The 72,089-nt window shown below is 35.1% G+C and overlaps 2 protein-coding genes across 2 annotated transcripts; one reads left to right on the top strand and one right to left on the bottom strand.

Annotated features, from left to right (window-relative positions):
- Positions 1-11,752: 11,752 nt before the first annotated feature.
- Positions 11,753-28,704, bottom strand: gpr137c (G protein-coupled receptor 137c). Its single transcript, XM_059327656.1, has 8 exons — positions 27,556-28,704; positions 21,011-21,060; positions 20,704-20,811; positions 20,476-20,614; positions 18,982-19,131; positions 17,517-17,642; positions 17,312-17,436; positions 11,753-15,521 (listed from the first exon to the last, which is right to left on the bottom strand). The coding sequence occupies exons 1-8, from the start codon at positions 27,919-27,921 to the stop codon at positions 15,239-15,241; spliced, it is 1,347 nt and encodes a 448-aa protein (XP_059183639.1). The 5' UTR covers positions 27,922-28,704; the 3' UTR covers positions 11,753-15,238.
- A 362-nt stretch (positions 28,705-29,066) lies between these two features.
- On the top strand, positions 29,067-50,417 carry txndc16 (thioredoxin domain containing 16). The gene is made up of 20 exons (XM_059327675.1): positions 29,067-29,465; positions 30,159-30,320; positions 31,709-31,791; positions 32,470-32,543; positions 32,626-32,700; positions 33,494-33,615; positions 33,702-33,792; positions 34,788-34,947; positions 35,053-35,222; positions 35,756-35,816; positions 35,917-36,064; positions 36,369-36,515; positions 36,618-36,677; positions 37,689-37,887; positions 39,657-39,793; positions 42,001-42,085; positions 43,370-43,511; positions 46,056-46,243; positions 46,349-46,539; positions 50,203-50,417. The coding sequence occupies exons 2-20, from the start codon at positions 30,167-30,169 to the stop codon at positions 50,415-50,417; spliced, it is 2,502 nt and encodes an 833-aa protein (XP_059183658.1). The 5' UTR covers positions 29,067-29,465; positions 30,159-30,166.
- Positions 50,418-72,089: the final 21,672 nt, after the last annotated feature.

Below are 72,089 nucleotides of genomic sequence, written 5' to 3'. Positions count from 1 at the left end.
GTTTTGGGTTCAACTTCCAGCCTGAAACTTTCTTTTTTCGACTTAACTACTTCCTGCTGACAGACAACTTTTCACATTCCAACTGGTACCTGCAGGTCTATTGTGGTCTAGTGGTAATATTGTGTAGTTTGCATCCCAAAGGTTCTTGGTTCAAGTCTCAGCTGAATCTCTTATTCTGTTTGTTTGCTTCATTGGCTCCTGGTGCATTCATGAGAACACACTCCACCTCTCATGGTATCTCTGCTGTAACATAAAGAATAAATTATGCTCTATGGAGCAGAAGGCTGTGAGTTCAATGCCCACCTTACATTATTATTTTCAGTTTGACTTCACTACTTTTTGCTGAAAAGTATACTTTTCACATTCCTTCTGCTGCCTGCAGTTCTACTGTGGTCTAGTGATTGGGTTTGCAACCCAAAGGTTCCTGGTTCAAATCCCAGCTGAAACTCATTTTCTGTTTGCTTCAATACCTCCGGGTGCATTCATGAGAACACACGCCACCTGTCACAGATTTTGGACATCTAAAAATATGGTGTTTTTCTGTTATTTCTGGAAAAGCCACCCTACTACACGCACCAACAGACTATAATAAGACCATTTTGAGAGTTTCGGGGCATTTAAAATTTTTATGACTTTTTCACAAAAAATTTCGACATGCTACAGTATGACTTTTTTTTCAAAATTCAAATTTTGGACATTGCAAAATATGGTGTTTTTATGTCATTTCTGGCTACATAATGCTCTAATATGTATCAACAGACTATAATAAGTCCATTTTGAGCATTTTTAGGCATTTTAAATTTTGACCATTTTTGACAAAAATCAACATGCTATAGTATGACTTTTTTTCAAATTTTGGACATCACAAAAAATGGTATTTTTTATGATTTCAGGAAAAAAAATATTCTACTACATGTATCAACAGACTATAACATGACAATTTTGAAAGTTTCAGGGCATTTGAAAAATGTATGATTTTTTCCCCAAAAAATTTGACATGCTATAGTATGACTTTGTTTTTCAAAATTCAAATTTTGGACATCTCAAAATATGGCGTTTTTTGACATTTCTGGAAAAGTCACCCTACTACATGTATCAACATAAAATAAAATAAGAACATTTTGAAAGTTTCAGGGCAATTCATCCAAACTGCTGACCGTCATCCTCTGGATCAGACGCCTGCAGGAACAAGATACATTGTTGCTTTAAATAAACTTGATAATTATAAACAAAAGGCACAAAGACAGCTGAGTGTTTGTCTAGCTAAACTTCCTGCTGAATTCATCAGAACAAACTACCTGCTGATATTTGGTTTGAATCCAGCCTGGATCTTTGTTTCACTTCATTTTTCTTTCATCTTGATTAAAAAAAATATTATAAAAGTTGCCTCGTGGGAATATGCATGGTGCATTGATCAAAACGTAGTGGGTTTGAATCCAGCCTGGTTACATGCACATGGATCTAAACTTTTCTGGCCCCGAGCTCCGCCTCCTCTGGTGTAGAGGAAAAGTCAAAGGTTCTGAATCTAAAGGTCACAGGTTTGAATCCAGCATTGATCTTTGATGTATGTCCATTTCTATCATCTCTATGATGATATTCACAGACTGAAACTTTCTTTTTGCGACTTCATTCCACCTGTTACCTGCATCACAATATGGTCTAGTGGTAATATTGTTGGGTTTGCAACTCAAAGGTTCTTGGTTCAAGTCCAAGCTGAAACTCTTTTTCTGTCTGTGTGCTTCTATGCCTTCTGGTGCATTCATGAGAACACACGCCACCTATCAATGTATCTCTACTGTAGTGTAGAGGATAAACTCTGCTGTAGAGAGCAGAAGGTTATGAGTTCAATTCCTACCTTACACTATTATTTTTAGTTTGACTTCAACACTTTCTGCTGACACACTAGATTTCACATTCCACCTTCTATCTACATCTCCACTGTGGTCTAGTGGTATTATCATTGGGTTTGTAACCCAAAGGTTATTGGTTCAAGTCCCAGCTGAAAATCTTTTTCTGTTTGTTTCGATACCTCCTGCTCATGATAACACACGCCACCTATCATTGTATCTCTGCTGTAGTGTAGAGGATAAACTCTGCTGTAGAGATCAGAAAGTTATGAGCTCAATTCCTACCTTACACTATTATTTTTAGTTTGACTTCAACACTCTCTGCTGACACACTAGATTTCACATTCCACCTGCTATCTACATCTCCACTGTGGTCTAGTGGTAATATTGTTGGGTTTGTAACCCAAAGGTTCTTGGTTCAAATCCCAGCTGAAACTCTTTTTCTGTTTGTTTCGATACCTCCTGCTCATGATAACACACGCCACCACTCGGGGTATCTCTGCTGTAGCGTAGAGGATAAACACAGCTACAAGGAGCAGAAGGTTGTGAGTTCAATCCACTCCTGAAACTATTATTTATCAGTTTGTCCTCCGAAATTAAGCACTAATAGGAGTAAACGACAACTATAACCCTCGGAGCCACAGCTCAATGGATAACACATGGACTTCACAACACGGAGAACATCGGTTCAAACCCCACTGGATCTCAAAGGAATCACCAACGGAAACTCAAAAGGACTCAAACAAAGGAAACAAGGAGACACACTGGAGGAGGATCAGGAGAGGAGAGGAGGACAGAGAGGAAGGAAGGAGGACTCCAAACTCATACTATTTTTTTTTTCAAAAGCCACACCCCTAATTAGCATAACCACGCCCATAATTTACATAACCACGCCCACTTTTGGCAAAATTCTGACTTAAAGCAGTACCAGGTCTTGATCCACTGACCTCTGGCACTCCAACCCCTTATACTTCCACTGTGCCATCTCTTTCACACTACATGAAAATCGGAACTTCTATATGTTGTTAACCGGAGAGGAGGATTTTGAAAAAAAAAAAAAAAAAAGTTAATAAAAATTAAAAACATCAAAAAAACACAAGAAAAGCCTAAAATCATTATTTACCAAGCCAACTTTGTGATTACAACATATATTTACAACTTTGTGGAGACTTTTTTTACACACAATATACAGAATAAAAGACTTAAGATTGTTTGTTAAACAACACTTTTCCTCCCAACGAGCCACATTTAGTGAGTGAGGTGACGAGCAGCTGGTCTACAAAGTCTTCCTGAAGGTAACTAACACATGTGGAGCGTCACAGTGACCTTTAACCTCCAGATTCTACTCAGTTTAGTCCTCCAGGAGGTTTGGAGCACATTTAAAGATGTTCCTGACATGTTGTGAGGTGTGTTGGTCAGCAGCTGAGCGTGTGCACTGGTTACCTTGTTCCAGTCCAAGATGGAGGAGTGATGACATCACAGCGTCACAAAGCAGGTTCATGATAATCCAGATCAGGATCTTCTGGTCTCTGAGACTCAGAGTGGCGCCGCCTGGTGGAGAAGAGCTGCAGAGAGACAAGAGTCAGTGGAGACAGACAGCTCTCCAAACAAATGAACCTTTAGTTGCACCAGACATTAAAATGAACATGAAATTGAAGAAAACAATGGTCTAATATTTTTTTCCATGTCTGTATACAGGGTTACATGAAATAACTGAACTAAATGTGGTGTATGAGCTATATTAGTTTTATCAATATGAACTTTCTTAGAGAAGTGCATGGTCAGCTTTTCTCCTCATGAGAATGAATGGAGGCTCTGTGAGGTTAACTCTGCAGTAAAACAACGATACATGACTACAGGTTGGAAACAAACAGTGAACATTAAGCATCTTTGCATCAACACATTTCTCTTGGGATGGAAAAAGCTTCATGCAAACACCAAAAACTTCTGTGCATTAAAGTTTTTACTCTCTCGAGGTGTTTTTTTGCTCCAAGTAGGAGACGGAAACTCTTTTAGTGAATAAGTTCTGATATGGACATAAAAAACAACAACAAAAAAGACACAACTTGACCAAAAAAGATGTAAAATGACCAAAAAGACAAGTTTAAGTGTGATTTCAGATTGAGAGGCGTGTCTCAGGGAATGTCTTCAGACTGATCCAGTCTGCTGCTGTGACTCACAATAACTCTTCATTTATATGTTGGTTATGTCAAAACGTCCCACAAAGGTCCTCTTTGCATCAACACATTTCTGCTGGATGGAAAAATCTTGATGCAAACACCAAAAACTTTACTGCATGAAAGTGTTTTTACTCTCTCTTGAGGAGTTTTTTTTTTTTTTTTTGCTCTAAACATTGAAACAAACTAGCGCTGTAAAAACCATGTGGAGAGACAGAAAACAGCTGAAACCTCTTCAAACTACCAACAGTAGCAACATGATCAGTTATTAATCTGACAGAGATATTAAAGATGGGAGTGTGAAAGCTTCAGCTAACAGCAACACAAACACCTTTTACCTTTGATCCAGTTTCTAATGACGGAGCTCACCTGAGTCTCCTTCAGCTGCTTTTAAAGAGACAATCTGCCCCAAAACATCCTCTTAATGTCCTGATCAGAGTCATTGAAGGCTTCAATCAACACAAGAGACAAAGAACAACAGGAACAACTTTCACCTCTATGTCTTATTGATGAATGAACCGCTCGGTTGGTTGTTTCTGAGCCTCCAAACAGCTTGACAGGCTGCTGGTGGTCAGAGAGAGACATCAGCTGATCACTACCGCTTCACCCAACACACACACTACCACGGCACATTCCCACTGCAGTGATCAATAACAAGGTGAAGCGGAGTTATCCCTCTGGGAATGAGGACAGGAGAAAGAAACAGCATGGAGATGAAAACCAGCAGTCAGGTAAGAGTCCTCTCTCTCTCTCCGGGGGGGAGAGTGGGAGGCAGGCCCGGGGTGGGTCATCGGGAGAATCGGGAGAGTTCCCGGTGGGCCGCTTCACTTTTGGGCCGGCCGATAATTAATTAATTAATTAATTTATTTGACATTTTTCACGTTAGTCCATCTCCTCTTAAAGTACACTAAACACGTTTTGCATTCTGACACCGCAGCCTCAGCATGGGTTGGACCATGCGAGGGAGTTCTCCCCTCCCAAATAAAGTTGGTTGGGTCCATAGCCGTCTTTCCAAAAAAGTTTTCTCAGGTAGGCTACCGATAGCTGGGCCAGCCCCATAGACATATATATATATATATATATATATATATATATATATATATATATATATATATATATATATATATATATATATATATATGTCTATGGCCAGCCCTATCTCAACGATACACGTCGGGGAGGATGGATGGGAGGAAGAGGCCAGGAGGGCTGAAAAAGCCAGGGTGAAGAAAAGAAAGGCATTGGAGGAGGATGTATTGAATTGAATTAAAATATAAGCCTTTTTATATCACCTGATATATGGCGATTCATAGACTTTGCAAATATTATGAAAATATTGATAACAAAACTCAAACTTGATCTGTGTAGGCTATGCAGTGAAATGATTTTTTCTTTGTATCTTCTGAGCAGCAGATAAGCCAGTCTCCTGCTGAAGATGAGCCCGAAATTTGCAATGAGGAGGCCATGACTACAGGGACAGGTAGAGAAGATAACAGAGTAAACAACATGAATTAAAGTTATTTAATGTAAGAAAGAGCAGTATATGACAGTCCATGATGAACCAATATGCATTATTTGCTCAGATGGGAAAAATGGGCCGGTCTTGGGACTGAAAAGTGTCCCCACTCCGGCCCTGGTGGGAGGGACTAGTCCGTGTTGAAATATTGACAATTGACAAGATTGAATGTTGTTTGCTTGGATATTCCACAGGCAAATAGATGCAGATATCTTAGTGAATAAATAAATGTCGTGAAATATTATGACAATAGTGCTAAATGGTGCTAAATAATAATCTAAATCACCTACGTTTGAAGTATATGAAAGTAAAACAAGTGCCAATTTGATGGAGCTGAATTAATAGTAGCATTATCTTTATTTTACAGGTGTATGATTAAGTTTCTCACAAGCAGCACAGACTCAAAATTCAATCTTTGTCAATATTTATCATACTTTTTTGCACTTTTTAAACGGTCCAAAACCTTCAAAATGTTCTTATTATAGTCTACTGATACATATAGTATTTTCCGAAAATAACAGAAAAACACCATCATTTGTGATGTCTAAAATTTGTTAGTTATTAAGTATTAATTTGTAAGTTATACTATAGCATGTCGATTTCTGTCAAAAAAGGTCAAATTTTAAATTGCCTAAATATGCTTTAAATGGTCTTATAAAAGTCTGATGATACATATGAGAGCATAATAGGACCATAAATCACACAAAAAAGACCATATTTTGAGATGTCCAAAATTTGAAGAAAAAAAAGAGTCCTACTATAGCATGTCGATTTTTTTCTGGAAAAAGTCATAAAATTTTCAAACGGCCCGAAACTTTCAAATTGGTCTTATTATTGTCTGTTGATACAGGTAGTAGGGTGGCTTTTCCAAAAATAACAAAAAACAACATATTTTGAGGTGTCCAAAATCTGAAAAAAATCATACGATAGCATGTTGATTTTTGTCATAAATGGTCAAATTTGAAAATGCCTAGAAATGCTCAAAATGGCCTTATTATAGTCTGTTGATACATGTAGTAGGGTGGCTTTTGCAGAAATGACAAAAAAACACCATATTGTGAGATGTCCAAAAATGTGGAAAAAAAGTCAATGTTTTTTTGCCAAAAATGGTCTCATTATAGTCTGTTGATACATATTAGACCATTATGAAACCAGAAATAACATAAAAACACCATATTTTGAAATGTCCAAAATTTGAATTTTGGACAAAAAAAAGTCATACTATAACATGTCGATTTCTGTCAAAAAAGGTCAAATTTTAAGATGCCTATAAATGCTTTAAATGGTCTTATACTAGTCTGATAATACATATTAGAGCAAAATAGGACCATAAATCACAAAAAAACACCATATTTTGAGATGTCCAAAATTTGAAGAAAGAAAAAAAAGTCATACTATAGCATGTCGATTTTTGGGGGGAAAAACTCATGAATTTTTTAAATGCCCCGAAACTTTCAAAATGGTCTTATTATAGTCTGTTGATACATGTAGTAGGGTGGCTTTTACAGAAATAACAAAAAAAAACAATATTTTGAGATGTCCAAAATTTGAAGGCAAAAAAAAAGTCATACTATAGCATGTCGATTTTTTTCTGGAAAAAGTCATAAAATTTTCAAACGGTCCGAAACTTTCAAATTGGTCTTATTATTGTCTGTTGATACAGGTAGTAGGGTGGCTTTTGCAGAAATGACAAAAAACAACATATATTGAGATGTCCAAAAATTTGAAATTTGAAAAAAAAGTCATGCTATAGCATGTCGATTTTTGTCAAAAATGGTCAAATTATAAAATGCCTAGAAATGCTCAAAATGGTGTCATTATAGTCTGTTGATACATATTAGACCATTATATGATCCGAAATAACATAAAAACACCATATTTTGAAATGTCCAAAATTTGAATTTTGGAAAAAAAGTCATAGCATAGCATGTCATGAATAGCATGTCGTATTAAATGAAAATTATTGGGGGAAAAAATCATAAATTTTTTAAATGCCCCGAAACTTTCAAATTGGTCTTATTATAGTCTGTTGATACATGTAGTAGAGTGGATTTCCCCAAAAAAACCCAACAACACCATATGATGAGATGTCCAAAAATGTGAAATTTGAAAAAAAGGCATACTCTAGCATGTCGATTTCTGTCAAAAAAGGTCAAATTTTAAAATGCCTAAAAATGCTTAAAATGGTATTAGTATAGTCTGTTGATACATGTAGTAGGGTGGCTTTTGCAGAAATGACAAAAAAAAAACATATTTTGAGATGTCAAAAAAAGTCATACTATAGCATGTAGATTTTTTTCGGGAAAAAGTCATAAAATTTTCAAACTGCCTGAATTTCTCAAAATGGTCTTATAGTCTGTTGATGCATGTAGTAGAATATTTTCCCAGAAATAACAAATCTCAGCATGCTTTGAGCTGTTTCTCTGCTCCACTCAGCTCTGACAGACAGTGTGACTCTCTGAGCTGCAGAGTTCCAGTCAGCTGCTGCTGATCAGCTGTTTCCTCTCTGCAGCTCTCTGCACTACTGACCTTCTTCACTGATCATCAGAGGCTCTGTGTGTCCATCACACACTGGCAACACGCTGCACAACAACAACAACAACAATATCAACAACCTGTCTCCTCTGCTTCTTCTTCAGGTGTGTTGGAGGTTGGCAGACAGCGACCTGGAGCAGCAGCGCCCCCCTCTGGTGGTCTGGAGGAGGAGCACACTGCTACGATGGGACACTTTTCTCTCATTTCATCATTTAGAAGCTACATATTTAAAACCAGAGCTCACATACAGGATTTAACCTAAAGTCTCTGAATGAAATGACATCTGACAATGAAATGTCATGAAATCTGACAATTGCATTGCATTTATATCTCCACATACATGCTACATGCCGAATCAATCAGAAGTTTTCTTGCAAAAAAAAATGTGAAGAAATTGGCTTTTTTCCCATGAACTTTTATAGTGATTAAATATATTACATTTCAAGCCATCACCTTGAGTTCTGGAAAACTGTGACAGATATTTCTGACATTCTAATCCATGCAAAACCATGCATATTCCATTTTTTTTTTGTAAAAGTAGATGTTTTGTCCTAAAAAACTCAACCTAAGTTCCAACTTTATCCTCTGCATCCTGCAGCTGCCGTGTTTTTCAACCTCTTAACATTTGTGATGTCAGACATCTAACAAGTGAAGTAAAGAATCGACCTAAAAGTTTCCTCTGTGGTGCAGGTGAAGACATCAGAGCAGCAGGTGAGCTGATCTCTCTGGTTCAGTATCTTGTCCAAGTTTCCTTCATCATGGAGTCTGTCCTGGTCAGGGATCGAACCGGCGACCTTCAGATCATCTGAGCCTCTCATGGAGGGACGAACAGCGCCTCCTGCTGGACGAGTAAAACAAGTGCAGGAAGACTTTTACAAAGAGCGACCTGCACCTGCATTGTTTAGTTTTTAATGATGTTTCTAGTTATTTTTCATCTTCATGTGACAGAGACAGAGACAGAGAGAGATGGAGACATGCAGCAGAGCACCGGGCCGGACTCGAACCTCCATGCAGACTGTCAGACACATGCATGAAGTTTTTACAACAGTAGTGGCGCCCTCTTGTGGCTTATAGGGGAAAATCGCTTTCATTCCTGTGGCCGAGAGGTGAGAGAATCAGGCTTGTGACTGTACAAGCGACCCTCGAACCAGCGGTTCTCTAACCTCTCGGCCACGGAAATAAACGTGAATTTCCCCTGGCGGCCACAAGAGGGCGCCACTACTTTTTCAAAAACTTCATGTATGTGTCTGACAGTCTGCATGGAGGTTCGAGTCCGGCCCTGTCCTCTCTCTCTGTCTCTGTCACATGAATTATAAAGTGTGAGGTGTGTGTCACAAAGTGTCATATAAAGCTGAAAAATGTCCAATAAATGTCTTTAAACCAACAGAAGCTGAGTGAGTCCTGCAGCAGCTGAGAGCAGCTCTGACCTGTTGTTGACTCACTTTACCTTTAAATTTTGGACATCTCATAATATGGTGGTTTTATGATTTATGGCCACATGAGGCTCTAATATGTATCATCAGACTATGATAGGAGCATTTTGAGCATTTTTAGGCATTTTTTAATTTGACCATTTTTGACAAAAAACAACATACTATAGTATGACTCTTTTCAAATTTTGGACATCTCAGCATGTATCAGCAGACTATAATTGGACAATTTTTTTTTTTTTTAGCATTTTTAGCGATTTTAAAATTTCACCATTTTTTTTTGTATGACTTTTTTTTTTTAATTTTGCACATCTCAAAATATGTTTTTTTTTTTTGTTGTTATTTCTGGAAAAAAATGTGATACTACATTTATCAACAGACTATAAAACTTCATATAACAGATGTAGCAAATGTATAAACAGGTTCAGTATCTTGTCCAAGATGACTTCAGCATGGAGTCTGTCCTGGTCGGGGATCGAACCGGCGACGGCTGCAGACTGTCAGGAACATTAGTGGTAGTGGCGCCCTCTTGTGGCCAATATGGGAAATGCAAGTTTAATTCCGTGCGTGCAGCAGATTACCGGGCCGGACTCGAACCACCATGCAGACTGTCAGACACATGAATCTCAGTTTTTGCAACAGGAGTGGCGCCCTCCTGTGGCCGCCAAGGGTAAACCACGTTTATTTCCGTGGCCTAGAGGTTAGAGAATCAGTCTTGTGACCGGAGAGTCGCTGGTTCGAGTCTCAGGACTGACAGGTGAAGGACTGAAGTGACCCCCATTGCTCCTAGCATGGTGTGTTCACTGATGTGTGTAAAGAATGAGTTACATTCACTGCTCTCTGACTCAGTTTGTGTGCAAAACTTTAAAAAAAAAACACCATAAGGTTGAATGGGAACATAATTTATTAAATGAACATCCTGCTGTATTAAAGAAGCCTGAAACTAAAGATTGAGACCATAAACTCATGACGTTTATTTGTATGTCAGTCAATAATAAAATGACCTTGTTTTGTCTCCCTCTGCTGGCCATGAGAGAGACTACACTTACAGCACATTGGCTTCATTTATAAAGTGTGAGATGTTTATTACAAATGTGAATGTGACAGTTAACCATTCTTTACACACACCAGTGAACACACCATGCTAGGAGCAGTGGGGGGTCACTTCAGTCCTTCACCTGTCAGTCCTGGGACTCGAACCAGCGACCCTCCAGTGATAAGCCCGGTTCTCTAATGTCTAGGCCACAGAAATAAACCTACATTTCCCCTTGAAGGCCACAAGAGGGCGCCACCTCTGTGTCTGACAGTCTGCATGGTGGTTCGAGTCCGGCCCGGTGAGGTGCAGGTCGTTTTTTGAAAAGTCTTCCTGCATCTCGTCCAGCAGGAGGCGCTGTTCATCCCTCCATGAGAGGCTCTGATGATCTGAAGGTCGCTGGTTCGATCCCTGACCAGGACAGACTCCATGCTGAAGGAAACTTGGACAAGATACTGAACCAGTTTGAACATCATTATCATTATCAAGAAAACCATGTTAAATGTCGAGATATAAACTTTTAAATTAAACTCTTATCAGCTATTTTTGTTGTTATCGTTATATTTGTCCAAACAAATGTACCTCTAGTTGTAGCAGTCATTAAAATGAATAAGAAAAATGAACAAGAAATTGAAGAAAACAAGGGTGGTCTCATATTTTTTCTATGAATGTAGATTCAGGCATTCATACCTTGATTCATGCAACATTTTGTTCATAAATACATGATTTTTTTAATGGCTTTTGACAGTATTTTCTGATTTATGAAATGATAAAAGGAGATATCCTAATTTCCTTCTGTAACAAACTTTGAATCTAATTGATCAACAAAGTGAAATCATACCAATGTGCAGATTTATGTCCTGGAAATCTATGCAAATTGAACGAGTTAACGCCTTATTTGCATATCTAAACATAAGATTTTCCAAAAACTTGCAAAATATTTTTCTCTTAATGTAAATAACAACCTGGGGAAGTTTCATGTTGATATCTTTAAGTTAAGAAAATTATCCTATAATTTTTTTATGGCTTTTGGCAGGCTTATTTTGGCTTGGCTTGTTTTCTGATTTATGAAAATATTAAAGGATATATTCCAATTTCCTTCTGGAAAAAACGTTGAATCTAATACATCAACAAAATTCAATAAAAACTTTAAAATTTGCTTCATGCAATATTCAGATTTATATCTATAAGTTGAAACAAATAATAATATTCAACGGTAGTTTTAAAAACAGTGCAGTAGGCCTTTATTTAAACATGGTAGTGCTTTTCTTGCATACATCGTTAGTGATCTGTCGCACGATAGGTTACATTCAGTATGGCCACCGATAAAACAATCCATAACATGAAACAATTCATAAAACAATTATTACTGCCATTTCTTATAGCAGACAGAGGAACATTTTTACATAAATTAAATCACCTCGGAGAGAAAGAATGACACTGGGTTGAGAATCATGCACTGCAGAGGTTGGTTTTCTGAAATAGTTGAACAGCTGGACGCCTGTTTCAGCGTCCTGTGATCCTTTTTTCTGTTGTCCGGTATAAGTTAGAGAGTTAAATGATCATTTACAGGTTGAGTTTCATGACAGCTGAAGCCTGTTTAAGTGCTGCGGTGTTGGGAAGCATTTTATTTTCCGTTCGGTCACTGATTTTTGGTCGGATAAATGGGTCGAAAATGTTCCATTAAAGGTAAAATATTGCTTCCAGGCTGCAGTCTGTCATGAGATTCAGAAGAGTTGTGAGATTATGGAGAAAGAAAAAAATATAAAAATCTGTTAACAGAATAAAAAATGTATAAAAGAAAATGTAAAATCACACACACACACACAGACTCAAAACACACATGGATTAGAAATCGATTAACAATTAAAAAAACATCATCCAACCATTTTTTGTGCAAAAATATTTTCCTTCAGGAATGAAACCAAGATATGACAACATGTGATGGCACGTTGATATATTTCCTTTCTCAAAGGATAAATAGTAAAATACAGACAATGATTGAGGAAAATACATAAAACAAGTAGGAAATTAAATCCTACATTCAGGCTCAAAGCCTTTTTTTTTCTTTTTATGAAGGTGAACTTCTTCTAAGTGCAAATTGTTGCCTCACAGCTCAGAGGATCAGGTAACATGAAAGGTTTTTGGTCAAAAAATAGGTTTCAGAGCAGATTTCTGCTCCCGTGTTGAATGTCAGTAACGTTTTGATACTTTGATCGATTGATAATGCTACGATATGTTTTTAATCCCCAACATTCAGCGATTTGACAGTGTATGGCACTCCCTGTGTTTGTAGTTTCTGTGTATCGTTGTGGGGAAGGAAACCTGGATTGAGCTGCAGCAGCAGCGTGTTTTTCTGTGTTATTTATCAGATTTATTAAAGCCTGAGTCGGTCGTCTGTCGAAGCTCTTCCTCCCTCACGTATCGTCTTTATAAATGCGTTTGTTAGATGTTAATATTTGTCACACACTTATTTCACATATTGACCAAGCTTGTGCTATTGAGATTGACAATAACACAGATATGGCAGCTACATATATTAATAAATTTCACATATTTTCGCGGCTGTAAGCAGTTTAACAAGGATGATTAGTGTGAAACAAACTGACCAGTATTTGATTACAGCCTGTTATGACAACTGCAATAAGCTTATTTTACACGTCGAACCAACCGATCCAGTATTGATTAGGCAGGTTATCACTTTATATTTCATGTGGCACCAAAATTAACTCCAACAAGATAATATTACTGTATTTTTGTAAGTGTGTTTTACTAGGTTTGCAAATTAGCAACAGCTAATTCCTGTCAAATGCTGCCTTCAAATGGAGTTTTATTACTATGTTCATGAGAAAACTCTTGGGATATTCATAACCATATGAGTGGAAATTTTTCTGAAAGTATCAAGTTCATGACATGGTTTGTATACGACTTTTTAAAGTAAATAAAAGCACTTTCAAGGTTCCAAAACAAAAAGAAACTACATACTCTCTTTGCCTTTATCATCACATCTAAATTGTTACTATAAAAGCAAATTAAAATGTTTTTGGTGTACGTAAGATGTTTAAAAATCAAACATTTTTCAAGGTGTATATTTGAATTATAGTATATTTACTTTTATACTATGAAGAAAATATTATGGTCAATGTATCACCAATAAATGCTTAATTTAAACATTTAGTTTTCAAGTTTAGAGTGAAGTAGAGAGAATATAGGCTGCACTTTGAAAAAAAAGGACTTGATTTTCATAAAAGAAAAATAATAAAAGTGTTCTGCTAAGTGTTTTCCAGACTTTAGAGACTTTGTATGAACCCTGTTATGAGTCAAGACACTTTCAGAAATTCCTCATAATTGAACAAGCTGGCGGCTCGTTAAGAAGAGTAAGAATGAGTCGAAACGGCTCAGTCCTCCTGCAGCAGTCTCTCCCAGCTGCAGAGCCGGAGGAGATGTTAACCCCCTTAGTGTCCAGTCTACAGATTGCTAACAGGCTAACAGTTAGCTCTGTAGCAGTACAGTGTGTATGTGCTGCTGCTGCAGGAGGTGTTCACTTAGCGATCTCTGTTTGTTTACAACAAGCACCGGACACTCTGTGCACAGTTAGCGATGCCGGTTAATTCACAATCACAATGTTTATGGAGACGCTGTGCATAATTAGCCATGCTGCTTTGTTTATCAGTTGTTGACTTTGTGCACAGTTAGCGACGGCGGCCACAGCTGAGTCTCCTGTGTTTAATTCGTCGCAACGATCGAAAACTAACCTAGTTTAACCTAGTTTAGTACAAACCTAGTGGAAACACGGCTAGTTTCGGGAGAACGCCGTTGCCTAGCAGCAGCGTTCCACTACTGAGGCTATCGAACGCTATTCTGTTCCATTTGAAGGCAGCATGTTATAACCGGACCAAAGAGTAAGTGAGTACCATCATGAAATGCCCTTTAAATGCAGCTTAATGTTCGTTTTTTATTGTCAGAAAAAGCCTTTTTGAGGATTGAGTATTAAGCTAACAGGCTAGCATCCTTCACTGCTCTATGACACCGAAATTAGCCGTTTTATGCTAATTGGCGATTAGCGAAACAGCCACGCAACTCATTTTTAACAACAAATACCAAGTGAATAAACCGTCTTTGTGAATAACAGCAACTTTAGCATTAGTCACGTTAGCTTGGCCGCTGCATGGCACCGAGTTAGCCGTTTTATGCTAATTGGCGATTAACGAAACAGCCACAAAACTCATTTTTAACAGTTTGACACGTACCAAGTGAATAAACCGTCTTTGTGACTGACAGCAACTTTAGTATTAGCCACGTTAGCTCGGCCGCTACATGGCTCCTGTCTGGGCTGAATGGTTTGTCCCATAGAAGCAAAGGAAGGTGGATTAAATTTACAAGGAGCACTATGGTTATCTGGTCCCTGATGATTCCAGTCTAACTGACCAAAACATTTAACAGAACAAAAAGTTTGGTCTTTTGGGTGTATTAGCCATATTAGTGCTAAACCTGGTCCATGGCATTTATTCTGGTCCATTCGTGCCATTTACAGTGAAGTCCTTAAAAGCGTGACTGGTGCCACCACATTTCTCCTGAAGCCAATGTTTTACGGCCAACACGGTCCGGAGCTTCGCCTCAGAATATCTCTCAAAAGTACCTGCTTTGATGTATCTGGGGAAAACATAACGGTGAGGAAAACACAGGAAACTGGACCCTGCTCAATTCTGTGGCGTGCAGAAATAGGTCTGCGAGCCGCAGTAATAATTCTGAGGCGTGGAGTAGAAGTTAGTGTGGTGGTGGTGGTGGTAGTTGTTGTTCTGCGGGGTGGAGTAGTAGTTGTGGTGGTGGTGGTCGTTGCTCTGGATGTTCCCGTAGGCGAAGAGGAGCGGCGCCGTGGAGGACGGCGGCTGCTGGGTGGATGCCACGCCCGTCAGGCTGCCGTTGCGTTGGATGGAGCCGTACCAGGTGGAGGGACCCGGCTGGGGGGTGGTGGAGAGCAGGCTGGGGGGGGAGAGATCAATAAGCTGATCAGTCAGGGGATTGATTTACAATACAATGTTGAAAAGCAGTGTTGTAGTCAAGACCACCTAAACCAAGACAAATCAATACCAAGACAACGGTGTGTCGAGACCAAGACAAGACCAAGACTTTGAGGGTTCCAGACCAAGACTTTGAGGGTTCCAGACCAAGACAAGACCAAGACTTTGAGGGTTCAAGACCAAGACTTTGAGGGTTCGAGACCAGTACTTTGAGGGTTCAAGACCAAGACAAGACCAAGACTTTGAGGGTTCCAGACCAAGACTTTGAGGGGTCGAGACCAAGACAAGACCAAGACTTTGAGGGTTCCAGACCAAGACTTTGAGGGTTGGAGACCAAGACAAGACCAAAACTTTGAGGGTTCAAGACCAAGACTTTGAGGGTTCAAGACCAGTACTTTGAGGGTTCAGCACCAAGACAAGACCAAGACGTTGAGGGTTCCAGACCAAGACTTTGAGGGGTCGAGACCAAGACAAGGCCAAGACTTTGATGGTTCAAGACCAAGACTTTGAGGGTTGGAGACCAAGACAAGACCAAGACTTTGAGGGTTCAAGACCAAGACAAGACCAAGACTTTGAGGGTTCAAGACCAAGACAAAACCAAGACTTTGAGGGTTCCAGACCAAGACTTTGAGGGTTCGAGACCAAGACTTTAAGGGTTCGAGACAGAGACAAGACCAAGACTTTGAGGGTTCGAGAGCAAGACTTTGAGGGTTCGATACCAAGACTTTAAGGGGTCAAGACCAAGACTTTGAGGGTTCGAGACCAAGACAAGACCAAGACTTTGATGGTTCAAGACCAAGACAAGACCAAGACTTTGACGGTTCGAGAACAAGACTTTGAGGGTTCAAGACAGAGACAAGACTAAGACTTTGAGGGTTCAAGACCAAGACAGGACCAAGACTTTGAGGGTTCAAGACCAAGACAAGACCAAGACTTCAAGGGGTTCAAGACCAAGATAAGACCAAGACTTTGAGGGTTCAAGACCAAGACATTGAGGTCTCAAGACCAAGACTTTGACGGTTCGAGACCAAGACAAGACCAAGACTTTGACGGTTCGAGAACAAGACTTTGAGGGTTCAAGACAGAGACAAGACTAAGACTTTGAGGGTTCAAGACCAAGACTTTGAGGGTTCAAGACCAAGACAAGACCAAGACTTTGAGGGTTCAAGACCAAGACTTCAAGGGGTTCAAGACCAAGATAAGACCAAGACTTTGAGGGTTCAAGACCAAGACTTTGAGGGTTCAAGACCAAGACATTGAGGGTTCAAGACCAAGACTTTGACGGGTCTAGACCGAGACAAGACCAAGACCAGTCCCAGCCGTCTCCGTTTGCTTTGCAGAATCTACAAGTTGCTGTGTTTTCTTTTCTTTGTAGTTGTGCACAAAAAACCTTTGTGGTTCAGGAAACCAGATTTTATTCCAGATGAGGTGGCTGACATCTTCTCCTGTCACTCACATGACCTTTAGAGGGTGACAGCTGTTAACGGTGACAACTATTTCAAATGATATATGAGTCTCAAAGCAATATGATTTACACATAAACAGTAACGATATTAACAAGTAAATCCTAAAATGCACAGTTGTGGTCTTGACCGGTCTTGAAATAAAATTCAGAGTCTGCTTTGTCCGAGACAAAACCAAGTAAAAATGCAGTCGATTCTGAGACCGAGACCTTAATAAAATGGTCTCAAGACCGATCTTGAGTACTACAACACTGCTGTAAAGATGGAGTTTGTGTTAGTGTGTTCCCACCTGGCCCGATCGGTCCGGCTGTTGATGTTCCTGGACAGGTCGTCATCACTATCGTACCGCCGAGGGTTGTCGAAGAAATATGCTCTGGAGCTGAAGCTGTGGCTGTTGATCATCCCTCCTGGAGCCTGAGGGGTAGAACCAGGTTCTTACAGGTCTGAAGGTTCTGTCTGACAGGTTATTGATATAGTTTAAGGTGTGATTTTACCAGGTTCTGGTTGGGTCTCTGCACTCTGAAGAACACCACCACTAAACTGGTTGGCAGCAGCTCCCAGAAGAACAGAATGATGCCGAACACGACGTACGCTTCACCGCTGATCTCCTGCACGTCAGCCTGAAAAACACACAGAAACACAATTTATCACATATAGACCCCAATTGGGGTCGCAAGATGAATTCTGGGGGTCGCCAAATCATTTTGGAAGTCAACTCTGTCTCCACTGTGTTAAAGTGTTCATGTGTGAATGTGTTTTAGTCTTTTTGGTTATTTAATGTCTTTTTTGGTCATTTTGTGTCTTTTTGTGGTAATTTTTTTGTCATTTTGTGTCTTTTTTTAGTCATTTTGTGTCTTTTTTTGGTCATTTAGTTTCTTTTTTGGGCCATTTTGTGTGTTTTTTTTGTCATTTTGTGTCTTTTTTGGTCAATTTGTGTCTTTTTGTCGTCAATTTGTGTCTTTTTGTGCTCACTTTTTGTCATTTTGTGGTCACTTTTTGTCATTTTGTGGTCAATTTGAGTCCTTTTTTGCTTAATTTTGTATCAAGTATCAAGTTTTTACTTTCCTGTTCATGTGTTAATGTGTTTTATTCTTTTTGGTCATTTAATGTCTTTTTTTGGTCATTTTGTGTGTGTTTTTTTGGTCATTTTGTGTGTGTTTTTTTGGTCATTTTGTGTCTTTTTTTTAGTCATTTTGTGTTTTTTTTGTCATATTGTGTGGGTTTTTTGGTAGTTTTGTCATTTTGTGATCAATCTGATTCTTTTTTGGGTAATTTTGTGTCTTTTCTGACAAATCCCAAAGTATCAAGTTGTTACTTTCCAAGGAGTCTCTGGCTTGAAGCTGACTGTTACACACTCAGGAGGTCAGAATGGACCTTTAAACTGACAGTAAAGGACTTAGATTAAAAGTAACAATAAAATATGAAAATATATATATAAATACACAGACAGAGAGATGTTTTAGTTGTTGTCTGCTTCAATATTTGTCCAAAATTCATCGTATCAACTGAGTTTGTATGATCTGAACTGTGAGATTCGGTTTAAGTGAGACAACATGAATGTTAAACTGGGGGTTGCGACTCAAAAAGGTTGATAACTACTGATCTCGAGGAAAGACTGTAGAAGCAGTAAAAAAAATTACTAAAAATTGGACATGATACTCAGACATTCGTGCTTTTTCATCTTGTAAGTGCATATGAGACAACAATGCGATATGAGACTGACAGCTGCACACACACAGATTAAAGAAATCATTCATAATGTCAGATAAAAAGGTCTGTCCGTCTCAGGCCTGAGCCATGATGTAGGTCACACACACACACACACACACACACACACACACACACACACACACACACAGAGGGTTATTTATAGCCAAACAAAGCCCTTTACCCCACTAAGCGTTGCTTTCCCAGATCTCCTGAGATGATTGTGGCCCTGAGGGTTTCTGGTCTGTTTACCTGGTCGGAGACGCTGTACCAGCCGTAGTTGAAGGGGCTGGGCCGGTCCTGGGGGGCCAGGGCCACCACCACCAGGTTGTAACAGGCTCTGGAGGTGTAGAGCAGGATCACCACGGCCCCGATGGCCGTCGCCTGGCACACTGATGTTCCCTGGTGGAGGAATTACAAGCATGAATCAGCCTCTATTGGCCTGGAACTGAAAGTCTGATAGGAGCCTCAGATGTGATCCAGCAGAGGGTCGAGGCTCTATGTGGTCACAGAGACACAGTAAAGTCCAGGAACAGAGTTTAGAGGGACAGAAATGTGCACGAGTTGCACAGAGTTTAATTTATGTTAAAAGTATCAGAATCAGTAGTAGAAGGATTCATTATGCAGAATGGAGCCTCTCAGATTGATTTATATATTCTAAATATATTATTGGATTATTTTTATCGATGCATTTATGTAAGCAGTGCTTTTATTTCTCAAGTTAAGATTCATTTTAGCGACATATGTGGTTGAATTTATAAAAATGCTGAATCATTTTAAATCTTGTTTAATGCTTTTTATGTTAAATAAAAAACATTACACATTTGGTTTCGTTTTTATTGTGTATTTTTTAATTGAGCTTGTTTTTTTTTAACGTTTTTTCATAATAAATAAATATATATAATTTTATTTTGTTTTTGTCTTCCGTTTCTCTTTTTTAAAGGTGCTTTTATTTCTTACTTTTTATTAATTTATTATTATTATTTATTATTTGTTTATGCTTTTTATGTTGAATAAAAAATATATGCACACTTTTAATTTTTTTAATTTAATTAAATTTTTAATTGATCATGTTTTTTTTTTACATTTTTATAATAAATAAATATTTATTTTTATTTAATTTTTTTATTCCGTTTCTCTTTTTTAAAGGTGTTTTTATTTCTTACTTTTTATTATTATATTTTGTTTCATTTTATAATGCTTTGTATGTTAAAAAATACACACACATTTTGTTTTTTTTAATATATTTTTTTGGATTGATCATGTTTTTTATGTTAAATAATAAATAAATATATATTTATTTTTATTTAATTGTTTGCTTGTATTTCTAGATTTTTATTATTATTATTGTTTTATTCATGTTAAATAAAATTTTTATACAATTTTTGATTAATCATTTTTTTTTAATTGATCACATTTTTTATGTTTTTAAAATGAATATTTTTATTTTATTTTATTTTTTTCCTTTCGTTTCTCTCTTTTTTTTAAGGTGCTTTTATTTCTTGATTTTAAAAACAATGGAATCAATACTTATGTATGTAGAACATCAAGATGGGGGATTTCTGTTGTTAAAAAAAAAAGCAAAATGGAAGAAAGAGTGATATTTTTTTAACCGTACTTCAATAAAAATATATTTTAAAAATGAATTAAAACAAAAATAATGTTGCTGTTAATCTTGCAGCAGTATAAGAACTTTTCCCAGATTAAAATGTTGTTTTTAATCTTCCTGCATGTGTGTATTTGTACCTTGGACTCCAGGTAAACGTTGGCTGACGACATCTTGGCGATCTTGAAGATGCAGACGGCGAGCGAGACGGCACACAGGACGAAGAGGCTGTCGTTGATAAGGACCCGGGCCAGCACCGCGTGTCTGATACCCCCTTCACTGCACACATCAGGTTTCTGACATTAAAACACTCTAGAAAACTTCGTTCTGTGACAGAAAATCTTCCTTTGAATGGTGTTTTTGTTTACCTGGGTGACTCGGAGCGCTCCAGAGCTCCTTGCACCAACAATGCACACGTTAAATTCACCACCAAGAAAAATATACTGAGACACAAGAAGAACAAACGCAGAGGAACCCTGGAGAGAAAAACACAGAAATAATGTGACTTTATCCACAAACAACTCATTAAAATTCATCGTGTTGAAACTGTAAGAGAAGAAAGAAAAAAAGACAACTACTGTTATAATCATACAAATATATGTTGAATTTCTGTCTCTAATGATAAATATTATTTATTTTAGAATATAAAAAATCAAGATTAAAGCCCAGACTTACTTGTATTTGGTGAGCTCGGGGGAATACTTGGCTTTAGCCTTAAACATCACCTAAAGGACAGAAAATAAAGGGTTAAATAAGAGAGAGAGAGAAAGCAGAGAGGATTGTTTGTTGTTTTCAGAGAGGAGTGTGAACTTAACAGAGCCGGAGGAGATTCCTGCCTGTCACTGAAGAACGTACACAGAAATAATAATGCAGCAGCAAACAAGAAAACAAGCCAGAATGTTTTCTGTTATCTGCCAAATTAAAATCCAGCTAACGTGATGATCTCATTCTGCAGATAAAATATGTCCAAGTAATCAACAAATTATTTTATAGCTCAGAGGAAGATGTGAAGGGTGGAGACGACCTCATAACAGGAGATTAAATAGTTAAAATGAGCCCCGTCTTCACAAAATAAAAGCACTGCTTACATAAATGCACCAATAATAATAATCCAGTAATATATTTGGAATATATCAAACAAAGTAATTTGATCTTCCTATAGCAGGGACTAACAAAAAATAAAATAAAATAATTTTATTATTATTTTTATTTTGTTTATGCTTTTTATGTTAAATAAAAAATATATACACATTTTGTATTTTTATATTTTTTTAATTGATCACAGTTTTTTTTAATGTTTTTTATAATATATATATATATATATATATATATATATATATATATATATATATATATATATATATCATTTTTATTTCATTTTTTCTTCGGTTTCTCTCTTTTTAAGGTGCTTTTATTTCTTACTTTTTATTATTATATTTTTAAATGCTTTTTGTTATATAATAAAAATATATACACATTTTGTTGTTTCTTTTAAATATTTTTTAATTGATCACAGTTTTCTTTTTCTTTTTTTATAATAAATAATTTTTTTATTTATTTCATTTTTTCTGCCGTTTCTCTCTCTTTTTAAGGTGCTTTTATTTCTTACTTTTTATTTTAAAAAAATGTAATGCTTTTTATGTTGAATAAAAAATCTATACACATTTTGTGTGTTTTTAAAATATTTTTTAATTTTGATTGCATTGTTTTTTTTAAATATAATAAATATATATATTTTTTTTTTATTTCATTTTTTCTGCTTTTTCTCTCTTTTTTTAAGGTGCTTTTATTTCTTGTTTTTTTAATGTTTTTTATGTTAAATAAAAAAATATATACACATGTGGTCATTTTTTAGCTGTAATATGATTGTAAAAGCCAAACAAGAACTACTAGGATCAACAGCAGCTGCTTCACTGCCAACATGTTATCAGAAACAAACATTAAACAGATAAAAGTCCAGTTTAAATGTAGAAAACCGGGTCACTGACTCCTCTGATCCACTTCATAAAACTCCTGGAACCACCTCTTGGTTTTAAAAATGTTGCAATAAATGTTTGTTTACATTCAGACATAAAGAAGCTCAATAAAGAGCTCAAAGTTCTCTGTCCGACATTGAATAATGATCATAAAAATTAATTTTGGATATGTGTGACAGGTACAAACACACACACACACACACACACACACACACACACACACACACACACACACACACACACACACACACACACACACACACACACACACACACACTCACTCAGCTGTGTGTGAATGTGAATGTAGGGCAGAAAGGTAATTTGTAACCTAGAAATGAAGCAACACGACACACTTTATGTAAACAAAATGCTTGTGTGTGTAAAATGTAGCTGAATCAACAGTTTTCCTTCCTGAACGTCACGTTATTAGAATCTATATGGAAGGAAGCAAAAAAAACCTAATCAGAGGAAGTAAAACACACACGAGTGACGCCTGACTCATCACTAAACAGTTCTCCTATGTGTGTGTGTGTGTGTGTGTGTGTGTGTGTGTGTGTGTGTGTGTGTGTCATGGAGGCATGATGGTTTATCAACCAGTTCAACATTTAACTGGCCAGTTCAGCAGGTTGTGACTTTGGTTTGAACAGATTATTGATCACACTGAACTGTAACAAGGAGATGATGCTGCATGATTCACTTAAGAGACTTATTTATTAAGTGGAGATTAATTAATCATTGATCGCTTATTGTTTACTTATTGATAAAAACCAAAATCATGATCAATAAAACCATGTTACATGTCTAGATATCAGCTGTTAAATTAAACTCTTATCAGCTATTTTTGTTGTTATCATTATGTTTATATTTTATTATATATGTCCCTACAAATGGAACTTTAGTTGAACCAGGCATTAAAATGAACAAGAAACTGAAGAAAACAAGGGTGGTTTAATACCTTTTTTCATGACTGTATTTTTTTATTTGTGTCTATTTTGATAATTTTGTGTCCCTTTTTGATAATTTTAACATCTATTTTTGGTTAATTTGTTTCTATTTCGGTACATTTGTGTCATTTTTGCATCTATAATTCGTCATTTTGTCTTTTTTAGTAATTTTTACATCTATTTTTGGTCCATTTGTGTCTTTTTCGGTCATTTCTACATCTATTTCTGGTCATTTTGTGGCTTTTTACATTTATGTTTGGTCCATTTGTGTCTTTTTACATATATTTTTGGTCATTTTGCATCTTTTTCAGTAATTTTTACATATATGTTTGGTCATTTTGCATCTTTTTCTGTCATTTTTATAAATATTTTTGGTCATTCTGCGTCTTTTTCTGTCATTTTTACATCTATTTTTTGGTCATTTTTCGCTTTCTTAGTCATGTTTACATCTATTTTTGGTCCTTTTTTGTCTTTTTACTTATAGTTTTGGTCATTTTGCATCTTTTTTGGTCATTTCTACATATATTTTTGGTCATTTTGTGTCTCTTTGGTCATTTCTACATATAGTTTTGGTCATTTTGCATCTTTTTACATATATTTTTGGTCCATTTGTGTCTTTTTACACATTTTTTTAAAACTCTTATCAGCTATTTTTGTTGTTATCATTATATTTGTCCAAACAAATGCACCTTTAGTTGTACCAGGAATTAAAATGAACAAGAAACTGAAGAAAACAAGGGTGGTGGCATCATTTTTTCCATGACTGTATGAATTAAATTGACAACTTCAACTATAACTGAGACTTTTGATGTGATTTCAATCGAGCAGGACGGTCAGAGTTTGTTCTGTGGGAGAAACTATGAATGAGATGTATTAGTCAGGTCTGACTCGGCCAGACACGAAACCACAAGGAGGAAAAGTTTGTCACATGTTTCCGACATCGATATAGAATCAGAGTTTTAAACGTGTAATGACGGAGCAGACGGAGGTGGAAAGGAGAACATGTGACTTCAGCTGCTTTAATGCAGAGAAGAAGAAGAAGTTGAGCTGATGGCTCCATGTTTATTCAGCAGTCATATGACACCCTCAGCTTTATGACCTCACCTCTCCAGCTTCCTCTAGTTTTCCTCTCAGACAATCACTGAACTGTGGCCCAGAGAGAGCAGAAACGGAGAATGTGGAGGTGTTTCTCTGAGAAACAAGCAGATCTTTGACTCTTCAGCAGTGGGCAGGTGTTAAACAACTGTGACTGAACAACTGTGGCTCTTCACACACACACTCAACACTCAGTCACAGTGTGTGTGTGTGTGTGTGTGTGTGTGTGTGTGACATTTGCTCCACTTACTGAATGAAACGCATCAATGGCAGCTTTTATCTTAAACAACCTTGTTCATGTGAGTCAATTTGCAGAAGTTTCAAACCGACAGAAACTTTTAAAAAAAGCTGCCTTGAGTTTTTTTCTGCTACGCTACATAAAAATATTGGACTTTTTACATTTAACTGACAGCTTTAGTTACTTTTCTTGCAAAATTTAACCTAAAAAGCATTATTAATTGCTAATAATCGTGCAATTTTATAAATTAAGTCACATAAAAGTAAATTAAGTAGGTCAAATGAGCCCTACCTGGACAAGATATATATTATATTTATTTAGTTTTGTTTCCATTTATTCTTTATTTTTCTCAGTTGTCACTTCTAGAATTGGAGACAATGTATTAATAATAATGTTAAATATTCTTTCATTATTTATTAGAACTCTACTCAGGTTCACTTTAAGGTATTTTACTTGATTATTTCCATTTTATGTTGCTTTAAGTTATACATTTAAGGGGTAAATATTGTACTTTTCACATTTAGCTGACAGCTTTAGTTACTTTTCAGGTTGAGATTTGACCTAAAAACATGATCAATTTAGGCATAAAATGACTGTACAGAGAGAAAAAACAGCCACAAATATTCAACATTTCTATTCAGGGACATAAAACAACTACAAAGAGATATAGATTATTAAAAAAAGGTGCAAAACATACATGAGAAGACTATAAAGGGGCACAAAATGGCTAAAATTCAATCTAAATTACAAAAAAAGATGCACAAAATGTCCAAATCACGTGATGCATTTTGTATAACTTTATACTTCTATTCCACTATATATTGAACTTTTTACTCCACTACATTTATCTGACAGCTTTAGTTATTCTACAGGTTGAGATTTGACCTAAAAACATGATACATTTAGACATAAAATGACTATAAAGAGACAAAAACAGCCACAAAACTACCAAAACTATTCAAAATGCCTATTCAGGGACATAAAACAACTAGAAAGAGATAAAAAATACAAAAAAAGATGCTGAGTACTGCCAAAAAAAGGACATTTAAGGGTTAAAAGGAGATGTTTAATAACCAGTGGTGAAATGTAACTAAGTACATTCACTCAAGTTCTGCACTTAAGTACAATTTTGAGGTACTTTACTCCAGTATTTCAATTTTATGTAACTTTATACTTCTATTTCACTACATTTAGAGGTAAATGTTGAACTTTTTACTCCACTACATTTATCTGACAGCTTTAGTTACTTTTAAGGTCGAGATTTAACAGAAAAACATGATAAATTTGGCCATAAAATGACTATACAGAGACAAAAAGCCCCCCCAAAAAACGTGAATAATGGATAATAATCATGCATTTTTATAAATTAAATTACATAAGAGTATATTAAGTAGCTTAAATGAGCCCTACCTGGACAACAAAGTAATAATACAGTTATAATATATATGAATGGGCTCTATTCTGCATAATTAGTACTTTTATTTTTGTACATTTTGAAGCTGATGCAGGACTTTTACTGTAGTGGAGTAATGCTGCTGTGTGGTTTTAGGACTTTTATTGCTTCCTATTGCAGCTCCATTTAACAAACCAACAAATATGAACCAATTAAATATAATATTACATCAATGGCAGCTTTTTTCTTAATCAACTTTGTGCATGTGAGTCAATTTACAGAAGTTTCAAACCAACAGAAACTTTATAAAAGCTTCCTGGAGTCGTCAGTGGAACATGGAGGCCAACACTGACCACACTCACCACATTTACTCTTTTTAAATGATTTTCTTCAGAAGAAAGAAACGTTGGCTGCAGCAGAAACTTGAGATAACTTTGCGAGGGGAACAAACATCTTGACATCTACACATTGGCCACCAATAATTCTGTATAATAAGAACTGGATACACACTCAAAGATGGCTAAAGCTGCAGAGGTCACTTCACAGAATATATTTTTAAAAATGATGGAAACTTCTGAAGGCCGTCCTTCATTCTGACGGATTAGAAAACTATAAATATCTACAGTCATGGAAAAAATGATTAGATCAACCTTGATTTCTTCAGTTTCTTGTTTATTTTAATGCCTGATACAACTAAAGGCACATTTAAGACACAAAATGACCAAAAATAGATGTAAAAATGACCGAAAAAAACACAGAATGACCAAAACCAGCCTTGTTTTCTTCAATTTCTTGTTCATTTTAATGTCTGGTGCAACTAAAGGTTCATTTGTTTGGACAAATATAATGAAAAACAACAAAAATAGCTGATGAGTTTAATTTAAGAGCTGATATCTAGACATTTAACATGGTTTTATTCATCATGATTTTGGTTATTATTGAGAAAATTACTGTATTTTTGGTCATTTTGTTTCTATTTTAATAATTTTGTGTCATTTTTTGGTCATTTCTGCATCTATTTTTTGTCATTTTTTCTTTTTTAGTCATTTTTCACATCTATGTTTGGTCGTTTTGTGTCTTTTTTTGATCATTTTTACATCTATATTTTGTAATTTTGTGTCTTTTTTGGTCATGTTTACATCTATTTTTTGTCACTTTGCATCCTTTTAGTAATTTTTACACCTATTTTTGGTCATGTTGTGTCTTTTTTGGTCATTTTTTATCTATTTTGTTCATTTTGTGTCTTTTTTGATCATTTTTACAATAAAGAGTAATTACTAGTTTCTGAATAAAATGACAGCTGCCTTTTGTTTACTGAAAAATAAATGTGTCATACATAGATATAGGAACAGGAATCCACTAAATGAGTCAAAATAATACAATATATTTGAAATGTGCATGTATTTAAGTTAGGAAATCTTTTTAAATGTGGATTAGAATTTGTACAATAAAGAGAAAAATGCAACATCAGCTGCTTTGTGGAATTGGGTCAAACACACATGCATGCACACACGCACTGCACACACACACATGCATGCACTACACAAACACACACACACATTGTGCAGTGGTACCTGTGTGAAGTAGAGGTTGAGCAGGCAGAGGGTGAAGAACTGCAGGCAGACGGGGCAGCAGTAGAGCAGCCAGTAGGCCAGAGGCTGCAGCTGCTTGGCCTGCACCACATTTTTAAAGTAGAAAGAGAAGAGGGTCGTCCTCAGCGCAGCCCACAGCAGGCACAGGAACAGAAACACACTCTGGTAGCTGAAGCGCTTGTGTCCGTAGTGCAGAATGAGCCAGAGCTGCAGGTAAACGAAGACAAACAGGAAGGAGTAGAGGACGGTGTAGACGGCGGTGAGGCTGAGCTCCAGTGTTGGGGAGATGATTGCAGCTCCAGGGGACTCCTTCACAGAGGTAAACAGACGGGAATTCACCGGAAACATCTCCACTGAAGCCTCTCTGGATGCTGCCAAGGCGAAAACATTCAAACTGGGTCAGACCCGGGCTTGATGACAAAAAACACAAGGGTGTTTGGGGGAAAAATTGCGATAAAAGCAGTTTATTCTGCAAAGAAGTTGCATAATTAAGCAGCGCTGGGGGTTTAAAATTTAAATCCGACAGGAAAAAATGGGGTTTAGTTTTTAAAAAGCGTCAGGTTTTTAGAAAAACAACAAGAAAGAAAACAAGAGAGGTCCCCCTGTGAATCTCTGCAAAGCTCTTCTCTGCAAAAAACAACTTAAGGGGGGGAAAGCCTCCAGATCAGCTGTGATGCAGTTTAAACCCCGCCCCCGAGCTCCCAACTAAAAAGGGAAACTGGTGATTCATTGTCCGCCATCTTGGCTCAAAACCAAGCTGGTTTAAAGTGAAAAAAGCTGATCCAGAGCCGCAGATTTCTCCCAGTTTCCGAGCTCAACCTCCAGACTGAAAGACAGCCTCACACCCACTCTGCCGCCATTGGCCAATCCCACCGCCCAGCCTCCACATTCTCCTCACCTCATTGGCTTCTGATGATGTCAGCTGTGGCAGTTCCCGCCCCCTGCGCGCCTCTGATTGGCTACTTTTTCAAGTCAAAACTGACTCGTCATCTGATTGGTTGACACGACCACGTGGGCGTCTCTCGCCGAGCGAGAAGCATCAAAACAACTCGCGGACAGTTGACGTCAAGTTGCCAAGCAACAACAAGGGGCGGCGGGAAACGTGCTTTAGCCTTCAAAATAAAAGCTTGGGGACTGACAAAAAGGAGGAAAAAAATATTGGACCACCCTTTTACTTAATTTTCTTGTTAATTTTAATGTCTGGTACAACTAAAGGTACAATTAAAGTAAATTAACAAAAAAGACATATAATGACCAATGAAAAGATGCAATTGATAATGGTTTTGGTTATAATCAATAAAACCACGTAAAATGTCTAGATATCATTAAAGTCTTATCAGCTATTTTTGTTGTTATCATTATATTTGTCTAAAAAATGTACCTTTAGTTGTACCAGCCATTAAAATGAACAAGAAACTGAAGAAAATAAGGGTGGTGTAATCATTTTTTTCATGACTGTATTTTGTCAACAATGGGTTTTATTTTGAAAGGACAACAGGAAGTACAGTTTGACTCTTCTCGAAAGATGGAGCATCTCAAGACATTTTCTTCACTTTTCAGTGGAAAATAAACGTTTAGAAACTTGTTTTCCCGGCTGCACAACTTTAAATATACTACGAACATGTTCCGACATGTAACATTTATATTTATAGTTGTTTACGTTAGCTAGAGACGTAAACAAATGGACAAACATCTAGCTAACAAGAGGAGCTAACAAACTAGCATCACACAAAATACAACAAAAATCTGCATTTTTGGACTTTATTCTTTATTTAACACTTCTAGGAATATCTGATGCTTTTAATTAGTGTTACAGTGTCTCCTTTTTGTCTCCCTTTACCCTGGATTTACCTTGGAAAGGTGAACTTTGAACCCCATCTGGACTTTCTCAGGTAACAAGTTTAGCATCTTTACTCAAAAATTCAACTTTAAGGTTCTTTAATTGTTTATTTTTTATCTTATGTTGCTTTATATTTCTACTCCACTATATTTTAGAGGTAAATATTGTGCTTTTTTCACTGAACTGACAGCTTTAGATACTTTTCAGGTCGAGATTTGACCTAAAAAACCGTTATTAATTGATAATAATCATGCATTTTTATAAAATAAATCACATAAGAGTATATTAAGTAGTTCAAATGAGCAACAAAGTAATAAAACAGTAATACAGTCATGGAAAAAATGATTAGACCACCCTTCTTTTCTTCAATTTCTGATAATGTTTTCCATGAGTTAGGTCTATTCTGCATAATTAGTATTAGTATAATTTTTAATTTTGTACATTTTGATGCTGATACTTTTGTACTTTTACTTCAGTAAGTTTTTATTCCGCAGTGGACTAACTCTGCAGAGTGATATAAATATTTTTATTGCTTACATATTTCCTCACGGCCTTCCCATATCAGCTCCATTTAACAGACCAGCAAATATGAACCAATTAAATATAATATTATTGTCTTTCCTCGGTTTGTTTGGGATCATTTGCACCAGATCTGTTAACTAAAGTTATATTTATTTCTGTTTATTCCTCTCTCTGCTGCAAATATGAATCTCAAACCTTCATAAACATGATTTTTCCCCCTCAGAGAGTAAAATGTGGCTGTGTGTGTCTGTGTTCCTGCTGGTGACGACGTCTGGAGGCTGCTCCGAGAAGGCCAACACCTCAGACCTGATCCACTTCACCGCCGTAGACTTCTATGAGAAACTGCATTCTGGGAAGATGATGTTTGTCTATTTTGAGCACCAAGGTTGGACACTCACACTATATTTTCCACATTTGTTTTGTTGTTTCAGTTAGTTTCTGAATATAAAGTAGCTCAACGTGGAGAACAGCAGCATCAGAGCCACCTAAAATATTAATTTCAGCACAGAATCTTATAACAATTATGAGTAAAAGGAACTTATCATTTCAAGTTTACATGCAGCTACTTCTCACACATTTGATTTGACTGATTTAAGGTTGTTCAAGGCTGAAAAGATGCTTTTACTGCAGTAAAAGTACAAAAGTATCAGCATTAAAATGTACTTAAAGTATCTATAGTTTAAGTACTTTTTATGCAGATTGTTTTACATATTCCAAATACATTATTGTATTATTTTTAATGCATTTATGTAAGCAGCTTTATATATGTGATAATTTAGATGATGATTAGTGGAGGATGTGGTTATAGATTAGAGGTAACGAGGGATAAAGAAAAAATGCAAAAACAAAAAGGTTAAAACTTACAACACATGGAAAAAATGTCTTAAAGTCAGATAGGAAGGAGAGGAAAGGGAACATAGATTTTGTGTGTATTTATTTGGGGAGTTTGAGTAATATTTTTATTATTATTTGGTGGAAGAAGTTTTCAGAACCTTTTTACTGCAGTAAAAGTACAAAAGTATCAGCATTAAAATGTACTTAAGTATCTATAGTTTAAGTACTTGTTATGCAGAATGGACCCACTCAGATTGTTTTATTCCAAATATATTATATATTTATGTAAGCAGCTTTTATTTTGTAAAGATAGGGCTCATTTTTTTACTGCTTACTCTACTAATCTACTGTTATGAGGTTTAACTTGATCATGTTTTTTATGTTAAATCTCAACCTGAAAAGTAAATAGTTGAGTATTTGTACTAAGTTACAATCTGGATATATATCTATAATATCTATATATCTATAACGGTTTAGATGATGATGATTAGTGGAGGATGTGGTTATAGATTATGAGGAATAAAGTAAAAAATGGTTATATTAAAACATACAACACAAGGAGAAAAAAATACTCTGAAAGTCAGATATGAAGGAGAGGAAAGGGAACATAGATTTGAGTTTTTAACAGAATTTAAAAGTGCATATCGTGGTTTAAGGGTGTGTGTTGTGTTTGTTGTGTGTATTTTTCCTTTAAATCAGGATCAGAGTCCTGACTGGAGGACATTATTAAAAAGATATGAAGAACAGATGGCGTACTGAGCATACCAGAACAGTTCCAGCTCAGAATCAATTTTCTGGAGATGATATGAATGATAAGAATCCTTCATCCTGTCAGAGATCCACAGACTCGTCAGTGTTCAGTTCAACAGAAAGCGGCTGAAGTCACAGTTTATTTATAGAGTTTTTAACACTCTAATCATTCTTCTTCTCTGTTTTTAGTCTCTCCGACCATCTCTCTGTTCCTGGTGGAGCTGGAGAAATCTGCTGATGCTCTGCAGGATTATGGAGTCCTGGTGGGAAAGGTAAATAAAAAAACAGACATATCTGTATTTATCTTTATCTGCATATATGTTGCCTGATTTGCAACATAATAACTTTTTTTACACAATATATATGTAGAAAACACTTCTAAAGGGTGATTTAGACATTTTCTGAGCTATTTATTTATTTTTAATTATTCTTTGTTTTTATTTAGCTCTTATTTTTATTGTTATTTAATCTAGTTGAAAATGTATTTTTTGTTTTTATAATATTTATAATTATGTTAATTCATGTTAAATATTTTTATGCATTTATTATATTTATATTTTAATTTTTATTCTATATGTAACATACAATATTAGTATTTATTTAGCTCTAATTTTAATTGCTATTTATTGTTTATTTTTTCTCCATTATCATTTCTAGAATTGGTTCACAATGTCTTTATAATAATTTATAATGATATATAATAATATTAAATATTATTTAATTACTTATTTTATATTTTTAATCAGCACTTGACTGACACTAAACATACAGTATTGGTATTTATTTAGCACTTATTTTTACTTCTATTTATTCTTTATTTTTCTCAGTTCTCAATTGGTTTATTTACAATAATTTATAATATTTACAATAAAAAAAATACAGTTATTTTTAGGACCTCTTCATAGTCATGTAGTTACAGTTGAGTGTGTTTTTGTGCTTTTTGTGTTCAGGTGAACTGTAACAAAGATCTGGTTCAGACTTACTGCAGAGAGGAGAGGGAGCTGCACACGGCCTTTCTCTTCAGGTCTGAGGTCACAGCTCTCTTTGGTGCATTTTATTATTTTAATATTATTAATATTAATATTAAAACTCTGTCTCTGTGTCAGAGGAGGAAAGGAGTTCCTGGGTTTTGATCTGGACACCGTGTTCGACGTGAACTCCATCGTCTCTGAAGTCTTGTTGTGAGTCAGCAGCTTTATATTCTTTAAACCAGGGGTCTCAAACTCGTGGCCCGCGGGCCAATTGAGGCCCTCGTGACAATATTTTGTGGCCCCCACCTTGATATGAAAGTTTAATGTGAGTTTTATATGAATGGCACTTTACCGTGTTGTGTGTGGAAGGTCCCTTTAATTACTTTTATTGGTAATTTTGTCTTTTTGTCATTTTGTGTCTTTTTTAGAATAATTTTGTGTCTTTTTTGGTAATTCTGTGTATTTTTTTGTCTTTTTTGTGTCTTTTTTTAAATAATTTTGTGTCTTTTTTAAAGTAATTTAATGTTTTTTCAGTCAGTTTGTGTCTTTTTTAGTAATTTTGTGTCTTTTTTAGTAATTTTGTGTATTTTTTTGGTCATTTTGATACTGCCTTTACCATGTTGTGTGTGGAACAAGTCTTTAATTACTTTTTTTGGTCATTTTGTGTCATTTTTGTGTCTTTTTTAAAAATAATTGTGTTTCTTTTTTTGGTAATTCTGTGTATTTTTTTTGTCATTTTTGTGTCTTTTTTTGTCATTTTGTGTCTTTTAAGTAATAAAGTGTTTTTTTCAGTCAGTTTATGTCTTTTTTTTTGTCATTTTGTGTCTTTTTTTGGTCATTTTGTGTCTTTTTAAAAAATTTTTTTTAGTAATTTTGTGTCTTTTTTTGGTCATTTTGATACTGCCTCCAGATAATTAGAGTTTGGGACCCCTGGTTTAAAGGGCGAGTTGTTCCTTGATGTTTCTTTAGAGGTTCTGACTGATAGTTTGGTCTGGTTGTGCAGCGCCATCCTGCGTGAAGAGGTGAAGTACGTCCACACAGACACAGACCTGCTGGCCATGCAGAAGGCCGCCAGAGGGAAGAAAGACATCGTGCTGGGATACGTCCGCAGTCTGGGGACTCAAGGTGACGAGATGATGAGTTTAAAGAGTGATTCACTCACTGACTGATGATAACCATCAGATTAAATGTTTCTTATTGTGTTTCTTCAGAGCACAGGTCGATGATGGAGACGGCGTATGTTTACGGATCCAAATACCAGTTCATCCTCATCACTGGAGGCCCCGTGCTGAAGAACTTAGGGTACGTTTTTATCCTTTTTTCTTTGATGTAAATCATAAAACTACAGGGTTAGTTTTATCTCCTCATTTTGCATTCAAACAGAGTAGAACACTGCTATAAAAATCTGTATTATTCCATCTATCTATTGATCTATCTGTCTTTGACCCAGGAAAAAAAATGTTGTTTATTTTATTTAATTTTGTTTATTTATTTAATTTTGTATATTTAGTTTTAATTATTTAACGTATTTCAACGTAACGTAAATTATTTAATTTATTTTTATTAATTTATTAATTTATTATTTGCATCCATACATAGGCTATCCTGATTATTAGTTAATTATTTAATATCCCAGAATATGATTATGCTCAGAGGCACGGGAATGTGTTTATTTTATTTTGTTAAATTAATTTAATTTAATTTAATCTAATTTAGTTCATCTTATTTTATTTTTTTTTGTTTTATTTAATTTATTATTAATTATTAATTTTTTTTTTTTTTTTTGTATATTTTATTTTTATTTTATATATTTTATTTTATTTACATTATTTAACATATTTTAACATAACGTAAATTATTTACTCATTCATTCATTCATTCGTCTGTCTGTCTGTCTGTCTGTCTACAGTATCTAGGAATTTGGATGCAATGAGCAGACTTTGACCTTGAAAAAAACTTTAAATGACCAAAAACAACAAAAAATGACTACAAACATATTTAAAATGACTAAAAATAGATGCAAAATGACTACAAAAACCCATAAAATTACCTTTTTTTTTTAAATGACTAAGAAAGACTTATGTCCTTGAAATATTTGCAAATGTGTGCATATTTAAAGAGTTTACACCTAATTTCTTTTATTTATCTAAAATATAAAACTTACGAAAACATTGTATTCATGTAAATAACAAACTGGGGAAGTTTCATGCTGATATCTAAAAGTTAAAATAAATGACCCTATTCACCTGTCGAGTCTCTTTAAATCAGACTTGTGTCTCTCCGTCTGTCTTTTTCAGAGTGAACGAGTTGTCTCACTCGTCTCAGGTTTGGTTCCTCCACTGTCGAGGTCACCGCAGCAACGAGACCCCCATGAGCTGCCCGTTGACTCCTATGAGAAAACCTCTGTCCACCCTCAGCCTGCACTCCTTCCTGCAGCTGATGGAGGCTCCATTGCTGGTCAGAGACATCAATATTTATTAATATAAAGCTTTATTAGAGCTACATTTATTAATCTGAAGGTTTATTAGAGCGTTTTATTCTAACGGGTCCCTGTGTTTCCAGTCTGAGGTCTACGAGGACCCCTCCTCGGTCCCGCCCCCCCAGTTCCCCTACCAGCAGACCCCCCAGGTCTTCCTCTTCTCCCGACCCGCCACCAAGCACTCGGACCTGGACTCGGCGGTGGCTCTGGCCTGGAGGCTGCGGGGCCTCGCCCTGCTGCTGCTGGTCCACAGGTGAGACGGAAACACCTCACACATGCTGCAAATTCATTTCATTTAACACTTTTACACCAATAACTGCACTATAATGTACACAAACTATCATTTTTATTGTGCAATATAGATGCTTTTCTCTGTGTGATGGTGCAATTTTAACTGTCAAGTCTGTTTATATTGTTTGTATTGTTCTTTATTGAAATATATTTCTTCTTGCCGAAATTGTTAATGCTTTTATATTCTTTGTTAATATTGCTTCTTTCTATTTTTTAAGGTATTTTATTGATGTTTCTTTCTATTTTTTGCAGCTGTAACACAGGACATTTTCCCGTTATGGGACTAGTTATTTTATTATGATTTGCATATATTTTAACTGTGTTTATCACTATAAATATTGTCCTTTTTCCACTTTTTATTTTATTTTGTAGCTTCCTTTTACCAGGTGTTTACTTGTATTTTGTTTTCCCAACAAAATAATTGTTAGTTGGTGTGTGTGTGTGTGTATGTGTGTGTTGCTGTTTCTGTTTCTTTGTGTGTGTGTGTTCTATCAGACAGAGTCCAGCAGTTAAAACTCCAGATGAATATAATGCAGCTATCCGACTGCCTGAGAAGGTAAAATAACCATTTTATACTAATAAAATAAGATTAAATGTTTTTAACCCGTGTGTCTTTGACCCTAGTGTGTGTGTGTGTGTGTGTGTGTGTACTCCAGAGTTCAGAGGTGAAGTATTTGACGTTGGATGACCTCGACGAGGTGCTGGAGCTCTTCACGAACCAAGAGAAGGAGGAGGAAGAGGATGAAGAGGAGGAGGAGGATGAAGAGGACAGTGAGGATGAAAGAGAGGAGGACTCTTATTTTGGTAAGTGTCTGAGAGAAACATTAGAGAAGAAGGAGCTAGGAGAGTGTGTGTGTGTGTGTGTGTGTGTTTGACCCAATTCCACAAAGCAGCTGATGTTGCATTTTTCTCTTTATTGTACAAATTCTAATCCACATTTAACAAGATTTCTAAACTTAAATGCATGCAAATTTCAAATATATTGTATTATTTTGACTCATTTAGTGGATTCATATGTGTGTGTGTGTGTGTGTGTGTGTGTGTGTGTGTGTGTGTGTGTGTGTGTGTGTGTGTGTGTGTGTGTGCATGTGTGTGTGTGTCTCTGCAGGAAAGCTGGATGATGAGGTAGCAGCGTCTGTGTATGAGAACAGAGGAAACCTTCCTGACATGGACTCCATCACTCAGATCACCTCCCATAACTTCCACTCTGCAGTAGCTCAGAGCAGCCTGACGGTGGCGCTCTTCTACCTCAAATGTAAAGAAACACTCCTCCTCCTAACTGTCCTGCAGCCACAATCATAAAAAGCTGATTATCTCTTGCATGGCTGTAACTGTAGTTCCTCTCCTTCTCCACCAGGGGACGCTGTTTCCATGGTTTTCCTCAGCTCCTTCATTGAAGTGGCAGAGAAACTCGCAGGTAAATATTAGAATAAAGACACTTTGAGCTCCTGTTAGAAGAATTAACACAACTGTCTCATTATTAAACTCCAGAATGAGCTATAGGCAGATCATCTTTACATGTATACATAGAGAATATTGAGGAAAATGTAAAAACAGACAAAAATTTCACAGGCATCGCACACATAGTTCATACAAAAATACCCTTTTTGTTTAAACAACAGAAGGAAAATGGGGTGAAAAAAATAATAATAATAATGATAAAATACATACACATACACATATACATTTATATACACACATAAAAAATATAAAAATAAATAAAAAATAATAAATTAAGAAAAGAAAAAGTAATTAAAATAAATAAATAAGAAGTAAATAATATACATATTATTATTATTGTTTAATGTTTTTTTTATTTCTTATTTATTTATTTTTATATGTTTTATGTGTGTGTGTGTATATATACAACATACACAGAAAATATACATAAATAATAATAAATAAAAAGGAAAAGCATACAATTATAATAATAATAAAAAATAAATAATATGTATATATATATATATTTCAAAATTAGATAAAAATATACAATAATGATTTTATACATATAATTATATAAAAATATACAATAATGATTATATATATATATAAGAACATATACAAAATTAAATTAAATAAAAAAATAAAACAAAAGGCATGCAACAATAATAATGCTAAAAAAATATATATAAACATATACAAAATCATATAAAAAGAAAGAAATAAATACAAGACAAAGCATGCAAAAAAATAGATGCATATACTCATAAAAAAAAAGAGGAAAATTAATAAATTTAAAATAAAAGCATAATTATGGTTGTCACAATTATGGTTGTTTATAGCAGTAATACATGTAATAATCAGTATAATGTTTATACTGTTTGTATTGTGTATATGAAATTTAGCTGTAAGGTGCTGGAAAAGCTTGAAAATCCTTGAATGGACTTTGGAAAAGTTTTTAAATGATGTGATGATGTTCTCTCTCCAGACTCTGGCGTGCTGATGGGCGCGGTGGACTGCGGCGAGTGGACTCTCCTCTGCTCCGCTCAGAGCGCCGCCGGCTCGCTCCCCGTCCCGTTCCGACCAATCACGGCCTTCCCCAGCGTCCTGTTGCTCCGCCCCCAGGAGTCGGCCCAGCTCTACAGAGGCATGCTGGGTAGTGAGGCGCTGCACCGCTTCATCATGCTGTGAGATTCTCATCTTTTACATCATAACAAAATTTAAATATTTGACCGTTTTAAAGGAGACGGTTTCTCCTCCGTCTGTTGATTCTAAAGGGAGAAATAGAAGACAGTCTGATTATAACCAAGTCTTTTTATCCCTGAGTTACCAGAGCAGTTAGTGGACATGTGAAAATGTGAAAATTTGGACACAAAAAAAGCATTTTTCAGGCGGAAAAATCAGGAGAAAATCAACTTTGTCGCTCTTTTTCTGCATCAGAAGATGCAAGATCAGATAAACTCTGTCAAAACCGTATCTCAGCTTCTGCAGCTTTTATTTTTCATTGCAGCACTCATTAAATATTTTACATTTTAGATTTGAAAGTCACTATATAACTCAAAGTGTGCAGCAGCAGCAGCAGCAGCAGCAGAAGGAACAAACTGCTCCAAACAACAACCAAAGTTCACTAAAGATGGTGAAGATGCTTCTAAATATGATAAAAGAAGACTAAATGAACTTTAATGTCCCTGTTGGGACGTTTGTCTTGGACACGACTCCAGATAAACCGAGGACATCAAATGTCAAAGTTTTATGGAAAGAACATGATTATAGAATAACAGGAAACAGACTTTATATGAGAACATGAACACAGCAGGAGAACATAAATCCATATTTTCCATATATATCTCCAGAGTCTTGGCATTGTGTAGAATAAATGCTATATTTTTGTGGAGTACACCACTAACACTAAGGCCATATGGTCAAGTTTTTGATTATGCAAATCACTTGCAGAACATTGAAATTTAAGGTAACATTTATCAATTCAGAATTAAACTGTGACAGCCCTGATGATAGATATACATACATGCATAAAATTAATATAAAAATAATATAAAGAAAATTAAAAGCATACAATAATAAATAAAATATATACATACACATATAAAAAATATAAAAATAATAAAATAAATAAATATAAGAAAAGTAACCAGTAAAATATTAGTGTTGTGTTGTTTAAAAAATGAATATGAACGTGTTTTCTTTACATTATTCGAGGTCTGAAAACACTGCATCTTCTGTCATTGTTGTCATTTTCTGCCAATTTATGCTCTAAATGGCAATATTTTAATTTCTAATTTGGGAGAAATGTTGTCAGCACAAACAAAAATGATAATTTTACTCAAAATCATACCTAAAAATAGTAAAACCAGCAAAACTGATAATTTTTTATCATTATATTTGTCCAAACAAATGTACCTTAAGTTGTACCAGACATTAAAATTAACAAGAAACTGAAGAAAAAGGGTGGTTCAATCATTTTTTCCATGACTATATATATTTCCAGTTTCTTTTAGTCTTTTGGTTCATTGTTCATTTTCATGGATAGTCATGTTTTCTACCAGCAGCTTTTATTTGGTCGTGTCCTGACTGAAGAGTTACTGATATATGTCAAAATTAGCTCATATTTCTCATGAAAGCTAACTGAATAAATGTGATTTATAAAATATAAAATGTGTAGCCCTAATACCTCGTGTTAACCTTGTGACTCTGTGGAATGGGAGTCACTTTGAATCTCTTTTTAATCTCTTTTACTGTGAAACTTTCCGTATATTTAGCTGATAATATTACAGTAAAATACTTTTACTTCAGTTAAAACTCAAGATCAGCTGCATGGTATCAAGTGTCATATAAATGCTATATTTTTGTGGAAAGTTTTTGATTTTGCAGACCCTGCTTTTGTTTTCAAACATTTAAAATTAGCTCCCGTCTTTGTCTTGGTGTGGTCTTCCTTCAGGAGCCAGCCGGCGTCTCCTCAGCTGCTCGCCACGGAGGAGGAAGTGACATCATTCCTCCAGGAGGCTCCTCCCCCCGAACTATCAGGAGATAAACCAGACAGAGTTCTGGGACTGTTTCACACTCAGACACACTCAGGTAGGAGGCTGAGGCACTGAGTCACGGCTCATTATTGGCTAAAGATCAAGTTTTCTAAATTATGTTTACGTTTTTTATCGCTGAGAACAGTTAGTCCAATTTCATTTTGTTCATTCGAAAGGCTAAAGATGAACAAATATGGTTTCAGGCAGATTGTTTTGCAAGAAAAAACACATTGAGAATTTAGGAAATGTCACTTTTTTCAATAGCTTTTACACTTTAACCCATTAAGACTTCAAAATCATTTCAAAACCACCTCCTAAAACCTGAAATACTGCACAAAATGTTTCCTAAACCATTGGTTTCTCAGCCTCTGCAGCAGATAGAGACATGAAATATAAACCAAATAAAAGCTTAAACTCTTGGCTTTGTGGAGGCGTGGAAGAGTGTTTTCTTTGTTTTGCTTTTTCCCCTTGAACTTGAGTGAATATCATCGGTTCTGTGTCTTTAAAAATACGAAAGCATCCAAAAAACACATTGTTATAACCGGTCTAAATGGGTAAACAACACAAAAAAATGATAGATCACACAAGTTGGACCTCTGGAATCTAATTCTCCAAACGTTATAATCATAATGATATTAATGCATCACATAGGGGAATTCTAACAGAACAAATAGGCTTGAAAAAGGACAGATGTGCAGCATTTCTTTGATTTAGAATATGCATGAAACAAGCTTGACTAAAAAACACTTAAAATAACCCAAAAAAATGCGTAAAATTACTAAAAAAAAAGGACTTAAAAGGACTTAAAAGGACCAAAAAGACGTAAAGTGACTAAAAAACATTTAAAAAAGACTAAACTTTTTTTTAAATGACCAAAAAAGATATAAAGTGACTAAAAATGATACAAAAAAACATGTCAAATTACCAAAAAATACTCAAAATGACTAAAAAAGACTTGAAATGAAAAAAAAAAAAACATGTAAAGTGAATAAAAAGACTTAAAAAGACTTTTAAAAAAAGACCAAAAAAGATGTAAAATGACCCAAAAAATACATAAATGACTAAAATTAGACATAAAATGACCAAAAAAATATGTAAAAAGAACAAAAAAAGATTTTAAATCACTAAAATACACTTAAAATAAACCCCCAAAAAATACGTCAAATTACAAATTACTTCAAACTTAATTTTTTACTGTCTAACAAATAGCATAATAAGTGCACAAAAGTGCACAAATCCCAGTCAAACAGGAGAAAACAGTGTGTTGGTCGGAGACTATTTAAAGCTGCGGTTTAATTCACGTTTGGGGAATCAACAGGAGTCATAAAACAGTCAGACCTGAGATCCAGTTCCAGATGTGTGAAGGCAAAAGTTTCCCAGACGTTTACTGAGAGGGCAACTATTTACAATCAGGAGGTAAACAGTCAAATCTGGAGTCTGCCTTATGAAGTCATCGAACAAAAATGTGTGTTTACGTGTATTTACCTCGCTGGAGGTCGGAGCGTTGTGATAAAATAAGACAGATTCAACTATTTTTATTCCTGAATCCCGTCCTGAGGGGACCGACCAACTGGCTCTCTTTAGTTTTTCACACAGTGTTAAAGTCAGATTTAAGTTCTTCTGGCTGCAGGATGATCTACCTGGGATTTGTAGAGGCACATTTTCCTCCACCATGGGCCAAAATAACTCTGAGATATTGTCCAAACACATAACAAAAATCCACTTTTTGGATGAAAAGAGTCCACAGTGGACACTCAAAAAGTCCCCGTTTCTTGCCAAGTTCAAGAGTTTTATTATTGTTCTATTAGGCAGCAAAACAGCTCAAAAACAACTAATATGCTAGTTTTTATTTCTGGTTATCAGACCACTTGAAACGTCAAAACATGTGATATATATGTAAGGAAGTAAAATGTATTTATAGAGAACTTTACAGAAGAAATGGAGAACATAATGCATAATATTTGTCATTTTAATTATGTATTATGTTCTTATTATTGTGCTAGTGTTGCTGAGACTTGTGTGCATGCATACACAGTTGCAGCTGTTTTTTTTCTGACTGGTTTTACACAAAAATGATCATTACTGAAAGAAAACTGATGCATGAAATGATTATTATTCATAGTCGAGATTTTTACTCTGCAGATTGAGCTGAAAAAAAGTGTGACTTTTGCTGTGAATTTTTAAAAACTGACCTGCCGACTGTCAGTGACCTCACCTGGTGATGTCATGATGATGTCATGATGATGTCGTGGTGTTTTCCAGGTGTGCAGGTGTTCAGTGAAGCAGCAGAGTCTCTGAGAGGAGAACTGCTGACGGGACTGCTGACAGACGCACTCGCTCAGAGATGGTAACAGCTCCAACTCACTCTTCTTCTTCTTCTTCTTCTTCTTCTTCTTCTTCTTCTTCTTCTTCTTCTTCTTCTTCTTCTTCTTCTTCTTCTTCTTCTTCTTCTTCTTCTTCTTCTTCTTCTTCTTCTTCTTCTTCTTCTTCTTCTTCTTCTTCTTCTTCTTCTTCTTCTTCTTCTTCTTCTTCTTCTTCTGCCAAAGCAGCTGATCAAACATGATTAAAATGCAGCCAGGTATTGGACAGACACTTCAGTGAATGTGTGAATACATTTTATAAAGGGTAAAATATTCTTAAACACACATGTTAAACCTCTGAACCCCACAACCTGCAGGTTTTCTCTTAAAAATGCCAAGATTACACCATTTTTGATAACCAAGAGGAAGTCACCAAATCTAAGCTTCAAATAGCGAAGCTACATGTCTCATTTTACCCGCTGAATCCCACAAAAATCGCCAACATTTCAACATTTATCACAGCCAGAAACATTAATTATCAGATTTATTTAAATTGATAGTGTGACAAGTAACCAAAGGGCCTGCTGTCGGGTCGGAAATGCTTGTTTTCGTTTAAAAAAAATCCCCCAAATTAAACAATTTATCATAGCCAGAAACATGAATTATCAGATTTTAATTATAGTTAAATAATATATAATTATAATAATAATCATAGTTTCTAAAACTCCTTGAACTAAACAAGTCTGACAAGGTTTATTACCAAGTAACTGAATAGCTGTTTCGGGTTGGAAAAGCGTGTTTTCATTAAAAAAATCCCAAAATTACACCTTTATCAAAGTCAGAAACTGTAAAAAAACAAAGATTATTTTAATTTCTGACAGTTCTTGAATGAATCATGTGAATAATTCTTCCACCAGTAAAGATGAAATGAAAGATATTTAATCAAAATCACTTTATTCTACATGTCTCATATAAAAATGTGACAAAAATAGCCCGTTTGCACGAACCAGATCCTGTTAAAAAGATTAAATTCTGCGTTCCTCTGGTCAACAGTGAAGCCATGATGGACTCTGCTGGGATCAACAGTCACAGGACAAAAATTCAGTGAAACTTTGGCTGAACTTCAGGCTGTTTACACAGAAGACAGGCTGAAGTAAATAGTTTAACTAGCTTGGCTGAGGAGAGACTTCCAGTTTAGAGTTATTCCTTCTTCCACAGAGGTTTGAGTCAAATGTGACCGGAGCTAATGAAGAAGCTTGTTGTGCTTCAGAGAGTGTTAAAGAGGTGAATTTCTGCCCTGATAGTTGTGAATCTGTGTGTTTGTGCTGCAGGGCTGCAGAGAACGCTGCGTCTCTTCCTGCTGTCTTTGTGTTTCCGTCCTGGAGGACAAACTCTCGTCCTCTCGTTCTGTCTGTGTCTCGATCTGCTGCAGAGCTGCTCGCACACATCAGCACCGCTCGGCTGCATCCTCTGGTAAATCAAGTTCAAGTTCTTTATTTTGGCACAAACTGACCAAAAAAAGATACAAAATGACCAAAAAAAATGCAGAAACTGACCCAAAAAAGACACAAAATTACCAGAAAAAGACACAAAATGACTAAAAAAAGACGTTAAATGACAAAAACAGACACTAAGTTATCAAAAAATACACAAAATGACCAAAAAAACAGAAAGTGACCCAAAAAAGACACAGAATGACTAAAAAAAGACGTAAAATGATGAAAACAGATACTAAGTTATCACAAAAGACACAAAATGACCCCAAAAAATCCAGAAAGTGACCCAAAAAAGACACAAAATGACAAAAACAGACACTAAGTTACCAAAAAAGACACTAAATTACCATACAAACCCAGAAAATGACCCAAAAAAGACACGAAATGACGGAAAAAAAGACGTAAAATGACGAAAACAGGCACTAGATCACCAAAAAATACATAAAATGACTCAAAAAACCTGAAAATTAACCAAAAAAGACATAAAATGACCATAAAAACCCAGAAACTGACCCAAAAAAGAAACAAAATAACTAAAAAAAGACGTAAAATCACAAAAACAGACACTAAGTTGCCAAAAAAGACATAAAAGGACAAAAAAGGACACAAAATGACAAAAATAACCCAAAAACCCCAACAAAATGACCAAAAAAAAGACGTAAAATGACAAAAAAAGACACAAAATGACCAAAATAGACACAAACACACACACACACACACACACACACACACACAAATGAAGTGTGAGTCCTGTGAAATCGTCAGTGTTGTATTTTCCTCCGGAGAAAGAAAATCAAGAGATTTTGGCTACAAGGTTTAAATATGAACTCTTTTATTTTGCGCAATAATAAGACAAAAAGAAAAGAATAAAGAAATAACAACAAAAGGAAGGTAAAAGTAAGGCAGCGGCAAGAAACCCAACAGACACACAACTTCTACATATATTATAAGGGCCTCTACATATATATAAAATTCACAAGTTAAATTAAAAACAAGTAACTATGAAATAGAAAGAATGATAATAACTACCATAAAAATATCTTTACCACATACCAGGTTGATGAGCTCTCCAGCTGAATCTCTCATCAATTTAGATATTTATATTAAAATCAAACTGTCGTCTATCTGGATCTAAACCTGCTGGAATAAAAGACGTATAAATAAATGGTGTGGAGCTCTTGGGAGAGTTTGTGGAATCTGTTCTCAGTATGTCACAGATAACAGGCTCCATATGTGAACTCTCTGAGTTTACATTCTCTCATTTAAACAAACAGCACCATGTGGAGAGAAACAGCATGTTTAATGCACATGTTCAGCTCTGATTCTGACTGTTTATGATGCCGTTTGGAGTAGTTTATGTTGCTGTGGAGGTCAAGAGTTTCAATGTAAAGCAAAAGTTGGAGGCCAAAGAAAGAACACATTTCTGTGTTTGGATGTTTGGATGAAGTCCCAGTAATAACAAGACGTCCCTCTTGGCGGCGCTGCTGTCCTCGTTTTCACCAGGACTGACATGCAGTAAAGTCTGATAAGTCAGGAGAATAATTGCTGACAGGCAGGTTTAATGTTTGCAGCTGCAACAAACAGCAGAAATCTCTGGTATTTAGCTGAAACTTTGTGCTGATTTGGAAAAGAAAAATATATTTATTTTGATGTAGATAGATAGATAGATAGATAGATAGATAGATAGATTACGTCTTTTTGTGTTTTTTTTGGTCATTTTAAGTCTTTTTTGCCATTTTAAATCTTTTTTGGTCATTTTATGGTTTGTTTTTGGTAATTTTACGTATTTTTTTTTTGTCATTTTATGTTTTTTAGTCATCTTATCTTACGTATTTTTTGGGTAATTTTAAGTGTTTTTTTAGCCGTTTTAAATCTTTTTTGGTCATTTTATGTTTTTTTTTTCAACTTAAGTATTTTTTTGGTCATTTTAAGTGCTTTTTTAGTCCTTTTAAATATTTTTTGTCCGTTTTTTGAAAATCTTTTTTAGTCACTTTACCTCTTTTTGTCTTTTTTTTTTTGTAATTTTTCGTAATTTTGGGGGGTTATTATAGGTCTTTTTTTAGTCATTTTGAATCTTTTTTTGGTCATTTTATGTTTTTTATTAATCATTTCTTTTGTTTTTTTAATCATTTTACGACTCCTTTTAGTCATTTTACGCCTTTATTTGGACATTTTAAGTCTTTTTTTGTCTGTTCATCACATCCGAATTCCGAGAAAGACAGATAGATTATTATTTATCCTGAGGGAAATTCAAGTACTGCACGGTTTTAAAAATAACATTTAAAAATATGTTTTTAAAAAAAATAGCACACACGGAAGTCTGTAGATTATAATTTGCAGACTGGGACTCTCCTCTCTGCAGCACCACAACACTTCATTCAAAGAGGATAGTTTTGATAAAATATAAATTAATTGTGCAGCCGTAATCCAAACCACTTATTTCTTACTATTTTTCAGACAGAATCCCATCAGACTAACGTGTAAATTCTCCTTCCTTCTTATTTTAAATGTCTGTTTTCAGCCTGAGCTGACGGTGGAGAACCTGCCGTCCTTCCTCTCTCTGGGTAAAGCCCTCCTGCTGCTCTTCGTCGGCGAGGAGGAGGACGAGATCGGGCGGAGGCAGAACCAGGCGCTGGTGGAGGAGATGAGAGGAGTGGTGGAGCGGGGGGGCAGCAGGCTGGAGGCCTACCTGGCCTGCTGGATCCACCTGTACGTCTCTTAATAATAATCACAGTGAAAGCTGCTGCTGGTGCCTCCATCATGTTCTCACCCAGCTGTCTGTTGTTGTTGTTGTTGTTGTTGTTGTTGTTGTAGGGGCCGTACTCCAGCCGGTATGTCGGTCCTGGGCTCCTCGCTGGGCTCCATGCCCCCCCTCCCCACCCTGCTGCTCACTCATCTACCCTCCACCAGTGAGATCTACCAGTTCCCCCCCAACACGCCCATCGTGGCCTCGGCGGTGCTGCGCTGGCTGCAGAGCGTGGAGGACGGGGCCGAGGCTGCAGCAGGTCAGGGGTTCATCAGAAAGGGACCATATGAGGGGTTTAATGAGTCTATAGGAGCAGCTCATGGCTCTTAAGAGCTCCAACGTTTCCCTCACTGGTGTCTTTTCAGTGTTTTCTCTCTGCAGGCAGCTACCTCTTTAACAAACACATGCACATAAATAAAAAACCTGCATTATCTATTTATACTGTCAACTGTGTCCTGCTCAGAGGCAGGAATATTTTAATATATAATGTTTATTTTATTTTATTTAGTTTAGTTTAGTTTAGTTTAGTTTAGTTTAGTTTATTAATTTAATTGTATTTAATTTGTTTATTTTATTTTATTTAATTATGTTTATTTATTTATTTTTGTTTAATTTAATTTAAATTTAATGTTGTTTATTTTATTTTATTTAAATTATTTAACATATTTACATAATAGAAATTATTTAATTAATTTGTTTATTTATTTTATTTTATTTAATTATATAATTTAATTTTCTTTATTTAATTTTGTTAAATTTTATTTTCACTTTATTTTATTTTGTTTATTTTATTTAAATTATTTAACACATTTTAACGTAATCTAAATTATTTAATTTATTTTTTTGTATATATTTATTTTTTGCATCTATATATCTATATAGGCTATCTCTATATGAATAAATAATTTCAAACGCTCTTCTACTTGACACAAAAGTAGCCTATGGATTATCTTTCCTGTTAACTGCAAAAGAGATCTTCTTAATGGAGCAAAGAACGAAAAGTAGGAGGAGTAAAAAAGAAAAACCTAATGCCGCAGATTTATTTAAAGACAGTCTAAAACCTTGTAACCAAAAATGGTCGTTTCCTCTGATAATTAACTTTAACAGCAACACGTCATGTTAACCTGCAGTCTTTATCTGGATGTTTTCATCTGGAAAGAATAATCCAATCACGCTCTCACATTTACACCTGGTGGTCATTCAATCTGTGGTGATTTAAGCAGCAAACGAGAAAACAAAAAACAAAAGCAGAAAGAAAAGCAGCGTGACGGTGAAGGATTTCTCTTGGTCTCTGAAGCAGCAGGAGACGTGATGATGACGTTTTTACTGATTACCTGCCCACCTGCTGGCATTAAGTGATTACTTTTCCAACACAGTGTGTGGTTACATTTCCACCACGAGACTTTAATTTGTTATTTTCATCTTTACATAAGCTATCCTGATTATTAGTGAATTATTTAATATCCCAGAATATGATTATGCTCAGAGGCACGGGAATGTGTTTATTTAATTTTGTTTATTTAATTTAATTTAATTTAATTTTGTTTATTTAATTTTATTTTATTGTGTTTATTTAATTTTATTTATTAATTTATTTAATTCTGTTTATTTTTATTTAATTTTGTATATTTTGTTTTAATTATTGAACGTATTTCAACGTAACGTAAATTATTATATTTATTTATTCATTATTCATTTCATTCATTCATTCATTCATTCATTCATTTATTTATTTATTTATTATTTGCATCCATACATAGGCTATCCTGATTATGAGCGAATTATTTAATATCCCAGAATATGATGATGCTCAGAGGCACGGGAAATTTTATTTAATTTTATTTAATTTTGTATATTTAATTTTAATTATGTAACGTATTTTAACGTAACGTAAATTATTTAATTTCTTTTTATTAATTTATTATTTGCATCCGTACATAGGCTATCCTGATTATTAGTTAATTATTTAATATCCCAGTATATGATTATGCTCAGAGGCACAGGAATGTGTTTATTTTATTTTGTTAATTTAGTTGAATTTAGTTCATCTTATTTAATTTTATTTCGTTTATTTATTTTTGTTTTATTTAATTTTATTTTTATTTTGTATATATTTAATTTTAATTTTATTTTGTATATTTTATTAAATATAAATTATTTAACGTATTCTAAATTAAATTAATTTTTTTTGTATTTTTTCATTTATTTATGTATTTATTATTTGCATCTATCTATAGGCTATCCTGATTATGAGTGAATTATTTAATATCCCAGAATATGATTATGTCTCATGAAGCTTTCCACATAAATAAATAATTTCAATCGCTCTCCTACTCTAAATGAAAGTAGCCTATAGATTATTTTTCCTGTTAACTGTGATAGAGATCTTCTAAATGGAGCAAAGAACAAAAAAAAAAGGAAAAAGGAAAAGTAAAACCCAACTGCTGCAGTTTTATTTAAAAGCTGATACTTTAGTACTTTTACTTCTGTAAGTTGTGAATGCAGGACTTTTACTTGTAGTGGAGTAATTTCACAGTGTAGTATTAGTACTTTTACTGCAGTAAATGGTCTGAATACTTCTTCTATCTGTGCTCAGAGGTCAGAGGAAAACTGAGAGCTGGTGGAGTTCCCGTTTGAGGAATGTGAACAGAATGTGCAGCGACACGTGTAACGGACGTAAAAAGTCTTTAAATGCAGGTGATGATTGTTGAGGCTTTAAAGCTCCACTGTCCGGAGCCGTTAACCTTTGACCTTTGCCCTGAGATATAAGACTGGCTGGGACTCGTCTCCTCTATCTGAACCCAGAGACTGACATGCAGAACATTCCTCCAGGAGAAACTGCAGACCTGCAACCTTTAGAGCTGCAGGACGCCTCCGAGGCGTCACTTTTACATTCCTGCAGCTGTTTAGTGACAGAGCTGTTTCCAAAACACTCCTTCTGAGTTTAAACACAGACAGAGACTGGGAAAAAGAAGTGTCACTACATCTATTTATGTCTTTCTAAATCTTTTTTTTAGTCACTTTAGGTATTTTTGGGTCATTTTAAGTGTTTTTTAATGATTTTACGTACATTTTTATGGTTGTCTTTTTTTAGTCATTTTAAATCTTTTTTTTTTTTGTAATTTTACGTATTATTTTGGTCATTTTAAATATTTTTGTGTTTTTGGGTCTTTTTATGACTCATTTTACATCTTTATTTGGACATTTTAAATCTTTTTTTCTAGGTCAAAGTCTACAATATTATAAAATATTTACAAAATATTTTATTTTATAGCCTTTTTGGTAATTTTACGTCTTTTTTGGTAATTTTAAGTATTTTTTTGGTAATTTTTTCAAGGATTTCAGCTTTCAGATGTTTTTTTTTATTTCATTGTTATTTATTTAATTAATTTATTTTATTTTGTTTATTTACTTAATTTTGTTTTATTTTGTTTCATTTATTTAACGTAAATTATTTAATTTAGTTTTTTGTATTATTTTGTATTTATTTATTCATTATTTTATTATTTGCATCTATATATGGGCTATGATACCTCATACCTTTTTGGACTCACATTTATATTTTAAAACTTGCATAATACAGCTTTTAAAGGCTGATCTCTGGACTGAATCTGTGACTATAAACATAATAAAAACAGAATGCAATTATTCACAAACCCTTTGCAACCTACATTCAGTTAAACACGGTACAAAGACAAGATGCTGCACACTGTATTTCTTCACACAGCGTCCCTACTGCTGGAACTGTGGTTGTATTTTATGATGGAAATCTACCTTCAGGTGCAACATATTTTCTTGCATGTGAGCTCTAAAAACAGAAAACCGACGAGGCCCAGAGATCTTTGTTGTTGCGTTAATGAAAGGCCAGTAAAACCTTCAACCCTGCAGCTGTAATTACACATCTGACTGTTTCCTTCTTTAGGGACGCTGGGAGAGGAGAGCTGGCCTCCTGCTGCTGACTTCCTGGACTTCCTGAAGATCATGGACATGCAGGATCCTGACTCCACCCAGCAGCAGACACCTGAGGAGGAAGAGGAGGAGGAGGAGGAAGAAGAAGAAGAAGAAGAAGAAGATGTGGATTCCTCCTCCAGCTCTCCTCCTCCTGACAGCAACGCTAACAATCACTCAGAGCTCTGAGATGAGACTCTGATTGAGCTTTTGCATCGGCACTTTTCACGCCAGAGGTGGACTAGGGACTAAAACATCCAGACCGGCCTCCCTGCAGGCTGCAGAAACATCTCGCTGTCTGCTGAAAACCTGAATACACTCGACTTCTTCAGTTATGAAGCCTGGAGCTCAGCATTTTGGCCGTTTTTGCAGCCAGTGCATGCACGGAACGGACGGAGGGAGGTTGATGCTACTTGAGTGACCAAAATGACCTGAAAACACTGTGAAAGAGTAAAAGTTCACACTGTGGAAGCAACCTGTCAATCAAAGGGTAGCCCCGCCTTCAAGCCCTAAATCCCTGCCCTGCTTTATCGTCTATTTTACACTAAATGGGAGCTTAATTTACAAAATAAACATCATGCTGCATTGGAGAAGACTTGAAACTAGCAACTGAGACCATAAAATCACGAGGAAAATGTTTACTGAGGTAATAAATAAAGTTAGAAGTAGACTTTGACAGACATGGACTTCTTTTTGCAGCCAGTGCATGCAGGGGGAGGGAGGTTGATGCTACATGAGTGACTGAAATTAACTGAAAACACTGTGAAAGAGTAAAAGTTCACACTGTGGAAGCAACCTGTCAATCAAAGGGTAGCCCCGCCTTAAAGCCCTAAAGCCCTAAAGCTGCTTTATCGTCTATTTTACGCTAAATGGGAGCATAATTTCCAAAACAAACATCATGCTGCATTGGAGAAGACTTGAAACCAGTGCATGGAACGGACAGGGAGCCATGTTGATGCTACGTGAGTGACCAAAATGAACTGAAAACACTGAAAGAGGAAAAGTTCACATTAACTTCTTCAAATGGACTTCTTTTTGCAGCCTGTGCATGCACGGGGAGACAGGTTGATGCTACTTGAGTGACTGAAATAAACTGAAAACACTGTGAAAGAGTAAAAGTTACCACTGTGGAAGCAACCTGTCAATCATACGGTAGCCCCGCCCTAAAGCATACCCTTCTTTATCGTCTATTTTACACTAAATTTACAAAATAAACTTCATGCTGCATTGAAGAAGACTTGAAACTAGCAGCTGAGACCACAAAAATCACAAGGAAAATGTTTATTGAGGCAATAAATAATTTAGAAGTAGACTCATTTTCTCATAGACTTTGACACAAATAGACTTCCTTTTGCAACCAGTGGTTTCAGGGTCTGCTGCAGGTTTGCCAGAGACAAAACAAGACGTTTTAAAAATCATTTTTTTCACCTCTCAGTACTTTTGTGGTTTCTCTTGGAAACTGAGAAACTGTGAAAGAGTAAAAGTTAACACTGTGGAAGCAACCTGTCAATCAAAGGGTAGCCCCGCCTTAAAGCCCTAAAGCCCTAAAGCTGCTTTATCGTGTATTTTACGCTAAATGGGAGCTTAATTTACAAAACAAACATCATGCTGCATTGAAGAAGACTTGAAACTAGCAACTGAGAGCATAAACTCATGAGGAAAATGTTTACTGAGGTAATAAATAAAGTTAGAAGAAGACTTTGACACAAACGGACCTATTTTTGCAGCCAGTGGTTTCAGGGTCTGCTGCAGGTTTTCGACTCTTCTGCAAGACTCGGCTCATGTCTGCAGGAGACCAGAGACCAAACAAGACTTTTTAAAGGTCTGTGTGTTCACCTCTCAGTACTTTTGTGGTTTCTCTCGGAAACTGAAGACACAATGTTACAAAACAAACATCATGCTGCATTGAAGAAGACTTGAAACTAGCAGCTGAGAGCATAAACTCATGAGGAAAATGTTTACTGAGGTAATAAATAAAGTAAGAAGTAGACTTTGACACACATGGACTTCTTTTTGCAGCCAGTGCATGCATGGGGAGGGAGGTTGATGCTACGTGAGTGACCAAAATAAACTTAAAACACTGAAAGACTAAAAGTTCACACTGTGGAAGCAAACTGTCAATCACACGGTAGCCCCGCCCTAAAGCATACCCTTCTTTATTGTCTATTTCACACTAAATGGTACGTTAAATTACAAAACAAACATCATGCTGCATTGAAAAAGACTTGAAACTAGCAGCTGAGACCATAAAGTCATGAGGAAAATGTTTACTGAGGTAATAAGGTTTAGGTTTATTTTATTTACACAGTTAGAATAACATAAAATAATGAAGATAAATAGTAATAGTGAAGTGCACGGAGAGGCAGAAAACCCAGCTTATTTAAAGTCTCCACCTAGAATTTCATAGTTATAAGAAAGTAATAACAAACTGATAATAGAAAAAAAACATATGTATAACATCACCAACAAGTATAACTACAATATATTATAATTACAACAACAAAACAACAATATAAAAGCAAATATGAACCTGATATAAAAGTGTATTTGCGTGTTAATTACAATGTTAAAACAGCAGTTAAATGAGCTTTTAGACATATTTTTAAAACATTTTATAGAGATAGAGTTCTTTGCCAGATGGGAAAAGGTTTTTATTCCATAATTTAGTCACTAAATTTAATAATAAATTGACCTCTGCATGTTAGAAATCTTGGAGGATGAAGATCTAAAGATTGACACATTAGATAAGAGTGAACCTGAGAATTACATTTAAAAAAAGTAGACTTTGACACTTCTTTTTGCAGCCAGTGGTGTCAGTCTGGTGCAGGTTTTTCAGCTCATGTCTGCAGGAGACCAGAGACAAAAAAATACCTTTTAAATGTCTGTGTTCACCTCTCACTGAACCTCTGTGGTTTTAAAGTTTAGTTTCTGTTTTTACTGTGGTTTGCTGCTTTATAATAAAGCTTCTAAAAAAGCCACAGTGAGAGTTTAGACCTGTGTAAACAACTTATATTTTTTACCTGCTGTGCTGTGTGATGGAAAAATCTCCCGCTGCAAATGTCGATGGCTTCAGAAATGGAAAAAAGGGTCTTTTGACATTGATTAAACACTTTTCTCAGTTGCTTCTCGTTTATTTTAATAATATCATTATGCTGTATTTATCTCAGGATCATTATGTGAACCTTGTACCTTCATATTTTATTGCCTGCAAGATTTTGCACCAGGCTCGACTGTTACAGATGCAAAATTGAAACTGGTGAACAATTCTTAACATAATAAAAATAGGGACAACAAATACCAAAATGTATGCATTTTTTTTGTAACATTCAGACATTTTGCACACCAGGAATTATCATTTTAGCTCCTAAGATTCAATTTCTGTAAAGGTATCAGCTAAAACACAAGCTAAAAAGATTTAATTTGGTTACTTTAATGACGCTTTTATTCCTTTATGTCATATAAAGTATCTTATTCGCTCTTACTTTAAGGCCTGCTAGACACTTTTAAATGTTGTGTTGAGCTTTTCTGCAGCATATGTAAAGGTGTGAAGTATTTTGACTTGACACATTTTCTGTGGGTGTTTCCTCGAAGGCTGTTTACAGAAACGTTGAGTTTCATTTCCTGTGTTTTCGTCTACAGTGTGGTTGTTTTCTGGTAAACTCTGTGGTTTTACCATGCAGCAGTGAGTTCTCACACATTGTGGCTCTGACACATTTACCTTTTCTGCAGTTTTTCCACAGAAATGTTTCAACTGTAATCACGTCTCTTAAATCACACCATTCTGTGAAATTGGATATTTACTCTCCGGAAGTGTCTTGGAAATTATTCTGACGTTATTTTTCCTATCATTCCACCTCCAGTCCTCCCGTAATGACAGTGGCATCATGGCATAACTGTGTAATTTTTCCCGGCATTTGAGATGCAGAACAAAGAAGGAGGGAGAGGTCTGTTTTAATTATTACGCTGGTTTCAGATGTGGTTTCTGGGACCTTGAGACGTTTTTAATCCATTAGACTCGCCTCCATCCTGAAGCGTGTCCTGAAGGATCTAAAAGGATTGAGGTTTAGGGCGGATTTTTAATTTGAACCCAAGAGGATCTGCAGCTTATATTTTTGTCTAATAACTGGCTTTGTATCTCTTTTAACTGACCGACTGAACAAATGATCCAAAGCCTGACAGCTCAGTTTGTAATTTGGCGTTTTGATGCTGCAGAAAACACATGAAATAAAAAAAAATAGTGTAAATTGGAATTAGATTGTTGTATTTGACACACTGGGTACAATACAGAGAACATGAAGCACTTGAATAGCTATAATAAAATTTAAATATTTGTTCAACAATCAAGTTTTCTAAGGTATATTAAGGTATTGAAGTTTAGGAAATGGGAGTTCTCACTCAAAACATATCCATTAAATTAGTGTATATTTGGGAATTCATAATCACATAAAATTTAAAATATATAAAAATCAATTTATAACCTAAATAAATTAAGTTTGGCAGTTAAATATTGGGCTTTTATCACTTTATATTACTCAAAATTAATAAAAGTGGACACTATAGTAATGTGTTCTCTCACAAATCTGGAAAAATAAAAACACAAAAAAAATGTAAATAATAATTTTAACAATGTTTCGTCATAACAGACACTTAGTATTTTGTTTTTACCCTATTTTTAAAATAGATAAATAATGTTCATCGATTAAAATAAAATAAAAAGAACGTGTGAAACAGCGCCCCTCTGGGTTTTAACGGCTGCTACATGTTAGTCAATCTGTGTGGTCAACAGACGACATTGCACCCTTGAAGAGCTGTCAGTTTAAGTTGATGAAAAAACGTAAAACTCTACATAGTGGCGTTTCTCTCTCTAATAAAAAAACCCAGAATAAATAATTTTAAAAGTTTTTGTAATAACAGACACTTATTATTTAGTTTTGACGGGTTTGAACCCTAATTTAAAAAGTTTTAATCGATTTAAAAATAAAAATAAAACGTGTGAAACAGCGCCCCTCTGGGTTTTAACGGCAGCTACATGTTAGTCAGTCTGTGTGGTCAACAGACGACATTACACCCAAGAAGAGCTGACAGGTGAAGTTGATAAATAAACTAAAAATCTTTAAAAATATGTTGTTATTGTCGCTTCACTGAATGAACATATCTGAAGAAAATAAAGTCTGAGCTGAAGAGTGGACCCTGACATGGTTTGGCCTCGGAAGAAACAACAAAATGCTGTTTTTTTAGTGTGAAAGTTCGCTAATTTAATCTTTAACCCTCCTGTTGTCCTCGGGTCAAGGAAGGAAGAAGAGGGAGGATGCAAAGGGAAGTAAAAAAGGATGGAGGAAAGAAGGAAGGAAGGAAAGAAAGAAGGATAGAGGAAGGAAAGAAGAGAGGAGGAAAAGGAGAAAGAATGGAAAGGAGAGAGAAAGGAAGGAGGATGGAGGAAAGAAAGGGGAGGAGGAGAAGAAAGGAAGGAAAAAATAAAGAAGGGGGGAGAAAAGGAGGGAGGCAGGAAGGAAAGAGGGCAGAAAGGAAGGAGGAAGGAAAGAAAGAAAGAAGGAAGGAGGGAGAAAAGGAGGGAGGCAGGAAGGAAAGAGGGCAGAAAGGAAGGAGGAAGGAAAGAAAGAAAGAAGGAAGGAGGGAGAAAAGGAGGGAGGCAGGAAGGGAAGAGGGCAGAAAGGAAGGAGGAAGGAAAGAAAGAAAGAAGGAAGGAGGGAGAAAAGGAGGGAGGCAGGAAGGAAAGAGGGCAGAAAGGAGGGAGGAAGGAAGGAAAGAGGGCAGAAAGGAGGGAGGAAAGAAAGAAAAGGGAAGAAGAAAGGAGGATAGAGGAAGGAATGGAGGCGGGAGGGATGAAAGAAGGAAGGAAGGAGGAAAGGAGAGGAAATCAGGAGGAAGGAAAGAAGAGAGAAAGTAAAGGAGATAGCAGAAGGAGGAAAGAAAAGAAGGGAAGGAGGGAGGAAAGGAAGGAAAGAAAGAAAGGAGGGCGAGGGAAGGAAAGAAGGAAGGAGGATAGAGGAGGAAGGAAAGAAGGAAGGAAGGAGGAAAGAAGAGAGGAAGGCAGGAGGAGGGAGGAAAGAAGGAATAGTCAGAACAGATCGGGTCAATTTGACCCGGAAGGACGTCAGGAGGGTTGACGTCAGTTTTAAAGTGACAGCTAGTGACGTCGTTGTGATGCTAAGCTAGTTAGCATCCAGCCGTGAAAGAGATGATGGAGAGTCCTGTCACCTAATAAAATGTTTTTTTAACATGGACACTGAATCTAAAGAAAAAGAAAGAAAAAGGAGAATTCACCTGGACGTCAAAAACGTGAGTAAAATAACGTTTTACTTCTTTCTATCTGTCTGTTCCTACCTTTGTTATGCTAGCTTTGCTAATTGATGCTTTAATGACTTTCTGTGTACATTAGTGTTCATGTTGGGGGTAAATGTACTGAATGTAAATAATTTAGATTTTTTCTCCCCTAGTTTTGTATTTAATGGTTGTTAAGTCATCCTGTAGCCTTTTAAGGCAGGATAACAGTGTTTATGTCATTTATTTGATCAGTGATAGAATGTAACTAAGTACATTTACTCAAGTACTTAAGTTACTTTACTTCATGCAATTATATATATATGTATATATATTGTTATATAATTTACTTTATACTTATAAATATTGTATACAAGTAAATATTGTACTTTTCAGGTCGAGATTTAACATAAAAACATGATACATTTAATGTGATTAGACATCAAATGACTATACAGAGACACAAAACAACCAAAAAATACATGAAAAGAAAAAAAAAACTCCACAAAACTACCAAAAATATGCAATGTTTTTTTTTATTTCTATGTCCCTATTATTTCCTATCTATCTATCTATCTATCTATCTATCTATCTAACAGATTAACAGACTTTAACACAGGAGAAAAAGACGTAAAATGACAAGATAAAGACATAAAATGACTAGATAAAGATGTAAAATGACTAGATAAAGATGTAAAATGACCAAAAAAGACGTAAAATCACCAAAAAGACGTAAAATGACTAGATAAAGACGTAAAATGACCAAAAAAGACTATCTATCTATCTATCTATCTATCTATCTATCTATCTATCTATCTATCTATCTATCTATCTATCAAATACAATACTTAAAATGTGTGCTGTTATGGCTTTAGTTTGTTTTGTTACAAATAGAATGATACAAAAAATGTGATTTTTCTTTTTTTTAAATAAGCGTTTAGTTTTCAATTGGGCCCATTAAAAATAAAGTGCACTACTTCTACTGCCATTAGTAAGCTTTTAACTGCAAGATTGGAAAAATTATTAAGTTATTAATGGCTGATGTTTTCATGTAAGAACCACTTAGAAATGAAGACCCACTCCAAAATGACTCCATGTCTTGTTTTATGATTAATTTAAGACATATTTAAAGAAATGAATTGCAAAAATGGCCAAATAAGTGAGAGAAAGCAGTCCTGAAATAGCGCCTGATTCCTGTCTTGGAGCAGATTTCTCCATCATGAAGTCAGCGTTTAGTTTTCCTAAGTGTTTTCCAGTGTTTATGTCATTTATTTGATCAGTGATGGAATGTAACTAAGTACATTTACTCAAGTACTTAAGTTACTTTACTTGTGTTACTTTATACTTATAAAGTAAATATTGTACTTTTCACTCCACTACATTTATCTGACAGCTTTAGTTACTTTTCAGGTCGAGATTTAACATAAAAAAACATGATACATTTAATGTGATTAGACATCAAATGACTATACAGAGACACAAAACAACCAAAAAATACATTAAAAGAAAAAAAAAACCTCCACAAAACTACCAAAAATATACAATATGTTTTGTTTTTTATTTCTATGTCTATATTATCTATCTATCTATCTATCTATCTATCTATCTATCTATCTATCTATCTATCTATCTATCAAAAAGACGTAAAATGACTAGATAAAGACGTAAAATGACCAAAATAAGACTTAAAATCACCAAGTAAGACTAAGATCTATCTATCTATCTATCTATCTATCTATCTATCTATCTATCTATCTATCTATCTATCTATCTATCTATCTATCTATCTATTGCATATATCTTTTATGCAAGTACAATACTTAAAAACGTTATGATGCATGCATTGTTGCTTTTTAATGTGCTGTTGTGGCTTTAGTTTGATTTGCTACAAATAGAATGATACAAAAAATGTGATTTTTCTTTTTTTAAAATAAGCGTTTAGTTTTCAATTGGCCCCATTTAAAATAAAGTGCACTACTTCTACTGCCATTGGTAAGCTTTTAACTGCAAGATTTGAAAAATTGTTAAGTTATTAATGGCTGATGTTTTCTTTTAAGAACCACTTTGAAATGAAAACCCACTCCAAAATGACTCCATGTCTTGTTTTATGATCATTTTAAGACATATTTAAAGAAATTAATTGCAAAAATGGCCAAATAAGTGAGAGTAGGTCCTGAAATAGCGCCTGATTCCTGTCTTGGAGCAGATTTCTCCATCATGAAGTCAGCGTTTAGTTTTCTTTTGCGCTGTTTGGTTCAATCAGTGTCAAAGCTGTATGAAAAACACGCTTAAAGGCCAAGGTAAAGCAAATCACTGCATGTTTACATTTCACAGACGGATGATTTTCTCCGTACGGGTTCTGTTTGGGTTTCCAGTGGAGCCAGAGATTAAAACTGGATTAAATCCTGACGTGCTGCCTCAGTTCTGCTGTCTGGAAAAATCATTTTCAAATAAAATAACATTTAGTCAGATTCCTGGGTTTACAGAGCTTATCTCGACTCAACTGGTGTGTCAGCTGTGTAATGTGACAGAGGAACCGAAATAGATGCTGATGCTGACTTTAAACGGTAAATGCTGCTGCTGTTGGCGGCGATTTCTGCTAAACTGACTCCTGATTTGGAGCTGAAGAGAATCAAATGCAGGAGATAATGGTGTTGGTGCACAGTTAGCCAGATCGCTGTGGAGGAAATCTATGGCTGCAGATTAATGATGACACATTAAACCTGCACAGGCCAATAAAAAGAGCTGCTTCTGGCTCTAACAGGCAGCCTGAATCCGGTAAAAGGCTGTTAGAAAAATAAATATCTTGAGTTGGGAAAGGAGAAGTCATTATTGCATTTAAAAGAAGGTTATTTAATAGATTTTTCTTAGTTTTCTTTGTCTTATGGCCCTTTTTCCTGTTACAAGCTTGTGTAAATTCTTACAGAAGTGTGTGTAAAATGACCAAAAAAGATGTAGAATCACTAGAAAAAGATGTAAAATGTGTTTTTCCTACTACAAGCTTGTATACATTCTTACAGAAGTGTGTGTAAAATGACCAAAAAAGACGTAAAATGACGAGAAAAAGACATAAAGGCCAATAAAAAGAGCTGCTTTTGGCTCTAAAAGGCAGCCTGAAACCAGTAAGATGCTGTTAGAAAACTAAATATCTTGAGCTGGGAAAGGAGAAATCATTTTACCATTTAAAAGAAAGTTCTTTTAATTGTTTTTCTTAGTTTTCCTTGTCTAATGGTCCTTTTTCCTATTACAAGCTTGTATAAATTCCTACAGAAGAATGTGTGTGTTTGAATACATTTCCCACATTTGCATACATTTATATTAGCTTAGCAAATAATATTTTTATTAAATTACTGTTCATGCTTTGCATAATCATTAAAAAATCTAGGAAAAAATTAAATTCCATGTTAATTGAAGAATTATTAAACCTCACACGTTGCTTAAAATAACATTGTATTTCCTTGACAGACGCCTAATACTGTGATTAATAATTCTGTGTCTCTGACATTTAATTACACCATATTTTTGGAAGAATGTAAATCAAGCATTTATTATTATTCTTATTATTATCATCATTATTATTATTGTTATTATTATTTTTAACCTGAGAAGATGTGGTGTGCGATAGTCTGTGATTTGGGATGCAAACTGGGACAGAAAATGTGTAAATAGTATTAAAAAAACTTTTATATGAACGGAAGAGTGAGAAAATTAGATTAATTAATTCTGTGCGTTTGCATGTGTTGTTTTAAATCTTTTCATAGATTAATTCTGCTTCATATTCAGCATAAATCTGTTTTCTGGGGAAACTATTTTTATCTGAATGAAACTCTAAACGTGCTGGTGGAGAATATACAGCATGTGTGTGAGTCTGTGTGTGCTGTTTGATCTGCAGAACACACACACACACACACACACACACACACACATGAACATATGAAGTAATTGCATTTGCTGCTGCATCCCGGAAAAACCTGAGTCAGCATAATCCATCAGTAGGGAAATGATCCTGTGTAGATCAAATATGTAACTAGATTGGAGACCAGCCACCCTCCCTCCAGTTACACGTGAGTTATAACATCAGAGTAAGCAGACCATGTATATTATTACATTTATGAGACACACACAGAGCAGGCCTGATGCTTCAAGTTTCCTTTTAACCTTTGTAGACAGTTTAATGTAATCATTTCTTGTTTATTCTTCAGTAAAAGACGTACAATGACCAAAAAAGACGTAAAATGACCAGAAAAAGACTTAAAATCACCAAAAAAGACGTACAATTACCAAAAAAGACATACAATGACCAAAAAAAGACATTAAATGACTAGAAAATTACGTAAAATGACCAAAAGAAGACATACAATGACCAAAAAATACGTAAAATGACTAGAAAATGACATAAAATGACCAGAAAAATACTTAAAATCACCAAAAAAGACATACAATGACCAAAAAAGACATACAATGACCAAAAAAAGACATACAATGACCGAAAAAAGACATTAAATGACTAGAAAAATGACGTAAAACGACCAGAAAAATACTTAAAATCACCAAAAAAGACATACAATGACCAAAAAAAGACATAAAATGACTAGAAAAAGATGTACAGTGACCAAAAAAAGACGTAAACTGACTAGAAAACACGTAAAATCACCAAAAAAGACTATCTATCTATCTATCCATTGCAGACAGTTTAATGTAATCATTTCTTGTTTATTCTTGAGAAAAAGCTAGAGAGAAGTCAGTGTTTATCATGACAACGGCGATATATTAAGTTTTGTTTACTGTTGTTAGCCAGCTTGCCTTAATGCTACTTTAACATAAATTACACTGAGTGAAAACAGACTACGCTAGTTATGCAAAAGGCCAATTTCCCATAAACTTTTCCTTTGCAAAAAGATTAAACTGTTGCACAACGTCGACCACAAAGACTGGTTCCAACTCTCCGTGCTGCAGCCACACAGGAGTCTGAGTCAAAGCATGAGGCACGTGGAGCAGAATACGGCTCCATTACAAGGTCGGTGGATGCAATCACACAGAGTTGATGCCATAATAGAGCACAGATGCATCAAAGATGTGATGATGGCAGAGCAGGGAGAGGATCAGACTGGTTGGAAAGTTTCTGACTGGTTTTATTGAGTCTTCAGGACTTATTAAAGGATCATATGTTGGTTTGACTGATGCTACGCTACGTGCATTCATGTATCTCTCATATTTTGTGTGTGATAAAGAAACTGTAAAAAAAATATCTGCAGATTTTACTGTGAAAAACTGCTAAACCATGACAGTAAAACACTGTAAAATGATAAATGTGTTAATTCAGTTTCAGTAACAATGAAACACTGTAAATGTATAAATCAGCCAAAACAGTATTTTTTACATATTTAAAAAAAAAAACAGTACTGTAAAATACACTGGCACCGTATTTGTAGCAAAAAATATACAAGCCGTCATTTTTGCATCATTGCTAAACAGAAATATACTGTAATATTTAATGGTAAAAATCTTTAATTTATGCAGCATTTTTAATGTATTTTTTTGTCAATTATTTGGCAGAACAGCGTTTCTTTTGATGGAAAAACTTCTTATTTTTTGCAGTAAAATATGGAATAAAATGGCAATCTTAAATGTGAAATCAACAGTGCTAATACAATTTTACAGTAATAAATATGGTGCAACTTTTTGTAATATTACGGTAAAACGATATTAGCACTGTTGATTTCACATTTAAGATTGCCATTTTATTCCATATTTTACTGTAAAAAATAAGTTCTGGCAACCACAGCTGCCAGTTTTTTACAGTGTATTCTATCTACCAGATTCCCAAAAAGTGTTCAGGTTCTGTCACACATCTGTAACTGCACATGAGCCTGATCAATATATCTATTAATCAATATATCATGCAGGAAATGATGCTTGAGATGTCATATTTTATTTTGATGCATTCTTTATTTGAATGGTCAGTACTGCTGTTTATTTAGCTATTATTTCTTCTGTATATTTATATTTATATATTTATGTTTTATATATTCTTTATTTTCTCATTTCTTGAATTGGTTTGCAGCCCCATGCATATGCATGTAAAATACTCTTTAATAAAAGTTATTTGTTGACTTCTGAGCACACTTGCAGAGTCATATCGGTGCAAAAATTTGTGCACAGATTTCAGTTTGCTGGTTTTTCGTCCAATATATCTGTTGACCAATAATGTCATATTTTGGCCTATTAAAGGCATATCTGTATCTTTAAGTATCTGTGCATTTGTTGCCAGATATGCACAGATATGAAAACTTCTTTTACACAATATATAATACAGAAAATGATGCTTGAGATGTCATATTTCATTTTGATTTCATTTTAATCTGAATGATAAGCAATTGTCTGACACTATTGCTGTTTATTTTGCTAATTATTTATTTTTTATTCATTCATTTTTTCAGTTATAGCTAGACTTGGTTTGCAGTCTTATGCATTGCATGTAAAATATTCTCAATATTCTTTAATAAAAGTTATTTGTTGACTTCTGAGTACATTTGCAGAGTCGTGTCGGTGCAAAAGTTGGTGCACAGATTTCAGTTTGTTTTTTGTCCGATTGATATATATATATATATATATATGTGTTATATATATGTGTTGACCAATAATGTCAGATTTTAGCCTATTAAAGGCGTATCTGTATCTTTTAGTATATGTGCATATGTTGCCAGATATGCACCGCTTTGAAAACTTCTTTAACATCGTATATAATGCAGAAAATTACGCTTGAGATGTCATATTTTAATTTGATTTCACTTTTATCTGAATGGTACAGCTGTTTATTTTGCCATTTATTTAATTTTTATTCATTATTTCTTTCAGTTATTTCTGTAACTGGTTTGCAGTCTTATACATTGCATGTAAAATATTCTCAATATACTTTAATAAAAGTTATTTGTTGACTTCTGAGAACATTTGCAGAGTCATATCGGTGCAAAATTGGTGCACAATCCACATAGTTAAGGTCTATTTCCATGCATAATGTGACACAGATTTCCGTTTGCTGGTTGGAAAGTTTCTTATTGGTTTTATTGAGTCTCCAGGACTTATTAAAGGCTCATTTCTTGGTTTGACTGATCCTACGCTACATGCATTCATGTATCTTTCATATTTAGTGTGTGACATAATGATCCCAGGCATCCGGAGCAGGGTTCCACAGATATGAGTTGTTGTGTTGGGAATACTGAAGCACGTGGCTGTTTGTGGGAATATGTCCGCTGAGATAGTGATCAAATTCTCCACCATGATTACACAAAAACTCCTACGGGATGTTCCTTAAACCGTTCTCACAGACACACACACGCCACGCTGCATTTCTACAGAAATAAGGGGGGTAAAAAATGATGCATGATGCAAATATTGAACATAAAACGCCCCATGGGGGCTGTTGACATCTGTGTAACATTGTTTTCATAACTGTGGATTATTCCATCCTTTTAAAATATGAAACAGTGCATTATTTATACATGTTACAGGGTGTTAGGACTTAATGTACTGAAGGGAAGTACCATGTACTTTTAAATCACTTCTTAAAACCCACTTTTATGTCATTCTTTCTATCTCACCACTTCTTTTTACTCCTTTTCCCTTTTATGTTCTGTGTATGTGAGAATGTCTTGTGATTGTTCCTGCTCTGTCTCTTTTTTGAGAATAGTTTTTAACTCTCTCTGTCCAAACACTTTGTAAACTGCTTTTTTAAAAAGTTGCTATATAAGTAAAGTTATTATTATTATTACTTGTTCTCTCCAAACTACGATCATCTTTTGACCAAACAAGGTAGTTTTGGTGCCTTTAAGTGGCCGTTTCACTACATTAACCACTTGTTTAAAACTGTTTAAGTATGGTTGGGTAATAAACCGGTATGTACTGTGAAATGGTAGAAGATTTGGCAGTTCTGTTTTATTGTTTTTTCCCGCAATAGCTATTACCACACAAGCTTGAGATGTCAGCGAAAATAACAAATATTACAGTTTTTATGTTCTTGCTATTCTTGTTTTAACACAATAGTCAGGAGGCGGAGCTAAATAAAGGGAACACGCCGGACCAAAATGAACATATCTGTTTGATCAAATAATCATCTAATGATATTCTCAATAACTTTAATTGATTCTTTGACCCAAAAAAATTAGATTTTGACACAAAGATTAATCTTCTGAGTGGCTTGGAAGATATATTGGTTCTCATAGGTCATCTACAGTGCATGTATTCAGAAAAATGAATAACATGCATACATTTTATTGAACATTATCAGCTTCACTTGTATTATTTGTTACTTTTACAACAACAACGATCTGTGCATTCAACAATTTTGACTATTAATTTTGGCAATTAAGACCTTTTTTCTTGTAATTTTGACTTTTTTCTTGTAATTGAGACTTTTTTTCTTGGAATTTAAAACTTTTTTTCTTGGAATTTAGACTTTTTTCTTGTAATTTTAACTTTTTTTTCTTGGAATTTAGACATTTTTCTTGTAATTTTGACATTTGTTCTTGTAATTTAGACTTTTTCTTGTAATTTTTTGTAATATAGATTTTTTTTCTTGTAATATAGATTTTTTTTCTTGGAATTTAGACTTTTTTTTCTTGGAATTTAGACTTTTTTCTTGGAATTTTGACTTTTTTCTGCTGTAGACTGAAGATTGACCTTCTAAGTGGCTTGTAAGATATATTGGTTCTCATAGATTTTATATGGCTGCCATCTCCGAGCCACAATCTTGTTGAAGTGGCTCCCATCATTTAAACTAATGGTGATGAAGAGTATGTGGGGAAAAATGTGGTGCTTTTTTCCGACGTGTTGCAATTACCTTGGCTTCTCACCATCTCAGTTTCATGGTTCATGTGTTCTGCAGCTCTTTTAGTGAATTACATCAAACACATGGTTGAGTTTTAGTTAAACTGGAGCCGTGACACCCTGCAGCCTTGTTTTTAGATGTTGGGCTGCAGGTCGAACAGTTCATACGAGCTGTTAGACTTTCTGCCGGAGCAGCACTTCTCCCTGACACGGCTCTAACCCTCTGAGTTCCAGATTTGTTGGTAATAAGTAGAAGAATGAGCGGAGGCCGGATTCAGATCCCTCAGAGGCCACGCAGCATGCCAGAGAATCTACATGTATTTTAGTTTCACAGCTGTTTTAGCAGCTGGTTTTTGTGTTGCCCTGCATCAACAACGTGGGTTAAAAAAAGACGTAAAATCACTAGAAAAAGATGTAAAATGACTAAAAAAAGACGTAAAATGACTAGAAAAAGACATAAAATGACTAGAAAAAGACATACAATGACCAAAAAAAGACGTAAAATCAGCAAAAAAGACTTAAAATCACAAAATAGACGTACCATGACTAAAAAAGACGTACAATGACCAAAAAGACTTAATCTAATCTAATCTATTGCACACAGTTTAATGTAATCATTTCTTGTTTATTCTATTCCAAAAAAGACGGAAAATGACTAGAAAAAGATGGAAAATGACCAAAAAAAGACGGAAAATGACACGGAAAAAGACGGAGAATGACCAAAAAAAGATGTACAATGACTAAATAAAGATGAACAATGACTAAAAAAAGACGTAAAATGACTAGAAAAAGATGGAAAATGGCAAAAAAAAAGGGAAATGACTAGAAAAAGATGGAAAATGACCAAACAAATACGGAAAATGACTAGAAAAAGATGTACAATGTACGAATCCAGATGTATTTTTGTTTCACAACAGCTGTTTTTTGTGTTGACCTGCATCAATAACATGGTTAAAACTTTCTGTTGTTGTGTTTTTTTCTGTGCTGGCTCATGAATGATTCTTTTATCATACATCTATACCAATCCTTACTGATCAGTGAGGCTCTAAAGGCTTTATCTTGGACTTAGAAGTCTTGAACTAAAGATCTATATAATCCCTTCCATTTTTATCTTTCCATTCTGCTGCAGACTTTCCATATGGTGCACTGTACCATAAAAATAGGAATGTGTCTGGAACAATAAGAGCATGTGCTATATGACCAGACAGCTGATCCTGCAGAGATCTGAAGAAACTGAATGTCTGACAAATTAATTTAAAATCGTCTATTCCAGATCTAACTAACAAACGAAACAATATCTGTGTATTTTTTCCTCCTTGTGGGAAAATCCGTCTAGTCATCGTGGTCGTCAGGAAGCCAGTGAGCCATGATGACAGATGTGTGAATGTGAGAACATAGGAAAGCTATGTATTTTTTTTTATTGGTATGTTTAATTAATCAGCTCCAGAAGTCGCTAGTTACGGTGACACACTTCGGCGCCATTTCCTCTTCCTGCCATCAGGGAAAAAAAGGGAAATATGAATAAACGGCGAAGGGCGTCGTACGTAGAGAGAGCGATGAGTCAGCTTTATTTCAGTTTCAGTCAGCTGTGAGTTTCTGCAGGTCAGACACTAAGCAGAGGTTAATCACTGAAACCGTTTCCTGGGGAAACCCCAAATATGTTGCAAAGTCACAGTGAAATGATGAAAATGAAGCTTGAGAACTTTTAAAAGTTGAAAATTGACAGTGATTATACTTCAGTTTCTGCAGAAACATGGCGTCATCGTCCAGTTTCCCAAAAAGAGTTCGGTTACGGTCACACATCTGTAAGTGCACATGAGACACTGAACATACCATACTGCTGTTTATTTTTCCATTTATTTCAATTTTAGTCATTATTTTTTCAGCTATTTCTAGAATTGGTTTGCAGTCTTATGCATTGCATGTAAAATACTCTTATTTGTTGACTTCTGAGTACATTTGCAGAGTCATATCAGTGCAAAATTAGTGCACAATCCACATATTTTACGTTGTATATTTCCATGCTGAATATTTTCAGTTAACAAAGTCAGTTTATTTTGATTTCACTTTAATTTAAGCAATTGTCTGACACTGATCATGCAGTTCTACTGTTTATTTGGCCATTTATTTCTTTTTTATTCATTCATTTTTTCAGTTATTTCTAGAATTGGTTTGCAGTCTTATGCACTGCATGTAAAATACTCTATATTCTTTAACTTTGTTGACTTGTGAGAACATTTACAAGGTCATATCGGTGCAGAATTGGTGCACAATCCACATAGTTAAAGTCTATTTCCGTGCTGAATGTGACACACATTTCAGTTTACTGGTTCTTCGTCCATTTAAGTTGTTGTTATTGGTTTTGTGCCAGAGAAATGTCAACTAAAGAGCCTGATTAATATATCTGTTGATCAGTAACGTCAGATTTTGGCCTATCAAAGGCGTTATCTACTAGTATCTATGCATATGTTGCCAGATATTCACCGCCATGAAAACGTATTTTACACAGTATGTAATGGCAGAAAATGATGCTTGGGATGTCATATTTCATTTTGATTTCACTTTTTCTTACAATGGTATGCATTGGATGTAAAATATTCTCAATATTCTTAGAATTTTGTTGACTTCTGAGTAGAATTTGCAGAGTCATATCGGTGCAAAATTTGTGCACAATCCGCGTAGGAAAGGTTTATCTCCGTGCTGAATGTGAAACACATTTCAGTTTGCCCTTTTTTTTGTCCATTTAAGTTGTTGTTGTTGCTGTTTTGTCTGTTCAAGTTGTTGTTGTTGTTGCTGTTTTTTTGTCAGTTTGAGTTGTTGCTGTTTATTTGTCAGTTTGAGTTGTTGCTGGTTTTTTTTGTCCGATTAAGTTGTTACTGTTTTTTTTGTCAGTTTAAGTTGTTGCTGGTTTTTTTTGTCCGTTTAAGTTGTTGCTGGTTTTTTTTGTCCGTTTAAGTTGTTGCTGTTTTTTTTTTGTCAGTTTAAGTTGTTGCTGGTTTTTTTGTCAGTTTAAGTTGTTGTTGTTGTTGTCCGTTTAAGTTGTTGCTGGTTTTTTTTTGTCCGTTTAAGTTGTTGCTGTTTTTTTTTTGTCCGTTTAAGTTGTTGCTGTTTTTTTTGTCTGTTTAAGTTGTTGTTGCTGGTTTTTTCTCAGTTTAAGTTCTTTTCATTGTTGGTTTTGCACCAGAGAAATGTGGACTAAAGAGCAGAGAAACATTCTGGTGTTGTTGCTGGTGGAGAAGAAGTTTCCACCTTCTCTCCTCACACACTTCTCCACTTACGGTTGAGTGTTTTTTTTTTTTTTGTGGGTCAGAGTTTGTGCAGAATGAGCGTTAGCGGAGGTGATAATTTCATGCACGTGTGGCCGTGAACTGCCCCTTTAAATAAACACCCAGGTGGTCTCACTTACCCAGACATGATCTCAGGAACGTGTGTGTGTGTGTGTGTGTGCAAACTGCTTAATTCACCTCTTTGTCAACTTTATTGTACAATACTGGAGAATTTACACCCTATTAGTGCATGAACTCTGATGACCTCATGTATTTCCCGGCCGACTCCACCCTGCAGACGTCTAATGTGGAATAATGTGTTTTCTTGTAACATGTAAAAAGAAACAGAGCTGCTGCAATTTGGCACCAAACTCAATTAGAATCGAGTGATCTCTTGTTTTATATCGGCTGTTTCTGAGGCTTTTTTTGCACAGAATGCTCTATTATGATCTACTGTAAACAGTCGGCCAACAGGGGGCGCCAACAACATGATGGAGACACCGCAGGCTGTTTCTGTGTGTTTAGAGAACCTGTGCACATAGAAAGCAGCAGTATGTACACTTTTTAAAATTTCAAATCAGTGCTGTGCCCCAACTCTAGATAAATCACAAGTTCAAATGTGATTAGACATTAAAAAAATGCATTGAAATAGATTATTTGTGTTATTTATCTAGGTTTTTAGTGGCTCTCTGCATCTCCTGCACATGTGTTTTATTTTTATTTACTTATTCTATGACTTTTCTTTTAAATGCAGATAAAAAAACTTAAATACTGACATTTTAGAGATCTAAAATCGCCAAAATACAACTTTTTTAACTTGCAAATTGATATAAATTTTGTTTGGTGCACATCTGTATAAGTCTGATTTTAAAAAGTAAATTTTTGCTTCAAGCGCTTCTTGAAAGACTTTTTGTACAGACTTAAAACAAACGCTGCACTAAACAAAATGTATATATGATTAGACATTGAAAAGAAATGCATTATAATACATTATTTGTGTTATTTATCTCGGTTTTTAGATCAGCCTATAGTGGGTCTCACTTTTCTTTTAAATTTGCAGATAAAGAACTGAAATACAGACATTTTAGAGATCCGAAATCACTAAAAAACAACTTTTTTAACCAACAAAATTATATCCATTTTGTTTAGTGCAGCATTTGTTTAAAGTCTGATTTTAAAAAAGGCACTTTTTGCTTCAAGTCTTTCTTCTATTTTGATGCAACAATGCATTACAAAATGTATATACATTTGGAAGTTTAAAAAGTTGTTTTTTTGGTGATTTCAGATCTCCAAAATGTCAGTATTTCAGTTTTTTATCTACACATTTAAAAGAAAAGTCATAGATTAAGTAAATACAAATAAGATGCATGTGCAGGTGATGCAGAGACCCACTAAAAACCTAGATAAATAACACAAATAATCTATTATAATGCATTTATTTATGTCTTATTATGTCTAATCATATATACATTTTGTTTAGTGCAGCGTTTGTTTCAAGTCTGATTTAAAAAAAGTCACTTTTTGCTTCAAGTCTTTCTTCTATTTTGATGCAACAATACATTACTGCCTGAGTAAACTCATACTGAACCCAGTAATGTGTGCATCAATAGTGTGTGTCTGTCGGGGGATATATAGTGTGTGTTTATGTGTGTGTGAGGCAGAGAAGCATCAACCCTAAAAGGCTTTTATTGGGTTTGTTACACAATTCAGGGAAGAGAAACACAATACCCTGCCATGGAGGAATAGATGTCAGGAAATTTGGTGTTTTTCTCTCTGAGCCGTGGTGAGACGGATGGAAACAGGACTCTCTCTCTCTTTTCCAGGATTTTATTTTGTATTTTTCTTCTTCTCGTAATATTTCAAACACAGTCTGACAGTTCAGACTGACACTGATGCAACTAGGAGACTTCAGTCTTTTCTCCCTAGAGCTTTGTTTGATTATGTCAACAAACCAAAAAGAGACACAAAATGACTAAAAAAGATGTAAAATTACCAAAAAAGACACTAACTTACCAACAAAACACACACAATGACTAAAATAAGACTTAAAATAACTAAAACAGATGTAAAATGACCACACAAAAAAACAACTTACCAAAAACAGACACAAAATGACCAAAAAAAGACACAAAACGACTAAAAAAAGACACAAAACGACTAAAAAAAGACACAAAATGACTAAAAACACACACAAAATGACTTAAAAAAAGACACAAAATGACTTAAAAAAAGACACAAAATGAACTTAAAAAAAGACACAAAATGACTAAAAAAAGACGTAAAATGACAAAAAAAACAACCTAACTTGCCAACAAAGCACACAAAATGACCAAAATAAAACACAAAATCACTAAAAAAAGATGTAAAATGTCCCAAAAAAGACTCAAAATCACTAAAAATAAGTAAAATAAAAAGTAAAACACAGTCTGACGAGTCAGACTGCACTGATGCAACTGGAAAAAAACTGGAAATATGGTTGACATCTAGACATTTTCCATGTTTTTCTTTATAATAACCAAATCATTATGAATAAAACCATATTAAATGTCTAAATATCAGCTCTTAAATCAAACTCTTATCAGCTATTTTTGTTGTTATCATTTTATTTGTCCAAACAAATATACCTTGAGTTGACCCACCATTGAAATGAACAATATAATGAAGAAAACAAGGGTCTAATAATTATTTCCATGACTGCATATATATATATAAATTATGTTTTTAAGGGGCTTGATTTGTTGTTTGCTGTCCCATTTTTATTTATATGTTTAACTAGTTTCCATGAAGGCAAAGAAATGGTTGCCAATGCCAGAAAATGTTCTGCAGCCTAATTGGTCGTGAAAATAACCATCCAAAATAATCACTTCTTAATAAATCTGATAGCTTTCTTTTCTTTCCGTCTTGACGTTTCAGTGTGACACAGATCTGAGATGTAGTGATTGTTTGTCCACAACAGAACTGACGCTGAATACAAACAGATTTTCCATTGAAATGGTGAAAAGATTTTTGGTGCCAGAACAAAGAGATTGTGTCCTGGCAGCCGGACAACACCAAACCTTTCAGCACCTGTTGGAGCGACCAACAAAAGCTGCTGCAGGTTCTGGACAAGCAGACAAAGACGGAGAGAGATCTGTGACGCAGAGAGGAAGATAAAACAGACAAACACAGAAAGCCTGAAGGGTTTCCCTTCTTCTCCCGCCTCTATAAGGAAGAATCAGTATTTTCTTAAGCTTCTCGTCAATCCTGGGGAGTTTAAAATGAGTAATAAGGGCTCAGACTTCAGAGGAATCTGGGAGCTGTTTAATTTGATTATGTTCAAATAATTCTGATGCACGTTGAAAAGCAGTTTTAGATCCTTTCATGCCTGCAGAAACGAGCTGCAAACTTAGTATATATTGCATATTTTTGATGCATAAATGAGTGTTTTTTTTCTTGTAATCTGTTTTATAAGACAGTTAGATTTGTGTGGATTTATGTCTTCTAATAT

The sequence above is a fragment of the Centropristis striata genome, chromosome 24 (genome assembly GCF_030273125.1).
Source record: "Centropristis striata isolate RG_2023a ecotype Rhode Island chromosome 24, C.striata_1.0, whole genome shotgun sequence".
Classification (NCBI taxonomy): Eukaryota; Metazoa; Chordata; class Actinopteri; order Perciformes; family Serranidae; genus Centropristis; species Centropristis striata.
Note: the sequence above shows the minus strand (reverse complement) of the source record. Positions and strands in the feature narration are given on the sequence as shown.

Coding starts and splice junctions, on each gene's coding strand:
- gpr137c (XM_059327656.1), bottom strand. CDS start 27,921: ATGTTTCCGGTGAATTCCCGTCTGTTTACCTCTGTGAAGGAGTCCCCT. Junction 19,132..20,475: donor ACGTTTACCTGGAGTCCAAG/GTACAAATACAC, acceptor TTCCTCCACCAG/GGAACATCAGTGTGCCAGGC. Junction 17,643..18,981: donor GGTACAGCGTCTCCGACCAG/GTAAACAGACCA, acceptor TGTGTTTTTCAG/GCTGACGTGCAGGAGATCAG.
- txndc16 (XM_059327675.1), top strand. CDS start 30,167: ATGTGGCTGTGTGTGTCTGTGTTCCTGCTGGTGACGACGTCTGGAGGC. Junction 32,701..33,493: donor ATCGTCTCTGAAGTCTTGTT/GTGAGTCAGCAG, acceptor CTGGTTGTGCAG/CGCCATCCTGCGTGAAGAGG. Junction 36,065..36,368: donor AGAGGAGGACTCTTATTTTG/GTAAGTGTCTGA, acceptor GTGTCTCTGCAG/GAAAGCTGGATGATGAGGTA.